Raw genomic sequence first — 72089 nt, forward strand, 5'->3', positions numbered from 1 at the left:
TAGCCCAGCTGTGAACCTGCTAGTGGAGCCACCTCAGATCACAAAGCAAGATTTTATGGTCAGACTCCAGCCCCGTTGCACGGTCCGTAACTCCCTTTCCCTCTTTCTCTCGGGACGTTCCATCTCTCTCTCTCTCTCTCTCTCTCTCTCTCTCTCTCTCACGTTCACTTTCTCTCAGGACCTAGCCAGCCACCGCTTCCGTCATCCCTGGCCTTTTCTCTCGGTGAGCCCTGACTTTATCGCATGGTTTTGTATTTCTCAAGTATTTCATTCGCATTTTCATAAGTATTTCCATTTCTAGTTTTTGGTCCCTACCTAAGATTTGTTTAATAGTATAAATAAACCACTTTTAATACTTTATCGTATAGCATTTGTAAAGCATAGTAAAGAAATTGTTTTAATGTATTTATATTACTACATCTAGTTTATAATTTGATGTTTATCTTGATATTGAGTTTGATTTATTTGGGATGTTTCTTGTGGGTCATGTTTAGCGTGAAATTATAATTTCATATAGATAATATTTAAAGATCTAAAATTTTAGTTATATAGTAATAATTGTTATAACTATTTTCATCAGTAAATAATAAGATTTTATCTTTATTCTAAATGCTTTAAAATCGATTTAAGTATATTTTACTAAATGAGTATTTTATTGTTTATATATATATATATATTTTTTAATTTTAATATTTTATGAATTACTATTGCTTGAGAAGTTTATGATTTCCTACTAGATTATATGTTGGATGTATTAAATTATTGTTTTAATAATAGTTTATAGAGATATGAGTTTAAATATGATTAAGTTAACTTTCGGAAAGAATTTAAGTTGTTTTGCCATATTTAATAAATTATATTACAATAAGTTAAAGATTATTTTTAATGATAATATAGTTATTAGATTTCTAATAACTATGCAGTTATCAAAGCCATTTCCATAGGATGAATTTAAGTAGATGGAGAGTTTTAGCGGTTCTTTTAGAAGTTTAGTAATGTTTAGTATTCCGTATAGGTGACGATCGGTATCCTTGTAACGCCCTGTCCCCGAGGGTCCGAAGAGTTAACTCATATAACCTGATAATCAACTCTAACAAGGCTAGAGTACTTCCAAATTCAAGAATATATATTTTCCAAACCTCAAATCAAACGTAAATACTTCAATTAAAATAAACCATATAAACTCATTTATCCAATATTCAATCCAACAACCCAAATAAAATCAACTCTTCTTCATGTCTCAAATAACAACTAGAAATAATATAACATTAACATAAATCTCCATGAACTGTCTAAATCCATTGAAGCAAACTTAAGAAAAAACATAATTAACCTCCAACACCAACACTAATATCATGAGATACCCAACAACAAAACACTGCTAATCTTCTCCATAGACTCTAATACTGATCATCAGCTGAACCATCGATGTGATCTGAAATATTATGAAGATTAACGGGGTGAGTTATCAATAACTCAGCAAGCAGTGAGCATATACTAGCATGTAAACATGAGCATTTATAACATTTCATAAGCAGAACAAAACATTTAATTTCAGAATGCAGAAACAAAACTTGTACAAAAATATTAGAGCGAAATTTTTAGAAAAATAAACTTATTCCAAAAAGAGAATTCGTTGGCATTTCTAAACTGAAACATTATAATCATAACATCGTTTAATATCACATCGGGACAATACCATGTTTAACCCCCGTGGTAGGGTTATAAACCACCATTATACCCGTGGTTGGGCCATTTTCCATGTTTCACCCCCGTGGTAGGGTTATAAACCACCATTATACCCCGTGGCTGGGTCGTATACCATGTTTCACCCCCGTGGTAGGGTTATAAACCACCATTATACACGTGGCTGGGCCTTAACAGAAACATAACAAATTTCATCAAAAATCCGATTACAATCATATACAGAATCAGAACTTCATGCCAAGGTTCTCAGAGGACACATCATTCCAAAACAAAACACTGAAAAGCTTCAGATCATTTCATATGTTCGAGATAAACATAAACAAAATATTCTCATTTTTTCGAAACAAAACTTCTAAATTTTCATATTCGCTCTTTTACATAGTTCATAAATAAAGTGCACAAAACTAGTTCATGTCTACACCAGTCATGACAGAAAAACACTTTCTCTTATATAGAAATTATGCATATGCAGAATAAACATCTGAGGTTGTTTTCAGATCATGTCTTTCAAAAAGAAAATAAACACATTTATTCTCAAAGTCAACCTCCTTTTATTTATTTTATGCAAAACTAGTATATGAACCCCGCTTACCTGACTTCTTCGTATTATCAACACCTTGAGCCGGAACTCTAATAGTAACACCACCTAAACAAAAAGAACATATATGCAACATTTAATAACCAATCTAGTAGGCTGCTATTTATTGAGTAATAAATCAAAACAGTCCCTTCACAGCTCAATAACTATCCTAACAGTTAAACCCGAAGAACTCTCTCTTCAAACCATTTGCATTTAAAACCCAAAACAGCCGTCACCTTCTATTAACACCATTGGACCCAAACCCACCTCCGATCTGTCGCCGGTGAAGCCCCACCATCAATATTTTCGTTTTGGGTATTTTACCCTTTGACTGCCCTCTACGCCGCCACCCACGGCCAGCCACCACCACCACTAGCTTCACCGACATCCCTAAGCCCTATCTTATCAATCTCGGGTCTTCGTTTACACCCGTTCAAAAGTGGGTTTTTGAGACCCATGGCCACAGTGCATTTGGCACTGTTTTGTTGCGTTGCCGCTTCAAGCACCTCCGTGATATTTCAAAAATTATATTATAGCATTGTAAGTATTTTCCTAAAGAACTTTTGAGATTTAAATGTATTTCTGTGCTAATTCATATTTACTGTGAATTGGTTGGTTGTGATGGACTGAGTTCGACGAGTAAGGAGGTCGGTTGGATTGGATGATGGAGTTGTTTGTGTGAGATTGGTTTATGCTATGAAATTTGTTGGCTGTTTCGGGTTTAAATATTGACGTTTTGAGTTTGACGTTAGTCATGGTGGATATCGGTGATTTTTAGGATGTGATGATATATTTTGGGATTATGAGGGTTTTAAGTTTTGAGATATTAAAATAGGTTATTTTAGAAACTTAGGCTTAAATATCGAAATCCGTGATAGATTGAAAACTTACAGAAATTTATGTGATTATTTTTATAGGTGACGATTTATTTTCGACTCGACATTTTTGAGGAAAATTCTAAAAAGCTAAGTTGTCCAGGTAAGCGGGGTTCCTATGTTAGGTTTTATACAAGTTAATAAGACTGGGGTTGATTTATTGAAAACTTGCATATTTTGTGATATGATGGGAACTTGTGAAAACAAAGATCAACCTCGGTCACTTACCTGCATTATTTATGAAATCTGTGTGAAAAAAGAAAAATATGTTCTGACATGCATTGTGTAGACATGAGCTAAATTCTATCATGTGGTTTCTGAAATCTGAAAAAGGGAGCGATATTGGGAATGTGAAAAATTGTGCATTTATTTAGAATGATGTACTGGCTTTTGTTGACAGTGTGTGTAAAGTGTCTGATTTTGTTTTGATACTATGTATTATTTTGATATAACATCTAAAAACCTTTGGCATGGTGTACTGGTATCTGTATTTGACTCTGTCTCTGCTTTGTTCTACTCTACTCTGTTATGCTCTATTCTGTTTGGGTTGGTACCAACTTCTCTGTCTCTGAGTGCACCCACTTTGGAAACAAAGTGGTTTTATTATGGTCTTTCCTGTGTGCACACTCGGGGCTCCGAGAAGAATAAAGGAAAGATTTCACCTCTGTCTCTGCTTGGTTTGGCCACCGGGGTTAGCACAACCCTACCACGGGGGTGAAACATGGTCTCTGCTCTGTGTGATGCTCTGTTTTGATCTTATGATGATACTCAGTTTATGTTATGCCAAAATATTATGGGTTTTACGTGTCTTAAAACCATCGCTCTGTTACTTTTGAAAATATGTTCTGTTCTTCATGATAACACTAGAAAATATTTTGTTTTGCATGCTATTCTTTGTAAATGCTCATGTTTGCATGCTAGCATACGTCCTCTGCTTACTAAGTTGTTGATAACTCACCCCCTATCTTCATAATATTTTTCAGATGATGTGGAGAGTCCAACTGAGGACCTGGATTAGATTGGTGAGCATGATTAAGCTGTGAGAGGATTTTAGAAGAATGAATTCTGATGTCCTTTAGTTTTAATGTCTTTTAGATTTAATTATACCTTGGGCTTGGGTTTAGTAAGACTTATGAAAGTATTAGTTTGGTTTGTTATGACTACCGGGAGATTCTGGACTTCTTAGTTTATTTTGCTGCAGTAATGACTTTGTAGAGTTTTCATTGTGGTTATTTAGAGTACATGAGGTTGGGTTTTGCTAATAAAGTTTTGGAGTTTTATTTTAGTTGTGTTGGGAAACATGTTCTTAAGTGACAGGTAGTAATTCTCCAGGCCAACCGGGTTTGGGGCGTTACAAGTGAAATCTTTCTCTTATTATTCTCGGAGCCCCGAGTGTGCACACACCAAAGACCACATAAAACCACCTTACTTTCAAAGTGGGTTCACTCAGAGACAGAGGAGTTGGTAACAACCCAAACAGAACAGAGCAAAACAGAGTAGAGCAGAGCAGAGATAGAGACAGATAGAAAATCAGTACACCCTACCAAAAGTTTTTAGATGCCATATCAAAACAAAACTGAGTATCGAAACATATTCAGATCATTCTCACATACTGAAAACAAAAGTCAAATTATCTTTCTATAGGTTAATCAAAATTCATTCGCTCATTTCTACACATTTTAGAGACAACATGATAAAATAAAGTTCATGTCACAATGCATGTCAGAAAAAAAGTTTTCCTCTTTTATATAGATTTCATGAGTAATGCAAATAAATGACTGAGTTGTTTTTCCCAAGTTCTCATTTCATAACAAAACATGCAAAATTTTCAAAAAGTCAATCTCAGTCTAAACAATTCGTGTAAAGCCTAGCATAGGAATCCTACTTATCTGGACTTCTTAACCCTTCTGAATCATTGCACAACCGTACTGAATGAAAATAAATCGTCAACTGTAAAAAAAATTTAAGCACTTCTGTAAATTTTCAATCAACCATGGATTTCAATATTTAAGTCTAAAATACTAAATAACCTATTTTTTCCAAAACTCTAAAATTCTCATAACCCAGTGTTTTAAAACATTACTCTCCAAACTCATGAATGACCACTTAACCTTTTCAAGTAACACATTAAAAAAATCGGTCGTCAAAATTTCATTCAAACGACTTAAACTAAAATTTTAAACAGTTAAAAAAATACAATTAAAACTTCATTTATTCTCTTTAAAAAAAAAAAAAAAAAACTTGTATGCAAAACAAAGTCGAGTTCAAAATATATAGGAAAGAGAGGTCAAGTAAAACCAATGCTATTTTAGAAATTTTGCCAAGGTAGCTTGGGCTCTTTAAAAAGGACTGTAATTTAATCAAAAGGGTTTCTTGAAAGGCCACACAACTTAGAAAGGATTTAAGGGTATTTTAGTAATTAAAGGAAAACTTGCACGCACTTGGGAAGGAGAAAGTATGCTTACGGAAGGCGAAATCCGTGCGACCTACGGGGAACTCCGAAACTCACCAAGCGAGAGGGAGGCGTGCGAAGGAGCCAGGTGCCAGGCAACGGTCGTGGGTGGTCAGGTGGTGTGGAAGGTGAGCAGCTGAGTACTGATGAGAGAGAGAGATGAGAGAGAGTAAACATGGAGAGAGAAACAGAGTAAGCCGTGAGAGGGAGAGAGACCGCACGAGATACTCACCGAGGAGGCAGTAATGCGGCGGTGACAAGGTGGCTCATCCATGTCTCCACGAGACGTTTGGCAATGTGGGAACCTTCCGATGGTGGTGCTACAACAGGGAATTGTAGTGGGCTGAGCAAGAAACTTGCTTTATTTGTGTAGTATTAAAACAGGGAACGGTTTTTGGTTATTCACTTAGGAAATATTGGCTTGGCTAGATAGAGGGTGGCTAAAATAGAGGCTCTCGGTAGTTGGCTTTTGGAGGTGCTAGCAGAGGAGGGAGGTGCATGGAGGGTGGATGGTGACATTGCTCCATTGCCGAGGGGTTAAAGCAAAGGAGTGAGAGGCGTTGGGGTGCATTGGTCATGCGTGATGGTTTGTGGGTTTTTACTGGACGGCACTGGGGCATCGTCTGGGTGGTTCCTTTGGCAACCTCGCTCTCAGCCTTCTCATGGCACTGCTATGCATGGCTCAAGGAGTTTCCATGGAGAAGAAACTGCTAGAAGAACCCACGTCCAGACTAGTTCTCCCCAAATGAGCATTACGGCGTCATTTTCAGGTAAGGCTTTGACCCTTTGTTTTCCTTTCTTTTTTTTTCCTCCTCCGATGGTTTTTTCCCCTCTCGCCCTCTCATTTTTAGTTTTTGCTTGTTCTGAATCTCACTCCCACTTTTCTTCAACTTCTCAATCGCATCTCTTTTTTCTTCACTTTCAGAAATTTCACTCTCATCAGACTCTCTCCTCTCCCTCACATCAATTTCTCACCTTCGCCCCTAAAACCCACGGTCCCAGAACATAAGGCAACGCCACTGCTGCGAACCACCAAGCACTGAAGCCAAGCCTTTTGCCAACCAGCCGCCTCCCAACACCTCACCAGACCACCGCTGGAAGCCACTAGTCGTGCCTAGATGCAGCAAGATGGGACAGCCCCCATGACCCAGCCCCTCCTTTCCTCAAACGAAAACCAACCCACGACATGCTCCTCCACGCCAACAACCCCATTTCCACCAGGTTATACATTGGGCTTGTTTGAAGTGATTACTTTTTCTAAAATATGAATTTTTGAAGTGATTACTAAGTGCAAAATTATATTTTATTTTGAACCCATGCATTATATGAATATTTCCCAAAATACCCCTGGTTATACATTGGGCTTGTTTTTTTTTTATTTACTATGTGAAGGCTTGGTTTTAAGTTTAAAAATTATTACAAAATATAATTAGGGTTTTAAAGTATATTACTTTTATTATATTATATTATATTATCTAGTATTAATTTTTATAGCTTGATTTCACTAGTAAATAAGTTAGAATTTAATATCTTGGTCGAAGATGTTAAGCAGATATTGAGGAATTTGGGAAGTGATAGTATTTTTGGGGTAATGAGAATTTTAGGTCTTGAGGTATTAAAATAGGTATTTCAGGTGTAATTACGAAGTTATTGTTCAAATTAGAGATTTATTCAAATTACATGAATTTTTCTATAGGTGACGATTGATATTTGTTTAGCATTATTGTGAAGATTTTTTGAAAAATTAAAAAGTCCTGGTAAGCGGGGTTCCTATACTACATTTGCATAAAAAGAGATAAATTGAGGTTGGTTTGTAAAAATGTGCATGTTGCTACATTTGCATAAAATCTACGTTGAGAAACCCTCCCCTTTCTCTCTAAAGCTCCCTAACACCAGATTTGTTGAAAGGGGGTGGGAGCTTCGGCTCCTCGCCCCCCTGCCCTCTTCCTTTTCTCTGTCCATTTAATTTATGTGTAGTGTTTTTTATTTTGTTTTGTGTTTTTTTTAGGCTGAATAAGGGAGGATCGCCGTTCGAGTCTTTCCAGCCATCACATCTCTACACGCGCCCCACCAGTATGACGCCCAGCCGCCGATCTTCAAGACCTCCAAATCCGGCATCCATCGGAGTGGCGCGTAGCCCGGATGCCTAGTACGAAGTTCCGGACAGCGTTGGCGCGTGGCCTTCACAGGCCACCGAGGAGCCCTCTCCCGACACCATGCTCGGTTGCTGTGAAACCTCTGACTTCTGGTCTTCCAAGTCTGACCGTCGGCTTTCCTCCTAACGTGAATAGTTTCTACATGAAACAATGCCAACCATTGTGTACTGTTCATCCGTTTTGTATTTTTTGTTCTATTTTTTTGTTTCATTTTCTTTGTTGTCGTCCGTTTCATTGTTTTGTAGTTGTTTTGTTTCTGGTGTTGGTGTTGCTTTTGTTGACCCCGAGTGAGGTTTGGGCCTTTAGATCGGACGTAATCCGGAGCAAGGTTTTCGAGAGTGGTGAGCGATGCTACGGCCGGTGGTTATATGGCCGGGTTGTTGTGGTCCGTATGTACCCTGGGTGCTCGTTCCACCAAGGCTCGAGATGACGATGCTTGCGGTGGGTGTGACGTCTGGGGTCTCACCAGAGCTTGTGGTCTTGTAGTTGTTAATGTGGTTATTTCTAGTTGTTTGTTAGTTTAGTTTTTAATAAAATAGGAATAGGCTATAGAATTTGATGTCCTTAGCAGTGTCTCGTACTCTTCTTCCCTAGGAGGATAGAGAGGGCCATTAAGTTCTGTTTTTACAGAGCGCTTTCTCTGTTACGAGAGAGTTTGATTAGAAGTTAAGACAATGTCCGCCACAAATGTATTTGTGTGTAGGGAAGCGCCAGAGCTGTTGTGTTAGTTGGCTTATAGACTAGATTTCCTATGTATTGGAACTTCTTGTATGGATAAGTCATATTTGTAACTTCGGTTTATTAATGAAATGAGTATGCTTCATTCAAAAAAAAAAAAAAAAAATGTGAAAAACAATCTCAGTATATGTTTTGTATTCACTCCTGAGATATGTATGAAAGAAAAAATAAATGCTTTTGACATGAATAGTATACACATGAACAATATTTGACATGTTTTTGAAATGTGTAAAAGAGCGAATATGATGTTTGTGAATTTTTGTACATGTGATATGAAAATGATTTGGATCTATTTTTGATCAAATGGAAATGATATGAATATGTTCAGCGCATGGTCTAATATGACATGGATATGAGAAACCTTTGGCATACTCATCTGTTTTGATTTTGATTCTGAATATGGTTATGATATGATAATAATGGTTCACGTGATATGGTTGGTACCAACATGATATGATATGATATGATATGATATGATATGATATGAGTGCACCCACTTTGGAAACAAAGTGGTTTTTTATGTGTTCTTTCCTGTGTGCACACTCGGGGCTCAATATTGAAAAAGGGAAAGTTTCACAATATGATACTGCCTAGTTTGGCCAAGGATAGTACAACCTTAAGGGGTTAAACAAGGTATATGATATGATATGATATGATACGATACGATATGATATGATAAGATGAAAATGTTCAGTTATGTTATGTCAAAGCGTTTTTGAATATGAAAAGGGTTTTTGAATATGAAAATGATTTTTGAATATGAAACAGATCTTTGAATATGAACAGTTGTTTCTTTTAGTATGAAAAGATTGAAAAGTCGCTCTGGTTTTCTGATAACACATTTATGACATCTACATATGAAAATGAAATGTTTTGTTTCTACATACCGAACTTTCTGAAAATGTAACACTCGGGTCCAGCACCTAGCCTGTTTTCTAAAATTTTCTTGGGTTTTTTTGTATGAGAAGCCCTTTTGGAATTTCGGATAAAGTTTTAGAATGTACTACGGGCTTCTATATATAAATTTTTTATTTAGGCTGTTTATGTTTTTGAATTTCATTAGGTTTTAGATTACAAGGTTAACAGCCATTTTATGGGTTGGGAAACCTTTCGGACAAGTTGGTTTATTTTTTTAAAAAGTTGACTCAAGGCCCAAACCTCAGTGAAACAACCCACTCGTTATTACTTATACACTACTAGATGTGAGCCTTAATAACTGACAACAAACCCACGAAAACCTCCCCCTCCCCGACACCCACTGGGTAGCAACTCCACAACACGGCCTTGCACCACTGTACTAACACTCAGCCTCTTTGTCCCTTGTTTGAACTCCCCGAAGCAGAGCATCTTTTGTTCCCTATCTCTCAGTTCCGTTAGGTGCCACCAACCACGATGGTGAAGCCTAGCGACGGCAGCAGCCATCCACGTCGCCTCCACTTGCAGAGAAGGTACTACCAACCACCTCCCATCACCCAATTGCTTTCCCTCTAGGTGAGACCACGGCATCTCGTTGTTTTTTCCCCACGGTCTCCTATCGGTTACCTCTTTCTCTTATAACTTTCTCTCTGATCTTAGTGCAATGCCGCTGCATGACCACCTACGACTGCCTCCGATCTCCCAGCTCCACGGCATCTCGTTGTTTTTTCCCCACAGTCTCCTATCTGTTACCTCTTTCTCTCATAACTTTCTCTCTGATCTTAGTGCAATGCCGCTGCATGACCACCTACGACCGCCGCCGATCTCCCTGCTCCACGGCATCTCGTTGTTTTTTCCCCACGGTCTCCTATCTGTTACCTCTTTCTCTCATAACTTTCTCTCTGATCTTAGTGCAGTGCCGCCGCATGACCACCAACGACCGCCGCCAATCTCCCTACTCTTCGCGCCGCACCTCCTCTCTCGGTGAGTATTGGAATCCTCAGTCGCATATTATTTTGGTCTGGAGCATTTCACAACTCAGTTTTCCTTTTGTTTTCATAGTTTTTCCCAATAAGCCCATGCATCTTATCCGTATTTCCCAAAACACCATCCCTTTAGATGGGTTCTAAATTAACCTAAAGTTTGTGTTAATATTGTTTTTTTTAATTATATAGCTTATCTAGAAAATAGATAAAGTTTTGAATTATATTATTAGTAATATTATTTTTCTAAAAGAGCAAGTCCAAACCTATTTGAATTCAAATGACTTTCAAGTGGGCAAGATGTTGGAACAACCTAAGAACTTTCAATGAGTGTAGGATTCTTCAAATAAAGATAATGATGGGGTTTGAGAGTAATTCGGATCAGAGTCCAAAATGCGCTAGCTGATAGCTTGAACATACTTTAGTATTGTAATTATAACTTTCCGCTTCAATATTGGATTGATGCGATTCTTACTGCGTTGGAAAGCTATCTTAAAGGGTTACAAAGTTGTCTCTAATAAGGTTTTTCAAATTCGAACTCCTGAAGCATGTATGTGCCTGCCAAGTTTTTTAGAGGGGTATTTCTTTGGAGTTTTTTTGTTTCAGACACTGCGGCTTGCGAGGGACGACATTGCGGAGTGTAAGGAGCATTTTCAGTGTTCATTTTCTTCTATTCTTCTCTTAGAAAAATTATGGTGAATTTGTTTATGTTGAATTTAATTTTTAGCATGAACTAAATTTTCTTTATTCTAGGAAAATGATGTAATCTAGTTCCGAACTATGCTTGTTTTTCTATGTTAATTTGAAGTAATTCTCTTCTATGTTTGTCTGATTTATTTTGAGCTTATTGCTTCTAATTAACTGGCCATTAATTAGATGATTTTAATCTTTTGATTTGCGATCGAAAGAGGGAATTATAGGATAGATCTTGGATATTTCGGCATAGGTAATTATAGAGATCGAAAGACTTGTATGAACCTATGTAGTATTAAAATCATTGGTCTTATTGCTTTCTTCATTTATTAATTTGCATACTCTTGTGTAAAATGATGAACAAGAATAATTTTCAATTGCCAATCGAAAGAAGCTTTTGGATGTTTGTGAAGATTTGCTAACAAACAGAGAATTAAATTCAATTAGTTAGATGAGTAAAGCATAGTAAGGGATTAGGTGAAATCGATTTCCTAGAAGTTTTCTTTCCCATTGATTTGATCTTCGAACAATATCTTTCTTTTCCTTTGAGTATTCTCTTTGAATTAATTTTATTTGAATTTGTAATTACAAAAATCTTAGTGGCTTTTTTAAATAAAGTCAAGATTGGTATAATTTTTGTATTTGTCAAAAGTATGTTGCCAATCCCTAAGGATGATACTCTTCTTATCACTTTATTATAAAACTACGATATTGTGCACTTGCAGTTTTGCACCGATCAAGTTTTTGGCACCGTTGCCGGGGATTAATTTCTTCTTATTTTTGCCAATATTGATACAAAATTATCTTGGTTTTAATTGAGGATTTTATTTTATTCTATTTTCCATTGGGTGTGTTTTTGACGTTGGATGCGCCGTGCTAGAGCTCGTGACATTACTCCTTTTGATCCAGAGATTGAAAGAACTCTTAAATCACAAAGAAATAAGAAAGTACTAACCATGGCTGACGGACAACATGATGCATAGCCACGCACCTTGAAGGATTATGTACGCCCTGTTGTGAATGACAACTACTTGGGTATACGACGCCAGACCATTAATGCCAACAACTTTGAGCTCAAACCAGCCTTAATTAGAATGGTGCAACAAACCCAATTTAGCGGATCACCACTTGATGATCCCAATATTCATTTGGCGATAGTTTTGATGTAACACTCGGACCAAAAAATTGGTATAGTTGGACTTTAGATTTTTATTTTATTTATTTATTGGAGCTTGATATTTTAAGTTTTTATTTTACGAATTTGAGTAGTGATTTTCTCTTAATTTGGAGATCTTGGCCCTTTTTTTTTTATTTTCCCCGCATGTTTATTTATTTATTTTTGTTTGTTTTCTTCTCATTTCCGTCTATTTTTTTTTCACACGGTTTTTTTTTTTCCATCGCCCACTCCTTGCACACACACGGCACATCCGCGCGCACGTCTCTCTCTTAGCTCTCTAGGGTTTCTTTAATTATTTTGGTCATCCTTTCATATATTTATTTTTCCCATTCTTCATCCTCAATAAAAACCTAGAGTGCCGCTTCTTCTTTTCACGCCTCTGCCTCCTTCACCGTGAGCCCTTCCCCATAGCGCAGCTGTGTAGCACCTGAACCACTGCCCCAAATGAGCCAAGCCGTATCGCAACACGGTTTAACCCATGGCGCCACTGCACAGATCACCACTGCACCGTAGTGCAACGCAAAGGCAACCGCGCTGCATCCCAGCCACTGCCACGACCGAGCCCAGCCTGAAACACTCGAATCACATCCCGCACGATGGAAACCACCATGTTTGACGCTGCTCTGCCCTGAACCTCCGCACCAAGCCACTGATACGTTGGGACGTAAATGACTCTGTTTTTGCACGCCGAAACAGGGGAAGCATCCCCACCGTTAGCCACGTCGTCAGCCCCCTCAACTTCGACGCCATTGCCATCAAAAGACGCCGGAGGTCAAGCCTCCACCTTCGGACACTTTGACGCCCCCAAATTCCGCTTGGGATCGGACAGACATTTGAAGTGTCGAGACATGCAACACAAGGTTACCTGCCCCCGTTCATGACATATAAGATGCAATATTCCTAACATGCATCTAGCATTATGCAATATTCGCAGCGGATAATTTTTTTCTTTAGCAATACTATGCACCAAACTAAAATATCCCAAATACTTAAAACATACTCCATACTTAACGACATACTAAACAACTAAGATCACAATAATAGTCCATAAGGTTGTGATCAAAAGAGTGCTGGAGATTGAACTCCACCAATATAAGTAGTAATCTGAGGTAACTATTGTAATACAATCTACGTCGCACCGTCGCTTAGTCGGCCGTTTCCAATTGGTCGATTCCCGGTTCTCCTTCAGATCCTATAACAAAATCTACCATTCGGGGGGAATGGTAGTTGGGACTACCATAGTGAGATTTGATTACAAATCTCAGCAAGTTAACGGAAAACTTCCACACAGTTAATGATGCATGCATGGCAGTAAAAGCATGAATGCATAATCAAATCATAAGTAATCATAGCATAACTTGACATACAACATAATATAACTGGCATAACTTAAACTGAAACTGAAGCTTAGCATGAACGTGACTTGAAACATAGCATGAACGTGAACTTGAAATATAACATGGAGTTAAAACATAACATGAACGTGAACATGCATAATTTGAACATGAACTTGAGCATGACATAACATAAATGTGAACTTGGAACATAACGTAAATGTGAACATAACATAACATGAACTTGAAACATATTCTTGTCTCATGGGATTACCATGATTGCGTGAACGTAAACTTGAACGTAACATAACGTGAACTTGAAACATGACTTGAACGTGAAATACATGAACTTGAAATCTTATTCAATAGACTTAATCATTAAAGTGACCATATGGGTGCTACACAGGTCCCCTTGAGCCGTGTGTCCCTGCCGATTACCGCATCACATCACAGGTTTCTATACCAGCTGTGAGTGCGTTAATACGTACTCCACAGTTGTTGTGGCCCCACGTATTCTACGTGTCACAATTGCTGTGTCTCACGTAGTGTATGCTCCACAGTTGTTGTGGCCCCATACTTCATGCTCCACAGTTGTTGTGGCCCCATGACTTATTTGTTTGTGCCACACTTGCTGTGGACACACGTAACATAATGTGTGGCACCATCGGCGTTAGTGCCTGGCGCGCTCCGGTGACCAGCTAATTAGGCCCCATTCGCAACCTGTTGACTGTACTTTGTCAACCCAGGAAATTTCACACCTATTTAGACACTCCAGCGTGAACAAAAGAGTTCCACTAGGATATTACCTCATCCTAGCGCTTAGGGTCGTGATTGACATGAATAACTTAACTGGCAGACATGACATTTCGTAACGTGACGTAACATGAACGTGACATAAAAGACAGAAATCATGACGTAGTGTAACGTGAAATGAACGTAAGACGACAAACATGACATACTTTGAAACATAAATGTAACAAACAACATTTCATAACATGGCATACATGTAACAGGCAACATTTCTTAACATAGCATACCATGTAACCGACAACATTTCTTAACATGGCGTAACATGTGACAGTGAATATTACGTGACATGAAATACATGTAACAGATGGCATACTTAACTTAACATGACATACTTGCAATGTACAGCAATACGTGACAGAATATCTTGTGTAACAGATGAATAATTCATGACAGAATAAATTCTGTGTAACAGATAAATATGTAATGACTTGGCATGGCACATATGATAACATGCATATATACAATTTAGTTCCCTTACTTATCACTCATACACATTAAACTGATAGTAAGTTAAAAGCTAACTTACCTCGATCGTCGCGTTCTACTAGAATAAAGCGCGAAACACGAGGAACTGTAAAAGGTTATTCTAAAAGTTAGAAATTAATTACTAACAATTAGAAATGTGAAAAGAGACAACTTAGAGTAAAATTACCATTTTACCCTCTACATGTGGGCAAATGACCATTTTACCCCCTAACTTAAGGATTTGATATCCTAATTCCAAAAAATTACCAAAATTTACATTCCTCATGTAAATTTTGTCCCAAACTCAAATCTCAACTCAGAAAAATTTAAAACCAATCACAACTATGAAAAACTCACTATGGCCGAAACCTACATAGGCCATTTGTCTTATTTTGGTTGCAATTCTTTCAAGTTCCAAAACTCATGAATAAACCAAAATCTTGTAACAAAGATCTTCCTATCCTAAGTTTAAAAACACCCTTAAAACTATCCATTAAGAAAAAGCTAATTATCAATACCAAACATTTTGTAAAAAGACCCAAACTTTTTAACAAAAAGTAAACCTTAAATCACAAGTTTTGACCTTAATAAAAACATCTCCAAGAATTTCAAAAAATCAAATCTTACTTCTAACATATTCATAACATCATCCTAAGATCAAACATGCTTTAAAACATCAAACAAAACTCACCAAAAAACACAAAACAACACTTGGAGTTTTTGGTTTTAAACTTAGTCCAAAACAGAAACTGATTTTCCCAACTAACTATGATCAATCTCTTGATCCATGGCTTAAAGACATGTGATCTTCAAACTAACACATCACATGGTTTAAAAATGTGTCCTAAAGAAGATCCAACCATCAAACTTAAAATCACATGGCTAAAATTTAATAAAACATGGATCTAACTCAAAAACATCAAAGTTTAGGCCTAACCAAAATCCTCTTGCATAGAAAATCATATCTTTAAAAATAATACAAAATATCTTCGAAATAACATCCTAACATGTATATAAGAGGCTTAGGATCATCATATAAAAATATCAAAGCCTTTGGAATAAGATTAAACCACGAATTATTCAAACTTTACCAAACAGAAACTGTTTTTCCACTTCCAGTTTTCAAGTTTCTAACTCTAAGCAAATCTATCATCAAAAGCTTTATTCATGTAACAAAACCTCAATGAACATTCATAAACACATGTTAAAAACACTCCATAAAATTTTCGGACCAAGATAAGTCCATTAGCTTGGTCAAAACTTCCAAAAATATAACATACTCTCCAGTTTCACGCCCAGAATGACCTTTCCATGGTTAAAAATACGTCTGACCGACCAAATAAGAATGGAATGAGACTAATAATATATCCACGGAAACTAAACTCAAAGACGAACAACTTATGTGAAGGAATCATTGTGCGAAAATACTTACAAAGGGTCGTAAATGGCCACGCAAAAAGTCCCAGAAATCTGCCCGAGAGAGCTCTTTTGGGTTTCTCTCTAAGAACGGGAGAAAGAAGTGATAAAATGGAGAGGAGTATGTCTTGCACGACTTTAGACTTCTGGAGGGAGAAGTTATGGGCTTGAATGACCCATGATTGGAGGTGGATATGTGACATAAAGTGGACAATAGAGAGGGGCAGAGACTGCTTGCAGCAGCTGTGAAAGATGGAGGTTGATGGAGTGGATTTCTCCTTCACATCAAGGCACTATTGGGTGCCGCCAATGGCAGTGGATGGTCTGCCATGTGGGGGAGGAAACTTCTCCAAGAAGCTTTGCCAAGGTGGCCAATTTTGTGGGCCTTGGTGGGCCCCACCAAGTGGGCTTCAATTTGGGGTTTAAAGGGGGTTTGGTTAGGGTTTGAGATGCTATTAAGCCCAAAATCAATTTTTCTTGGCCCAATCAAATTCCCAAGGTTTAAAAGGTTGAATAATGATGTCATAACAATGATTTGATTAATTAATAGCATGTGGAAGTGATTTAATCAAGTGATTAAACACAATACTAGAAATCGGATTAAAAAGGGTTTGGAGGCCAACTTTAGGGTTTGGGAAAACTGTAACAGCCCGCTAGAAATTCATTGGCGAAATTTCTATTGACTTTAGGAATCTCGGGAAAATCCCATAAGTTTTTACGAATCGACCTATTGCATAGGTTTTAGTCTGTCAACATAGTCAGTGTTATCACTCACTATGCTGCTAGAAATATGAGTTTTATTTATTTGAGGTGGTTAGAAGTGTCAGAATGCATTATGGTCTACGCCATTACACTCAGTGGATTATTTAGGATTTTATGGCACAATATCCTATTTTCATAATTCCGGACGAAACGTCTGTTGGAAATTGTGAAATTATTTTTAGGGGCACTTCGAGGTTAAATTTCGGTAAAATATTTTCACTATAAGTTAATATGAATATTTGAGAATTTTTAGTACTAAGTTTATGATTCACTTTTTCGAAGTGAATAGTAACCTCGGTAAGCGCACCAATTGCAGTGTTTCGAAATCACAGTGTGGAATGTCCAAATTGGATTAGAGAAGTTTTATTTGGACACTTGGCAAGATCTTAGCCACACTTAGTGAATAATTTTAGACACTTGGCACCATAAGGAACGTTTGTTGGATTTGAAGGAATGAAGGTGTGAGATCATGTCGCTTAAGCAAAACTTTGTTTCATCTGCTCAACCAAATTGTGCCAGATCAAAGAGGTTTTCAATCATAGTGAAATTCTAAATGGTGGGAATCCAATCGAAAGCCCAAAAGCATGGTTGAAATCGAAACCCTAAACGGTTTCCCCAAAACCCTAAAGTTGGCCTCTAAATATTTTCTAATCCGATTTCTAGCATTGTGTTTAATCACTTGATTAAATCACTTCCACATGCTATTAATCCTTCAAATTTGTGTTAGAACATCATTATCCAACCTTGTTAACCTTGAAAAATTGATTGGGCCAAGTGATATTGGATTTGGGCTTGATAGCAACCCAAACCCTCTTTAAACCCCAAATTTTAGGCCCATTCGGTTTAGGCCCATTAAGGCCCACGAATTTGGTCACCATAGGATTGCTTCATGGCTAAGTTTTGTACCCCCACTTGGCTGGCCAGATCTGTACAAGAAGAGCCTAGAAGGTTCTTGAAAGACAAAGCAAAAGGGCCACCTCACTCTTTCACTCTCACACTCCACCTTGAGAAAAGATCTTGGTCTGATTTTTATGAGAAGAAAAGGCCAACACTCAACCATTCCTTCAGTCATATCACTTCCCATAGCTTGTGTAAGAAGCTCTTCAGTCCACTTCCCACGAAAAAGCAACTCTCCTTTACACTTTTCCTTCATAGAACACAAAAGACACTCTCGGACAGTTTTTCGTACCTCTTTTCAATGCCTGTTTCGAAGCTTTTGTAAGTGTTTCCTCGCAACGTTTCCTTCATTAAAGTTGTTTCTTTTGGAGTCTAGTTTACGTGGATATCTTATTTGTTCCATTTGGAGATCATTTGATTGGTAAAAAGTTGTTTAGACCCCAGAAAGGTCATTCTGGGCGATAAACTGGAGAGTGTGTTATATTTTGGAGTTTTTGACCAAGCTAATGAATAGATCTTGGTCCGAAATTTTTATGGAGTACTGTTAACATGTGTATATGATTATTGGTTGAGGATTTGTTGCATGATTAAAAGTTTTGGTGAAATATTTTCTTAGGTCTAGAAACTTAGAAACTGGAAGAGGAAAAACAGTTTCTGTTTTGAGAAAGTTTAAATCTTTTATGGTTTAATCTTATTCCAATGGCTTTGATATTTTTATTGGAAGATCCTAAGCATCTTATATACATGTTAGAATGTTATTTTGAAGATATTTGATGTTAGTTTCGAACATATGAAATTTTATGGAAGGAGATATTCGGTTAGGCCAAAGTGATGATGTTCTTGGCTAAATTTATGTTTTGGTTGATGTTTACCCATGTGATCTTGAGTTTGAAGCTTGGATCTGTTTTAGGACACCTTTTTGAACCATGTGATGTTTTGGTTTGAAGATCACTTCTTTATAAGTCATGGATCAAGAGGTTGATCAAAACAAGTTAGAAACAAAATTCTGTTTTGAACTTAGAAGAGAAACCAAAAAGTTCAAGTATGGTTTTAGTGATTTTGATGACTTTTGTTCATGATTCAAAACATGATTATTCTTAAGAATATGTTATGAGTGTAGTAGAAGAAAAATTTTGGTTTAATCATGAGTTTTGAGATTTGAAAGAATTACAACAAAAAGCAAAGGAAATAGCCTTTGTAAGTTTCGGCCATATAGAGTTTTGATGGTTGTGTTTAGTTTTAAATTTTTATGAATTGATATTTGAATTTAGGACAAAATTTACATAAGGTATGTAAATTTTGGTGATTTTTGAAGTTATGATGCAAAATCCTTAAGTTAGGGGTAAAATGGTCATTTTCTCACATGTAGAGGGTAAAATGGTAATTTTACTCTAAGTTGATATTTTTCCATATTCCTAATTTGTTAGTGATTAAATTCTAATTTTTAGAAATCACTACTTTCAGTTTCTCGTGATCGCACTTGAGCTTTGTCTCGAAACGCGAAGATCGAGGTAAGTTAGCTTTTAACTTACTATCAATTTAATGTGTATGTGTGATAAGTAAGGGAACTAAATTGTATGTATGCATGTTATCATATGTGCCATGCCAAGTCATTACATATTTATCTGTTACACAGAATTTATTCTGTCATGAATTATTCATCTGTTACACAAGATATTCTGTCACGTATTGCTATACATGCTATACATTGCAAGTATGTCATGTTAAGTTAAGTATGCCATCTGTTACATGTATTTCTTGTCATGTAATATTCATTGTCACATGTTACGCCACGTTAAGAAATGTTGTCTGTTATATGGTATGCCATGTTACGAAATGTTGCATGTTACATGTATGACATGTTATGAAATGTTCTCTGTTACATTTATGTCTCGAAGTATGTCATGTCTGTCGTCCTACGTTCATGTCACGTTATGTTACGTCAAGATTTCTGTCTTTTATGTCACGTTCATGTTACGTCACGTTACGAAATGTCATGTCTGCCAGTTAAGTCATTCATGTCAATCACGACCCTAAGCGCTAGGATGGGGTAATATCCTAGTGGAACTCCTTTGTTCACGCTGGAGTGTCTAAATAGGTGTGAAATTCCCTGGGTTGACGAAGTACAGTCAACAGGTTGCGAATGGGGCCTAATTAGCTGGTCACCGGAGCGCGCCAGGCACTAACGCCGATGGTGCCACACATTATGTTATGTGTGTCCACAGCAAGTGTGGCACAAACAGATAAGTCATGGGGCCACAACAACTGTGGAGCATGAAGTATGGGGCCACAACAACTGTGGAGCATACACTACGTGAGACACAGCAATTGTGACACGTAGAATACGTGGGGCCACAACAACTGTGGAGTACGTATTAACGCACTCACAGCTGGTATAGAAACCTGTGATGTGATGCGGTAATCGGCAGGGACACACGGCTCAAGGGGACCTGTGTAGCACCCATATGGTCACGTTAATGATTAAGTTTATTGAATAAGATTCCAAGTTCAAGTCATGTTTCACGTTATGTTACGTTCAAGTTTACGTTCACGCAATCATGGTAATCCCATGAGACAAGAATATGTTTCAAGTTCATGTTATGTTATATTCACGTTCACGTTATGTTCCAAGTTCATGTTATGTTATGTTCACGTTTACGTTATGTTCTAAGTTCACATTTATGTTATGTCATGCTCAAGTTCAAGTTCAAATTATGCATGTTCAAGTTCATGCTATGTTTCAAGTCCATGTTATGTTCCAAGTTCACGTTCATGCTATGTTTCAAGTCCATGTTATGTTTCAAGTCACGTTCATGCTAAGCTTCAGTTTTAGTTTAAATTATGCCAGTTATGTTATGTTGTATGTCAAGTTATGCTATGATTACTTAAGATTTGATTATGCATTCATGCTTTTACTGCCATGCATGCATCATTAACCTGTGTGGAAGTTTCTTGTTAACTTGCTGAGATTTGTAATCAAATCTCACTGTGGTAGTCCCAACTACCATTCCCCCCGAATGGTAGATTTTGTTACAGGATCTGAAGGAGAATCGGGAATCGACCAACTGGAAATGGTCGACTAAGCGACGATGCGATGTAGGTGTTAATACAGTAGTTACCTCAGATTACTACTTGTATTTGTAGAGTTCAATCTCCATCACTCTTTTGATCACAACCATATGGATTAATATTGTGATCTCAGTTGTTTAGTATGTCATTATGTATGAAGTATGTTTTAAGTATTTGGGATATTTCGGTTTGGTGCATAGTATTGCTAAAAAGAAAAATTATCCGCTGCGAATATTGCATAATGCTAGATGCATGTTAGGAATATTGCATCTTATATGTCATGAACGGGGGCAGGTAACCTTGTGTTGCATGTCTCGACGCTTCAAATGTCCGTCCGATCCCAAGCGGAATTTGGGGGCGTCACAGGGTGGTATCAGAGCAATACGTCTCTGGGTTTAAATCCACATGTCCTTAGGAAATGCACCAAATATTAGGCTTGAAATTTTAGTCTTTACTAGGCTTGAATTTCTTGAAGTATAAGAGATAGTATGTGGCTGTAACACGTGTACTCGTGTGATTTAGGAAGTGACATGACTCGAGGTAGGATACCTCAAAACCCTGAGGGAGTTACAAATTAGGATAATCAGAATTCCCCGATGGATGGAGGATTAGCTGAAGCCGTACGTTTGCTGACTGACATGCTTAGACAACAGCAACATCAGCAAGCACATGTACCCAGACTCGAAGTCAGGGATTGTCTGTGTGAGAAGTTCTTGATCCATCGTTATCCAAACTTTTTCTGGTAATGAAGAGCCACTAAAAGCCGAGAAATGGATTATGGATCTCAAAAGGATAGACGAGATCTGTGGATGTACTGAGGACCAAAAGGTTCTATATGTTGTATACCTATTCTAAGGAGAAGCTGGAATATGGTGGGATACACAAAGGCAACTTCTAGTTAGGGAACTAGGAAGTTTGGATGCATTGTCTTGGGAGAGATTTAAGGAAGAGTTAACAACGGATTCTTCCCAGATTCTATCAAACAGCTAAAGGCGTAGGAGTTCGTGACTTTAACTCAAGGTAGTTTGACCGTAGAGCAGTACGCTGCTAAGTTTATGGTGTTAGGAAGGTTTGCACCACACTTGATTTCTACTCAAAGGATGCAGGCACGAAAGTTTCAAGCTGGACTTCAGCCATGGATCCATAGCCAAGTAGCTTGCCTAAGAATAAAGAATTACCAAGAGTTGGTAAATGTGGCCGCGATAGCAGAGGCTGAGCAGAGAGGTCTAGCTATCCAGATCAATACCGAGCAAAAGAGAACTTCATTGTCTGCTACTGAAGAAAATCTAGAAATGAAGAAGATATCTACTGGACCAGACAAGGGAAAAGGCATCGAGACTGGAACCTCAATACTAATCACGTACCCAATATGTGGGATGTCAGGAAAGAACCATGGAGGCAAGTGCAAACTTACCTTTGGACTCTGTTTTAGATGTGGCCAACCTGACCACTTCATCAGAAATTGTCCCAAAAGAGGCCGGAGAAATGGAACTGTTCCCATTGGAGATTCCAAACCAATGCCACGACCTCCAGTACTAGCTTAAGTGTATGCAGGTACTTCTAGAGACGCAGATGCTGACGCCCCAGGAACTAAAGGAGTTGGCGCCGTCACTGGTATTTTTTCTAAGACCTCTATATTGTTAAGCTTATCTAAGGTTGATTAGATTACAATTGATGGTACTAGTGCATTATTGATACTTTGGGTAAATTAAATCATTGAGGTTTATAACTTGTACGCAGTTTGATTCAAGCGAGGCCCTATTTTTAGTGATTGTGGTATTGTACGTTTAGTTCGTACTCTGAATTGTTACCAGGTGGTAAGAGTAACATTTTTCATTAAGAGTATTTCTATTCATACCAGTGTAGATATGGAATACCTTTTAGTAGTACGAGGAAGGATATTCAAGGTTGATGAATTAGTATCCCAAGTATTTGGAGTTTGTTTTGATTCGAAGGTTACAATGAAATTTGTGTTCGGAAGAGTACAGTGTGTGGGAGAAGCTTTGGCCTTAGTAGGATTCACTTATGATAATAGTTTTATCCAATCGCGAATAAATGGTTTCTGGCGAAGCACCGTGTTTGTGGAAACCTAGATTGCCCTTATATTGGAGACTTTTATATGGGGAGTAAAAGCTTGTCTTAAGGATTTACGTGAGCAGTAAGAACAAATTCTTTGGATTAGAGTCAGAATAAGAGGCAACTCATGATGGATAGAAGAGCTATGTTAATCATAAGAGAGAAACTCTTGAGTTGAGGTTAATAGCTGATCGTTTATCAAGGTACCACCTAGGAGGAGGAACGATTCGTGGTGATTATGAAGGAGTAAGCTAGTCCTAGGCAGATATAATTCCTTGAGGAAATAGAGAATGTGAATTCAGTTGTGTATGGATTTTAAATTCTTCCAAATTGAACTGCATGAATACTTGAAGTTTTAGATTTAGAGAGTATGTTTTAAGTATTTGGGATATTTCGGTTTGGTGCATAGTATTTGCTAAAAAGAAAAATTATCCGCTGCGAATATTGCATAATGCTAGATGCATGTTAGGAATATTGCATCTTATATGTCATGAACGGGGGCAGGTAACCTTGTGTTGCATGTCTCGACGCTTCAAATGTCCGTCCGATCCCAAGCGGAATTTGCGGGCGTCACAAAAACCATTTAGGGTTTTGGTTTCAACCAAGCTTTTGGGGTTTCAATTGGATTCCAATCATTTAGGGTTTTGCTAGGGTTGAAACCCTCTTTGGTCTGGCACAATTTGGTTGAACAGATGAAACACAACTTTGCTTAGGTGGCATGATCTCACACCTTGATTCCTTCACAAATCTATCTAATGGTTCTTCTTTGTGTCAAGTGTCTAATACCATTCACTAAGTGTGGCTAAAATCTTGCCAAGTGTCCAAATAAAACTTCTCTAACCTAATTTGGACATTCCACACTGTGATTTTGAAAACACTGCAATGGGTGCGCTTATCGAGGTTACTATTCACTCCAAAAAAATACATAATAAACTTAGTACTAAAAAATTCTAAATATTCATATTAACTTATAGTGAAAATCGTTTAACGAAATTCAACCCCGAAGTGCCCCTAAAAATAATTTCACAATTTTCAACAGACGTTTCGTCCGGAATTATGAAAATAAGTTATTGCGCCATAAAATCCTAAATAATCCTCTGAGTCTAATGGCGTAGACCATAATGCATTCTGACACTTCTAACTACCTCAAATAATTAAACTCATATTACTAGCACCATAGTGAGTGATAACACTGACTGTGTTGACAGACTAAAACCTATGCGATTGGTCGATTCGTGAAAACTTATCGGGTTTTCACGAGATTCCTAAAGTCAATAGAAATTCCACCAATGAATTTCTAGCAGGCTGTTACAGACACTGCCAGGTCGACGCCCAGCCCCTAGACCCGTCACAAGCCTCGCTACCCCACGGTGAGTTTTCGTCCTCTTTCACGCCGAGCTATCTCTCCATCCCTTTCTCTTTCTGCGTGAGGTCTCTTGCTCACCTCTCTCTCTCTCTCTCTCTCAGTGTCTCACCACCATGACCTTCTTCACCCTTGGCGGTGAGTTCCTCCCTTGGCGGTGAGTACCTAGCGCCCCTGTTCTTACGGTTTTTGCACCGAGACTGCGTGATACATTTCCAATCTACATAAACTTTTATTTTGCATAGTATTTGAAAATGAATTACAGTTTTACCCTTAGTTTTAGAATGTGTTCAAGTTGATATATTTTGGTCTGTTTTTACGTGGTTTATACGGGTGGTATAAGAAAAGTTTACATACAATAAATAGGATTTTCAAATTGTACTTTGGTAGCAAATTATTTTAGTAATTGTGAAACTTTATCTTAAACTTTTAAATTACGATTAAAGCTTTTTGTTTATTATTATTTAACAAAATTTTTACTTGTACTTACCTTAAATCGCTTAAGTATTTTAACATGTTATTAAGTAAAGGTTTATTTTAAGAGTAAACAATATTGGTGTAATGTTATTTCTATATTTTAGATATATTTTAGTCTTTTTAATAATAGTTATGGTTTATTTTAAAATATTTTAGGATAATTATATTACTTAGTATTAAGCTTCATAAGTTGTTTTCATTAGTAAATAGATCTGACTTTTAATTGTTTTAGTCATAGTATTAAATTAGCATTGATGATTTTAGAAAGTGATGATTGGTAATTTTAGGTTTTGAGGAATTAAATAGGTTATTTTATAAGCTTAGGATTAAATATCGAAAATACGTGATTAATTTGAAATTTATGACGATTACGTGATTATTTTATAGGTGACGATTAATTATTGTCCGACGTTTTTGAGGAATTTTCGAAAAAGCTAAGAAGTTCAGGTAAACGGGGTTCCTATGCTAAACTTTGCAATAAAATAAAATGTGCCGAGGTTATTTTTTTGAAAAATATACATATTTGATGTTGAAAAGAAATTTGAACTGCCTCAGTTATTTGTTCTGCATTACTCGTGAGATTCTGTTTAAGAAGAAATTATTTTCTATCATGACTGGTGTAGACATGAGCTTATTTTTGACATTCTGTTTCTGAACTTTGAAAAGAGAGCGAATATGAAATTTTGTGCATAAATTATGAGGTGATATGATTTTGTCCTGTTCTGAAGATTTTCTTGCTCTGATATGATCTGATGTGATTTCTGAAAACCTCTGGCATAACATTCTGTTTCTGTTTTTGTTCCGTTCTGACTTTACCACGGGTGTAAAACTGTGGCCTCTGTTCGGGTTGGTACCAACTTTTCTGTTTCTGGTGCACCCACTTTGGAAACAAACTAGTTTTCTGCGTGGTCTTTCCTATGTGCACACTCGGGGCTCCAAGAATGAATAAGGGGAAGATTCACATTCTGTTTCTGCTCGGTTAGCTACTGGGGTTTGCACAACCCTACCACAAGGGTTAAACATGGTATTTGTTCTGATATGATAAGATAAGATGTAATGTTTCAGTTTATGCTATGCCAAAGGGATTTTGATTATGAATATTTTCGAACTTTCTCTCTGATATTTTTGATAATATGTTCTGACGCTGCATTTTGAAAACATTATTCTGATTCTGCATTCTGAACTCTGTAACTGCTCATGTTTACACACTAGTATATGTCCTCTGCTTACTAAGTTGTTGATAACTCACCACTTATCTCCATATATTTTTCAGATATTTTTTATGGTTCAGCTGGAGAACAAGAGTAGAAAGTTTTAGCAGGTGTGATGATCAGAGTGAAATAAGTGCCCGAGGGTACAGGTGCTTATTTGAGAGTCGTAGTTAGTAAACCAAATTTATGTTTCAGATATTTTGATTTGATGAGTTAAGGATAATTTTGAGTTTTAGAGAGTTTTTAATTTATGTTATTGAGATTTTTCTTTATTGTCCCCATGGAGGAACTTAGATATTTGGATTGATTAAATTGATTAATATTTTATTGGATTTTTTGGATTTTATAGTTGTACTATTTAAGTTAATTTGAGGTATTAAGAGTTAACTCTCCAGACCTCCGGGAATGGGGCGATACAGTTTTGGAGATTTGTGACACAGTAAAGATTAATGGTGTTACTGAAGACACCATTAGACTGAGATTATTTCCTTTCTCTTTGAGGGACAAGGCAAGAGGTTGGCTACAATCTCTACAGCTGGGAAGCATCATTAGTTGGCAGGATATGGCTGAAAAGTTTCTTGCTAAATTCTTTCCACCTGTTAAAACAGACCAACTTAGGAGTGAGATTGGTCAATTCAAGCAAAATGATTTCGGGTCACTCTATGAAGCATGGGAAAGGTATAAAGATTTGATTCGACGCTGCCCTCAACATGATTGCCGAATTGGTTGCAAGCTCAGATGTTCTATAATGGGTTAAATGGGCAAACTCGAACCATAGTTGATGCCACTTTTGGTGGAACTTTGATGTCAAAGACAGCTGAAGGTGCTACTTATCTTTTGGAAGAGATGGCCTCAAACAACTATCAATGGCCAACTGAAAGAACTATGACTATGAAAGTTCTTGGGATTCACAAATTGGAGCCGTTAGCAGCCCTTTCAGTTCAAGTTGCTACTCTATCCCATCAGATTTCAGCTTTGACAACCCAAAAGATACCACAAAGTGCAAAATATGTTGCAGCTACAAGTATGATAGTTCCAAGCAATGAAAGGAGTCAAGAACAAGTTCAATACATTACACTATCGGAACTACAATTATTGTGGTAATCTTATGCCAAATTATTACCATCTAGGGCTTCAAAATCATGAGAATTTGTCTTATGGGAATACAAAAAATGTGTTGCAACCTCATCCAGGATTTGATAGTCAACCAAGCAAAAAAATATGTCACTTGAGGATGCCATGGTTTCCTTTGTTGAGGAGACAAATGCAAGGTTTAAAAAGACTGATTCAAGGTTGGACAACATCGAGACTCATTATAGTAACATGGGAGCTGCTATAAAGAATATTGAAGTACAAATTGGGCAACTAGCCACAACTATCAATGCCCAACAAAGAGAAACTTTTCCTAACAACATAGAAGTGAATCCAAGGGAACAATGCAAGGCCATCACACTTAGGAGTGGAAGAGAACTTGAGAGGTCACCATAAAAGGAAACAAATTCCACCCCTATAGCTGCAAACAATGGTCAAAGCAATAATAAAGTAGAAGAAAAGGAGATTGTGGATGATGCACTAAGAGAGACTGACATGCTTCCGGCAATTTCATTTCCTGACAATCCTCCTATTCTCTCTACTCCACTTCCTTATCCTCAACATTTTCAAAAACAAAAGTTAGATAAGCAATTTTCTAAGTTTATGGATATCTTAAAGAAAATTCACATAGATATTCCTTTTGCAGATGCCTGGGAACAAATGCCAAATTATGTCAAATTCTTGAAGGACATCATCTCTAAAAAGAGAAGGTTGGAGAAGTTTGAAACAGTGAAACTTTCTGAATAATGCAGTGCTATTCTTCAAAAGAAATTACCTCAAAAGTTAAAAGATCCAGGGAGTTTCACTTTGCCTTGCACTATTGGAAATTTATTTTTTAATAAAGTTTTATGTGATCTTGGTGCTAGCATTAATCTTATGCCACTTTCTGTTTGCAGAAAATTGGGACTTGGAGAGATAAAACAAACATTCATTTCTTTGCAACTAGCAGATCGATCCATCAAGTATTCACGTGGAGCCATAGAAGACGTATTGGTAAAGGTGGATAAATTTATTTTTATTTTTCCTGCTGATTTTGTGGTGTTGGATATGAAGGAAGATGAAAAAGTCCCACTAATTCTTGGCAACGGAAAGGGCTTTAAATTATGTTCAAAAGGGTGAGTTAACATTGAGAGTGAACAAGGAAGATGTTATGTTCAACATCTACCAAGCCATGAGAATTCTAGAAGAGGCAAGCACTTGTTTTAGGGTAGATGTAATTAAGCAATGTGTAGAAGAAGCCTTTCAAGAAGATGCACCACCTGATCACCTAGAACAAGTCTTGCAGCATGATACATCACTTAGCAATGAAGTGGAGAGGAATTCTGCACTTATTCCTCTTGGAGATCCTGATTGAGGAAGATTGAAAAGTCTGACTATAGACTTTAAAATAAGCGCTTATGGGAGGCAGCCTGTGATACCCCATATGATATGGATAAGGGTAGGTGGTGTATGAGATCCCACATTGCTTGGGAAGGAGAAGTTCTTGCTCTTTATAAGGTTCCAATGGGGCTCCAATTGTATCGTTGACTAGTCCTTTTGGAGTATAGGCCATGTGGTTTGGGACTTCCATTGGGGCGTTACAAATGGTATCAGAGACTATCCCAGCGATAAATGTGGGACTTCAGCTATGCTACCTACAATGGACAGGCCCGACAAGGACGTCGGGAATTTAAGGGGGGTAGATTGTGATACCCCATATGATATGAATAAGGTGGTGTATGGGATCCCACATTGCTTGGGAAAGAGAAGTTCTTGCTCTTTATAATGTTCCAATAGGGCTCCAATTGTATCATTGACTAGTCCTTTTGGAGTATAGGCCATGTGGTTTGGGCCTTCCATTGGGGCGTTACAAATGGTATCAGAGACTATCCCAACCAGAAATGTGGGACTTGAGCCATGCCACCTACAATGGACAGGCCCGACGAGGACGTTGGGAATTTAAGGGGGGTAGATTGTGATACCCCATATGATATGGATAAGGGTAGGTGGTGTATGGGATCCTACATTGCTTGGGAAGGAGAAGTTCTTGCTCTTTATAAGGTTCCAATGGGGCTCCAATTGTATCATTGACTAGTCCTTTTGAAGTATAGGCCATGTGGTTTGGGCCTTCCATTAGGGCGTTACACAGCCCATAGAACATTCTTTTATTTTTTTATTTTTATTTTTTTGAATAATTTGGATTTTGATGCAGGTTTATTTAGTATGAATAAAGAGCTGAAAATTACAAACTACGGCTGATCACCATGAAACTAGGGAAGTTCTTTTCTTTTCTTCAATCTTTCTCATTTTTGCATTACAATGAGGACATTGTTCAGTTTAAGTTTGGGGGTCTAAACTCCTATAGTCATTTGGTCTTCTTGTTTGCTATTTATTTTTTTATGATTTTATAAGTCTTGAGTTGTTGGATTCTCTTTCCAAGCATGTATTTGAGTATGATTGAATTCTCTATGACTCTGAAGTTTGTGATTGAGGATAGGATTGAGAAAAATTTTCAAAAATTTCTTTTATGTCAGGTTGAGTTTTGTGGATACTTTGATTTAAATCTTTGACCTTGAACAAAATTGAGCACATAGTTATTTTTTTCATCATTGCATGATGTATTCCCATAGTCAACCCCTTTGAGCCTTATTTTACATAAGCATTTATTTGTTTTTTTTAACTACATAAACCATTCTCGTTCTAAGCCTGAAAGACCATGAATTTATCTTTATAGTTTGAGATAATACTTTATTGGAAATCTACATTTAAAGAGAAAGTTAGTTCAAAGGAAATTACGCTTTATGTGATCAAAGCATGTGAAAAAAAAAAGGTGAACGAAGAAAGAAGAAGAAAAAAAAGGGTTGAAGTGGTTGAAGATTTGAAAAGGCTACAAGAATTGAAGTGGCTAAACGAAAAATATGGGAGGCTGAAAAAAAAAAAAAGTATTATTGCTGGGTTTGTCTTTTGCTCAAAGGTGATTTATCCATCATGACAGAAAAAATAGAGAAAACTTAAAAAGTGATGTGCAAATCACTTCAGATTTTGTTAATGGTGTACTTGGTATTACTTCATTGATTACAACAACAATATTGTCATTAGTATGAGCATATAGTCGAGAAATAGTTATGGTTTGAATCATGTGGATATCTCTTTTATTGTTCTTTCCACCAAGTCTTTTCCCAGTTTGCATTGATTTTCCATATCTATTTCTTTCCTAGCCCTCACTTTGTGGCTTGTCATTACAACATGATTAAAGACCTTCTGATCTCTGATTTTTGTTTGACTACATTAGTGGAGAGGATTTCTGAAAATTGGACTTATGGGGTTAAGTTTTGAGAGAATTCTTCAGGTTTTAGTTGTTCTACTTTTATCTGAGTTTGCAAGTGTGGTTTGGAGTTGAATTGGGTATATCACACACACACACACACTCAAGGTCTTAGCTTTAGGTTGAAATAAATGCTTAACTCTTGCTTGACAAATTGCTAAATTGTTTATTGATTTTCTTTTTATCTTTGATGTTAAAAGAGCAAGACACTAGAGATTAAATCTAATTCAGATCTTGGCTTGGTGAATGATGAAACTTCTATATGGGGTCAAGTTGATAGTCTATAGTGGTCTTTTATTTTTACTTTTTTTTTCTTTTTTTTATAGGACAAACAAAGTTTTAAGTTTGGGGGTGTTTGATGACTTGCATAATTTCTTATATTTTATCACTTATTAACTTTAAAGTTTAGTCTAAATACCCTATTATTGGACTAAAATGCTAAAATATTAATAGAAATCTTTGGAATTAATGTGTATTCTTGAATTGAGCATCTATTTACTTTGGGATACTCCTGAGTAAATTTTTATGTTTAATTTCGGAGTTTGTAAAAGTGCAAGTTCAAACCCATTCGAATTCAAAGGACTTTCAAGTGGGCAAGACGTTGGAACAACCTAAAAGCTTTCAATGAGCATAGGATTCTTGAAATAAGGATAATGATGGAGTTTGGGAGTAATTCGGATCAGAGTCCAAAATGCGCTACAGATAGCATGGACACACTTTAGTATTTTAATCATAACTTTCTGTTCCAATATTGGATTGATGCGATTCTTGATGATTTGGAAATCTATCTTAAAGGGCTACAAAGTTGTCTCTAATAATATTTTCCAAATACAAAATCCTGAAGCACTTAAGTGGCTGCCAAGTTGAGTCCTACAATTTAGGCAATTTTGTGTGCGGGAATATGAAGACATTAGGGTTTCTTTCCTACCCTATTTAAGCATATCATTAACACGAAATTTGGGGAGTTTTTTAGAGAGGCATTTCTTTGGAGTTTTTCATTTCAGATGCTGCGGCTTGTGAGGGACGAAACTGCGGATTGTGAGAAGTATTTTCAGTGTTCATTTTCTTTGGTTCTTCTCTCAGAAAAATTATGTTGAATTCATTCATGTTGAATTTAATTTTTAACATGAACTAAAATATCTTTATTTTAGAAAAATGATGTAATCTAGTTCCAAACTATGTTTGTTTTTCTGTGTTAAATTGAAATAATTATCTTCTATGTTTGTCTGATTTATTCTGAGCTTTTTGCTTCTAATTAACTGTCTATTAATTAGATGATTTTAATCTTGTGATTTGCTGTCGGAAGAGGGAATTATAGGATAGATCAGAGATATTTTGGCATAGGTAATTATAGAGATCCAAAGACTTGTATGAACCTATGTAGTATTAAAATTATTGATCTTATTGCTTTCTTACTTTATTAATTTTCATACTCTTGTGTAAAATAATGAACAAGAATAATTTCCAATTGCTTATCGAAAGAGATTTTTGGATGTTTGTGGAGATTTGCTAACAAGCAGAGAGAATTAAATTCAATTAGTTAGATGAGTAAAGCATAGTAAGGGATTAGGTGAAATCGATTTCCTAGAATAGAGAAAATTTAGATCATGCTAAAAATAAAATTTAACGTAAACGAATTCACCATAATTTTTCTGAGATAAGAATAGAAGAAAATGAACACTGAAAATGCTCCTTACAGTCTGCAGTGTCATCCCTCGCAAGCCGCAACTTCTGAAATAAAAAACTCCACAGAAATTCCCTTCTGAAAAACTCATCAATTTCGTGCTAATGATATGCTTAAATAGGGTAGGAAAGAAACCCTAATGTTTTCATATTCCCGCACACAAAATCACCTAAATTTTAGGACTCAACTTGGTAGCCATGTACGTGTTTTAGGAGTTCGAATTTGGAAAACCTTATTATAGACAATTTTGTAGCCCTTTAAGATAGTTTTCCAACACATCAGGAATCACATCAATCCCATATTGGAGCGGACTAGTATGATTAAAATACTAAAGTATATCCATGCTGTCTGTTAGCGCGTTTTGGACTCTAATCCGAATTACTCTCAAACCACATCATTATCCTTATTTGAATAATCCTAAACTCATTGAAAGCTCTTAGGTTGTTCCAACGTCTTGCCCACTTGAAAGTGCTTTGAATTTGAATTATATTATTAGTAATATTATTTTTCGAAAATATGAATTTTTGAAGTGATTTGTAAGTGCAAAATTTTATTTTATTTTGAACCCATGCATTATATGAATATTTCCCAAAATACCCATGGTTATACGTTGGGCTTGGTTTTTTTTTAATTTACTATGTGAAGGCTTGGTTTTAAGTATAAATATTGTTATAGAAGATAATTAGGGTTTTAAAGTATATTACTTTTATTATATTATATTATATAGTATTAAATTTTATACTTTGATTTCAATAGTAAATAAGTTAAAATTTAATATCTTAGTCGAAGATATTAAGCGGATATTGAGGAATTTGGGAAGTGATGGTATTTTTGGGGTTATGAGAATTTTCGGTCTTGAGGTATTAAAATAGGTAATTCTAGTGTAATAACATTTTTCAAATAATTTTGTTGGTACACCTGGGGATCAAGACTAGAAATCATGTATAAGGGTATGTGAGCATAGTGGAATAAGTACAAAGAGAATACTTTGGTTATCTAAGCATTTTATTCAATAATTTTGTTTTGCTTTGTCGATTGGGTATTTTTGGAAGGTTGAGGTTTATTTTGAGACTTACTAGTGTTCATAATTAATTATTTTGGGAGTAGGAGTTTGATGGTCATCAAGATAGACCTAGTCTTAAAAATCATTTGCAAGTTCCAAATGGGCTAATTTCAAGGTCAAGAGCTAAGAAGATCAATGAGGCATACAAGGATTGGTGCAATCCACTTGGAACGAGTCTAGCAAGAGCCAAAGATTCAAGATGGGCTTGAAGGAGAAGATCCAGTTTTGATTCATTTGATACAAGCTATGGAAGAGGGCAACAACATGACTTAAACGCTTTGGACACTTGATGTAATACCCGAGTCCTACTACGTAGGTCCTTACGTCATTTTATTAATTCCTTAAGTTAAATATTTTGAGATAAAGATTTTTATTACTTTCAATTATTTTATTTTGAGATGAATATGCTTTATTTTAAAAATATGATTTATTAAAATAAAACAAGGGTATTATTTTTAAGACTTTGAAATATTTTCCCTTAAGCCCTTTAATTTTATTTATTTAGGAAATGGCCCAATTATTCTCTACCATTGGATTGGTAGGTGAAAAGTATCTTTGAGGTGGATAGATCTCTACCAACCACTTGCTTCCTTGTTATGGAAGGAGGAAACACAGACCAAAAAAGTCCTTGTCCCTCCTCAAGCTTACGGTGAAAGCCATACAAAAGGAGAGAAGAAAAAGACAAAACTAATCCTAAAGCATCCTATTCCTACCCGTCGGTCAACACCTAAGAATGGAATAAAATCTCATCTTCCTTTCTAAGATAAGCAACTAAATCCCTTTGACTTTTCTTCTCCTTGAAACCGTAGCTTCCTCAATAAGACAATTAAATTTCTTTTTCTCCCTTATACGCCAGCTTACACGAGAAGGAACAAATCCTTTTCCTCTTGAATCCACCGACGTCTAGAACAAGGAAAGGAAGAAAATTCTTCCAGCCCTCACCGTGTGAGTACAAACCCTTCTCTCCCAATCCATTTCTCTTCCAATCTCAAGCCAAGCTTCCATTTTTCCTCCTTCTCAAGAGGGAAATAGTAAGTTAAGAGCATCCTCAACCCTCTCCCTTGTGTATTTCAAAACTTAGTCATAGTTTAATGAAGTGGGTTTCTCTTGTTAATTATTGATGTTCGGTTTTGGACTTCCAGCTAAGGGTTTCGTGTACCCTCTGTTTCCTAAGCTGAATCTACCTTCCTCTTCACCATTTTCATATTTTGGGAAGGATTTACCCAAAGGTAAAAACCTTAACTTGACCCACTCGGTTTTAGTTGATTTTAGAAACCCATTGAGTTGTTTTAGTGTAATGAACCCAGTTAAAGGAATAATAACATAGACAATAAAAGAGAATCAAAAACAAAGAAGATGATGATAATGGCTACGGCTTTGGGTATTCTAGGTCCCCAATTCCTCCCAAATGAAAATACAAACTGTTTCAAAGATAATTTCCAGCTCCTTCTCGGTTCCATTTCTGGCTTACATATGGAGGTAGCCCATGACTAGCAGAACTATTGAAAATGCAACACGTGGAATGTAAATAGAATGTAAATAACAGATTGCAACTCTTATTATTCTAAACAACAAGATACAGACGACTTGTAGTTTAGCTACCTTTCTTGGCCTTCAAAACAGTGCGGTTGTTCAATTGGGGATCATAACAAATTCCCTCCCTTTAAAGAACCTTGTCCTCAAGGTTGTGATATTGATGCAACTCTCCTGGCAATGTCTGAAAGATAACCCAAATAGTGACTGGAAGCTTATCCCGTTCTTGCTATTGGCTAAAACAACATATATAGCAACATGAGAATTGAAGATAATTGCTGAACCACCCTTTTTGTATCCCTTGGCAGCAACCGTCTTTGCAACACTTGATCCACATCCATTAAATGACCAACCATGGTATGACCACTGCAAGTTGCCACCTTCATCAATCCGTCCTTCTACAAATACCTTGGTCCCAAGTGTCGAGAAAACAAAAGTTAACCTGGCACACAACCTTTCTTCCACATCCTTTCCCTTTCCTCTATCAAATGGCCACAAGATTTGTTTCTTTATGCAATGGTACTTCCAGATTTTTAGCAGATTTATTCCTTCCCACCTCAAAACATCCCTAAGTGTCAATATTGGAAACGATTGAGGTGCACTAATCATTGTTCCAACCACTTGTAACCCAGAGCTTGCTTCAGCTTCAATATCAACACAACTCATCGTGTGAAGATCTTCCCCATCCTGAAGCACACCACTGGTTGAAGAATTAACATCTGGTGTTTGCTGGTTCTCATCATAGAATGAAGACCTCGCAGCGGCTTCTAGCTCAAGAAGGGTCGCTAGTGGAGCACTCCTTGATACATCAATGTCTGAAAATAGTTTCTCCATCCAATCCTTCGAGAAACACATTCTCTCTTCCAACAGAGTTCGGCTTTTTATTTTCAACATCTTCTTTGGAACAGCTGGAGGTAGATATTTTGAAGGAAATGCCTTCTTGACTTCAGAAAAAAACTTTAAAAAATCGTTAAATCTTCTTAATATCCCTCGGATAGTGGTGATCCCTTCTGGCGATTGTATACCAACTTCAATCCTGTAAAACACCACAGGATTTGAACCTCTTGATTCGGAGAGGAAAATCCAAGAAGGAATTGAGATGTAGTAACTCCAACCAGTATGGAAATCAAGTGGCTAGATAGTGACGGCCATCCTGAAGCAATATTCTTGATAGCAGTCTCGGATGAGAGAACATATCCTCTGCTTGCTTTTGAGGCAACATTGTCGCCATTTATATCCAAACGCAATGTCTAAATCCCAGTAGATCTTGGCTCGTGGCATACTCAACAGAAAAATGGTTGAATGTTAAGCCGTTGTTGGTGGCAGTGGGAGGTGGCGCGGCAAGGTCGACGAGGATGGAGTTGTGGTTTAGCCTTTTGGTTGCATTCTCATGACCTTCTAAAGTGGAGACACCATCGTAATCACCGTTAACATTTCTCCAAATGGAAGTGGTGGCATCGAAGCTCGCGGTGGCCAATAGTTTTTCTCTTTTTTCTTTTTCTTCCACAAACTAACTTAAGGTTCTCGTTCTCTTGAAGAGGGTTCGGGCTTCACACCCTTTTCTAAGGTCTTATCTTTGTCTCGGTTGTTACGTCGTTTGAATTCTGCAATAAACTCAAGTATACTAGAGATCTACCGGTCGATGGCCTCAAGTCGCTCCTGGATGGAGGGCTCAAGCCGACTTACAACCATCTTAGGCACAATCCTCTCTGTAGGAGAAGGTGCCATTCTTTTCCTCTTGGTCATAGTCGTTGTTTACTACACCTATGACAACTTCTACCATTCTGGTTAGGGAATGGTAGTGGAAACTATCATAATGAGATTAGAAGAAATCTCAGCAAGTAATCACACAACATACCACATTTAACACAAGCATATAAGAGGTATATCATGAAATGCGTGCATGGACATGTACTTGACTTATGCACTTGTTCAGAACTTGACTTGTAACAAAACTTAACTTTTCAGAAAAAAAAAAAACTTATGAACTTTTCTTAATCACATGATCTTAATCAAAACTTGCCTTAACAGAACATATCACAAGATTTGCATCGAGTGATCCTTATCACATAAGCTCTTATTTTTGTTCAGAGGTTGGACACAACATGGTTTCCCTTAACACCGCGTGTTCTTGCTAGTTACCACACCATCAACGGTCTGTACATCATGATGAATATGTCATAAAATGATATTCATATTAACTCGACCTTACTTCATCGGGTTACATGCCTTATGCACCCACTAGCGTTAGGCGCTTCCTCACTCCGGCATCCTTTGAAAAGAATTCATTCGAGGCTCGTCGACAATACTTTGTTGACCCAGGGGTTACCACTCTATTCTTAAGCACTACAGAGTGGACCGAGAAGTTCCACTAGGACATTCCCCCACCCTAGCACTTAGGGCTGTGATAAAAATTTTAAACCATTTTCTTTGAAAACACTTCATTTGAAAATACTTTTTTTGAAAAAACTTTCTTTGAAAACATTTTCCCCCAAATGCATTTGATATGAGACTTATAACATGCATACTTATACTTGACATATGACATGTAAAATGCTATGCATGAAATAACCAAGCATAACATGTTCATTTCATAGCATGATAACATAAACCACATTAGATATCAAAACACATACATGGAATCATGAGACCTTGCTTAGGCCGAAACATATAGGCACTAAATCATGAAGAATCGTCACTTAAACATCTTCCCAACTTCAAGCATATAATATAGAAATCAAAGCATAGTGACACAAAACATGAAATCATAGGTTTTAACTAAGGTCTAAAACTTCCAAGGCATATTCAAACCGAAATATCATGTTGCATAAACCATCAACCTTAATCAAGTGAAAACCAAAACTCATAGGTGTATTTCATGGCATTTTCATCACAAATATGAAGCATATAATTCCGACCATAGATTAACTCAAGATAATATTAGCATATTCACACAAACAATCAAGAGATGGCAAACAAAGCAAACACAACAATGAAAGGATTTACACAAATATATGAAAGTATTAACCAAGAGTAAGTTGAGTGTATACTTAAAAAATTCTGCGTAAAGAAATACTAGCAAATTGTAAATTTGAACATACTACATTAGAAAGTGTAACTAAAAATCCTATTTCGTATTCTTGAGTGTGTGAGGATTTCTAGGGCATCACTTGATCTTAAACCATTCCGCTTCTAGGGTTTTAGGGTTAAAACCTATTCATTTCACTCATGAAGTAAAACAAAGCCAATGTAAAATAAAAATACATGTGGTGGTCGAAAACATGGAGGATGAACTCCCCCCCATTATTCGGCTTCAAGGGTTTCTTAAAAACCCTAAATCATTTTCCAAGAAATCGGGTAGAAAGTGTGTGTGTTCTGGTTGAGAAAGTGACATGTGTGTGGAAAACTTAGAGAAAACATATCCTTACCTTGTCTATCCTTGATGATGCCGAAATCCTCTCTCTTGAAAGGATCCTCCTTGTTTGGTTGGAAAGAAAATACGGGAAAGTGAGAGAACCTTCAAATGAACATGTGAGAATTGTGTGGAGAGAGTGAGAGTTCATGCAAATTCTGAAAAATGGCGAGGGAAAAACCCATAGGCATGTACCCCTTCCTTTTTATAATAGACTCCTCACTTCCCTTTTTAGTTGCTTCCAAAATCCTTCCATGGATGACAAGTGGCATAGGTTTCTTCTTCCCCTTTCTCTATTGCCGAGAATGACTCTTAGAATTCCCCACTTGGATTGCATTGGGAAGGGACATCTTGGGGGTGGCGTGTCGGGTTTCTCCTTCCTTGGTCGAAATCCCCTTCTTTCCCATTTACGTCTTTCCTTTCCTTAAGCAAGTGAATATCTCTTTAAGGGTATCTCATGCCTCTTCCTTTTCCCAACAAGTAACCTTTGGCATGGATGACAAGTGGGATTGGGCATGTACCATAGCTCTAGCCTTCCCCTCCTTCTTCCTTTTCCCAAGTTGATGCTTCATCTTCCCAGTGCTCCTTCCCTAGGTGACTTTTCATGTGCCATTGGTCTAAAAATAATCTAAGTGACAAGTGACAAGTGAATGGGGTGCTTGGAAGTGTGTTAGCCGAAACCCTAAGTGTATATTTGTCCTTGAAACAAAAGTCACTTCATCTATTCTTCTAGAAGCTTAGTGCATGCTTGACACTTGGCAAGAACTGACCAAATTTGAAATCCTTTGTACCCCCCTTCGGTTTCCCATGTCGATTTTCTAGAAAAGCTCTATTGCTCTTCCCTAGACTTCCCTTCCCAAGAAATCTACCTTGGAACTCGAATTTTGGGAAAGACAAGGGTCTTGGTGCGTGGGAAGATGGGCTAGCCGAAAATCCCTTAGTCTTCCTAGGTTCCTTTTGTCCCTTGATTCATCTAGAAGGTTTCTAGCAAGTTGACAAGTGGCAATGCCTCTAGGGTAGGCGTGCAAGCCTCTTCTTGGTGCTTTCCTACACTTCTCTCTCCCCCTTATCCCACTAACAAGTCTAGATTCCTAGTGTAACACTTACATGACACATGGCACTAGTGACTAAGATTTGGGTAAGGGGCCTAAAGCCATTGGGCCTAGGTTTCTAAATAGAGCCAAAAATTACAAGGTAATCTAAGGTCACTCTCCTCTTGGGCTCAAGTTCTAAATCAAAGACTCTAAGGCCTTTCAAAGTAACTAAGGCTCCTAAAATGCTATGGCAACCTAGAATGAATTTTATGGGCCATGTCTAGACAAACTCGGGTCATCACAGATTTTCCCACCCAAAACCAAAACCGAAGCTCAAATCTACCAAGTGAAAACCACTTGAATTCACCGGTTTGCATGGGTGGTTTGCTTGACTTTTTGTCATCTGAACCATCCCCCACAACCTGGACACCTCTATAGGACCATTCTAGCCATAGTAAGGTGGAAATCATGGTGGTTTTAAGCCACTATTGCCCCAGCACAAGGTGACATAAGCCCATGGAAGCAACCTCGAAAAATTTCAGACTTGTGCACCGTCCACTTCACTCAATCACATTGCACCAAAGCCAACGTCTCCTCCCCTCTTGAAGCCTATAAATACCTTCCTAACTTCTTCATTTCCTCCACACCTCAGCTCCAAGCTTCCTCTTGAGTATTGAGAGTACTTCTCCCCTTTAGAGTGCAATAGAGTGAAACCGAGTGAGTTTTGGTGAGTTCTTGAGTGTTCTTGAGCAAGGTTGTCTTGAGTGCTTAGAAGGCCATGAAATTTGTAAGTCTTCTTGCTCTTGATCTTAGTTTTCATGTCAAACTTTTTTTTCAAGTGTTGGTATGAGTTTTGGTTGAGTTCTGAGAAGATTATCATGCTTAGTTCAAAACCGGGTCATTGAAGGATGGTTTGTATGTTTAAATGATTTTAAGTGAAAATTTAGTTATGACATGTCTCAATTATGATTTGATATGATTTATCATTGTCTTAGAATAATTATGAAAGGTTTAATTCTTGATTAAAAGCATGCCATGATAGGCTTTAAATCTGTATTGTTTTGATCATCAAGCATGTATCGTTTTTGAATAAATTGGAGATTAAGGATTTCTTAGCCATGATTAAGTGTTGGGATGAGCTTGATTATACACGAATTAGCCTTCATAGGGATCAATAGTTGAAGACACACTTAGGCATCAACTAGAGTGCATGCCACGGGTTGGGACTGTTTGAGCAAGTTTCACTTTGTTTTTTATAACTCTAATGGTATATATGGTTTTAGAATGCCAAAAATATGAAGTCCATGAAGTTTCGTTAAATTTGGAGTTCTTTTGCAATTAGTGAAAAATTAGGGCCTTAGCGGCAATTTTTAAAAGACTAGGGGTATTTTTGTAATTACCAATTTTTGAAGCCTTTGTTTATGAACCTCATCCATAGTATTATTAATCCTAACTTAGTACGCACTTGATTTCAGCAACCATGACATTTTCTCAAATTACTCAGGAAGTTTGTAGGTTGGCCTCTAACTTATACCTTGATAGATTATTCATAAATTATTGATAAATATTTCATTCATATTTCAATTATCATTTTTTAGCATAAAAAATCATATTATATGATACATTGAGTGCATATTTACATGACATGTGATATTTTTCAACATTTTTGCATATTGCATCTATAAATGTCAGTTTTGCATGAAAGCTCTACATATGCACATGTCTTGAAAAATATTTTTTAAGCATAGTATGAAAATAACTTTTGTCACGACCCCAAAGGCTAGGATGAGAAATTATCCTAGTGGAACTCCTCTGTCCACTCTAGAGTGTTTAAGAATGGAGTGGTAACTTCTAGGTTGACAAAAAACAGTTAACATGCTTCAAATTGGTTCTTTTTAAAGAACAATGGGTCGAAGTTAATATGTTATGACACCTAATGTCGGTAGGTGTACACGTTATGATGTTATGTTATATTTATCAATGCATTGAGAATGAGTATATAGACAACATAGTCTTAAAATGAGTTGTACTACGGACACTGGCAGACATTCATAGTGCATATGGAGAACTGTGATGTTACCACACGTTATGATGTTATATGAATTTTTAATAATTTTTATGGAAGTAAAAATGTTCATTGAATGAAAACGTGTGTCTCCATTTCTCTGAAAATGTTAAGGAAACTGGATGAGAGACATGATTTTTTTGCATTTCATGTATTGCATATTTATCATTATTCATGCTTAATTTATCTCTATGCACGTTGGTTGTTTAACTTACTGAGATTTTGAGTAAATCTCATCCCTTGTGGGATGAGTAGAATGATAGAAATTGTGTTAGGTCTCAGGGAGGGCGAGGTAGATGGAGCGTTGGATCCGATTGATTGAGGAGATGCCAGACCTTGAGAGGAGATTGGATTTAATCCTGATGTTTATAGCACAAGCCTTTCATGCTTTAGAATGCATAAAGCGGATGATTGGACTTTAACCCTTAGTTGTACTGAGATTATGTTACATTTGGTACTTTGAACTTGATTTATAACTAATGAATTGTGATGTTTTTAGTTATTATGGCATAAGTTATACTTTCACATTTATTTCCGTTGCGATTATTGCATACTTCTAGTTGCATACTCGGATGCATTGCATAATAACTGTCACGTACGAGAGTATGTAATCATGTGTTGTATGTCCCGACGCTCTAAGTCTCCGTTCTATCCCAAGCGGAGGTTGGGGGCATCACAAATTTATTTTAGAAAATTATAGCAAGAAAAGGTAAGATCTACAAAAATAAATTGTGTGATTTTGGGGTTGTTACAAGCTTGATTTCTGGCTAATTCTTTGTCGCTTGATCTTTGGCTTGATGTGTGGTGTCATCTGTTATAGTATGAATGTATTGGATGTTTATATCCAGTTAGAGAAAAGTTGCCGTTATGCATTTGGCAAATTGTAATGAGTTTTTAACCAATCTTTGGAATTGGGACAAGCCATTGACTTCCTCTGATAAAAGTTGTGCTCAAGGGCTGTACTTCATCGTCAGAAAGAATCTTTCCAAATTTACGATTGGAGGCACTTGACCCTGGGCCCGTGCATTGGAAGTGCTTCACCGGTGACAGATCGGAGTTGGGGTTGGATCCAAAGGGTTGCTAGGAGGTCAAGGATGATGTGGTGAGAAGATGGTGGCTGGAGGCGGTGCGATGGCAGCGCAAGGAGTGCCGCGGCTTGGTGTGGTGGGGGCTAACAGCGGCGCGAGGAGGGCTGAAATTACAGGGAGGTGGTCGCCGATCGAAGGTGAGGTGAGAGGGAGGGGCGGTATCGGTCACCGCCGGCTCACGGCGGCGGGCTGGGGAAGAAGAGAGAGGGAGGGGGGGTTGCGGTGCGCGGGAAGCAGGGGTAGAAAAAGAAAAAGAAAGAATGGAAAAGAAGAAAAGAAGAAAAAGAAAAGAGGAAAGAGAAAATGTAGGGAAAGAAATGAGGTCCAATTCCCACATTTTGGGTCACAAAAATGATCCAACGGAAACGATTATAAAACAGCAAGTAAAATAAAATAATTCAGACGTAATGATTAAAATGAAAATAAATAATTAAACCCAAAATTATAAGAAAGCACTTCAGAATAATTTTCACAAAATTAAAATCATAAAAATAAACCCACTAAAAATCCAACCAATTTTAAAATAAGAGAATAAAATTTTAAATTAATAACAAATAATCTTTCAATTAAAAATACACTAAAATACGGGGTGTTACAACGGGAGTATGTAACCTTGTATTGTATGTCCCGACGCTCTAAGTCTCCATTCTATCTCAAGCGGAGGTTGGGGGCGTCACAAAAGTACTCAAATTATAAATGTATGGAATTCTTCATCCCTGGTTCATGAACATGATGTTTTGAGCTTAGTAGTATTTGGTTCTCTAACTTTTCTAACTTAGAGGGACAGGGTGTTACAAAAGCTTATTTGTTTGTTTCTTTTATTTATTTTTATGTTTTGGCTAATTAGTGACTAATACTTTGATAATTGACGGGGTTATAAGTGTTTAGTAGTGCAAACAAAATATATATAACTTTTGGGTTTATTATGGATTTTGAGATATGTAATTTGGTTAGCCATAATATTAGTACATAAATATGTAACACCCAGACCAAATGTTATCACACGACCATAAAGAAGCTCTGACGCTAAGGAAAAACCACTCAACTCTTATTTTAGTTATTTATATTTAATTTATTTATTTGTTATTACTATCATTTTATCTTCTTGGTTCTTTTATTTTTTTTTTTATTTCTTAATTTCTTCTTCCTCTCTTCTCTCTTCTCTCTTCCGCCAATGGTTTCTCCCTCCCAGTTACCCATGTCCTAATCTCTCTCAACTGCTCTCCTTCATCCCATCCTTTTATCTCTCTCCCTCTTGTGTGTAGGCTAGCATAGTTGTCGCTGCCTTCACGCCCTCTCTCTTTATCTATCTAACTTCTCCGCATCACGTCGCAAGGCACCTAGAAACGCCACCATCCAACCACTACGGGACAGCCTCCACGGCCCGGCACCTTCGTGTCCTCATATAGGAACCAATTGCTATGCGCAGTTCAACAGTCGGCAACAAGCAGCAATTTTTGCACCGCTGCCCTTTACGTTCAGGAAGCAATAGACAAGCCACCTCAACGTGCACTCAAGCCTTCATCAGTCCTTTCCGCCGCCTCAACCTTGCATCGAGAACCCCAAGGCAACGAAGCTCCGTCGCGCCCAACCAACCATCACCAACATTCGTGGGAAGCAGAGACAGAAATTGCTCTGGTTTAAGCCCATAAAACATAGCAATGCCACAACCTGGAGTCGTCGTGAGCCACCATCGCAGCACCTTCACCCCTCTCGACTACTCCCTGTCGGCATGGTCTTCATGCTCTCTCCCTCACTCTGAACTCCACCGCTTGCCACGGAGGAGTCTGCCGTGATTGTTTCTCGCCAGCCCAGCCCCTGCACCTTCACGTGTTCCCTGCTCTCCCTCGATGAGTGTTTTTCTTTTCCTGTTATGGCGTGATCTCTCTCTTTCTCTCTCTCTCATGTCTTTCTCTCACACTCTCCCTCTCTTTGTGCCCTGCCGCCACACCCAGTTCCGCCACTGTCAACATCCACCCATTGCCGCTCCAATTCGTTGTCGCGAGTTTTACCTCACGTTGAGCTTGGCTCCATCGCATGGTAGGGTTACGTTTTATTCCCATAAATCTACCCATGCAGTTTATCATGTTTCCTAAAATATCCCTGTTATTTGGCAGGTTCTATTTTGGGGTCATTGTCTATCTATTATACTTTTTTGTGAAGGCTGTGTTTTAGCATAAGATTGTATAAAGCAATTATTTAAATTATATTATGTTAATCCCTTGTCGTATAGCATTTGGAAAGCATGTTGAAGAGATTGTTTTAAGTATAATTATATTACTTTCAATTGTAAATAAAAAGATTTTTTCAATTTTATTAAATGAGTTTCCAACTTGTTTTATTATTTGAATTTGATATAAGTATATTATTAAGTTGTAAATTAGAAGTACTTAATCTGTTTTTTTAAACACTGAGCCAATTATATGATACAAGTCCTTAGGTTTTTAAATTAGATATGATTCATAATATTTTATGAATTTCTAATTCTTAAGAAAGTTATGAATCTCCTACTACATTATATGTTGGCAGTATTAAATTATCGTGTTTATAATAGTTTATAAAGATATGAGTTTTAAATATGATTAAGCTAATTTTTGAAATGAATCTGAGTTGTTTTGCCATATTTGATAAAATTATTTTATAATATTTTAAGACTATTTTTTTTAATGATAATATAATTATTAGATTTCTGATAACTAGATAGTTGTCAAAACTATTTCCGTAGTATGAATTTTAAGTAAACGGAGAGTTTTAGCAAGTCCTTTTAGAAATTTAGTAACGCTTAGTGTTTTGTATAGGTGACGATTGACATTCATTTAGCATGATTGTGGAAAGATTCAGAATAGTACTTAAGAAGTCCAGGTAAGCGGGGTTCATATACTAGATTTTGCATAAAAGAAATGAAAAGAGGTTGACTTTGAAAAATATGCATATTTGTTTCTGAAAATAAATCTGAAAACAACCTCAAATGTTTGTTCTGCATATGCATAAATTCTATATAAGAGAAAGTATTTTCTGTCATGACTGGTGTAGACATGAGCTGATTTTGCGCATTTGTTTCTGAATTATGCAAAAAGAGCGAATATGAAAATCTAAAATTTTTGCTATTGATGTTTTGTTTCTGTTTATTTCGAACATGTGAAATGATCTGAGGCGATTTAGTATTTTGTTTTGATATGATGTGTTATCTGAAAACCTTGGCATGAAGTTCTGATTCTGTATCTGAATGTGATCTGTTTCCGATGATGTTCCGTTCTGTTTCTGTTAAGGGCCAGCCACGGGTATAATGGTGGTTTATAACCCTACCACGGGGGTGAAACATGGAATACGGCCCAGCCACGGGTATAATGGTAGTTTATAACCCTACCATGGAAGTGAAACATGGAATACGGCCCAGCCACGGGTATAATGGTGGTTTACAACCCTACCACGGGGGTGAAACATGGTATACGGCCCAGCCACGGGTATAATGGTGGTTTATAACCCTACCACGGGGGTGAAACATGGAATACGGCCCAGCCACGGGTATAATGGTAGTTTATAACCCTACCATGGAAGTGAAACATGGAATACGGCCCAGCCACGGGTATAATGGTGGTTTACAACCCTACCACGGGGGTGAAACATGGTATACGGCCCAGCCACGGGTATAATGGTGGTTTATAACCCTACCACGGGGGTTAAACATGGTATTTGTCCCGATGTGATGCTATGAGATGACATGAATATAATGTTTCAGTTTGGAAATGCCAAAGAATTTTCTTTTTGAGAATAAGTTTGTTTTTCTGAAAATTTCGCTCTGATGTTTTGTATCAAGTTTTGTTTATGTATTCCGAAAGTAAAAATGTTGTTTATGCATTTTGAAAGAAAATGTTTTGTTCTGCATATCGAACGTTATAACTGCTCATGTTATCATGCTAGTATATGCTCTCTGCTTACTGAGTTGTTGATAACTCATCCCTTATCTCCACAATATTTTTCAGATATTATGATGGTTCAGCTGAGGATCAAGATTATGAGGCATTGGGTGAGATGATTTAAGTGTAGTGGTTCAAGCATAAGAAGTTTTTATGAGTATTGTCGATTTTTATTAAGAAGTTTTATTGTGTTATAATGACTTGGCATTTTGGAAAATTGGTTATATTGAGGAAATTAGATTTAATCAAATTTTCTATATGATATTGAGAATTTGGAGTATTTTTTTTATATTGTTGAAAGATGAGTTTAAGTGTTAGGAGGTAACTCTCCGACCCGTGCGGGACTGGGATTTTACAAAATATATTTATATAATATACTATACATGCATCACATCATAGTAATTATGGAATTTATCTCTTTATACTGATATAAATAATGTAAATATAATGTTAGAAAAAGGAGAAAATTAAATGCAACTGTACATGAATGTATTGGATGTTTATATCCAGTTAGAGAAAAGTTGCCGTTATCCATTTGGCAAATTGTAATGAGTTTTTAACCAATCTTTGGAATTGGGACAAGCCATTGACTTCCTCCGATGAAAGTGGTGCTCAAGAAGGGCTTTACTTGATCGTCAGAAAGAGTCTTTCCAAATTTGCGGTTGGAGGCACTTGACCCTGGGCCCGAGCATTGGTACTCTCCATAAAACACATTCCTACAATGTATCATGCAATCATGTTAATACGCCATACCTTTGTGAATTAATAACACGAAGAAAATGTTGAAGAAAACTGCACTATTGATGGGTAATTGGATGCCTACTTTTGGTGCTGAGACTTCATCCAACCGCCACTATTGATGTTACTGCCCATGTATGTATAGGCAAACACAACCCGAGATGTCTCCTTCCATGCTCGACCAAGGTACATATCGCCAGTCCCCTGTATCTTGCAATGGACGAATACAAACCCGCTGTCCCCTGATTGGCCATTCATATCTTGTGCTGCGATCACACCCAAATTCTCTGCAACCGATTTTATGGTGGTGTCCTGCATATTTATACATTCTTAACTTAATACATACATATATAAGATGAGAAATTATTAGCAGGCTACTCTAGAAATATGGATGGCTTGGTATTTTTTGCAGCTTACCCTATAGAGGGATTTTCCATTTCCAAATATGAAATCAACACTCCCTTCGATGTAGCAGCTCTGAAACAAATGCCTACCCCGGTCATCACACAAGGTGTCTTGGAATCCTATGAACTTGCAACTGTAGAATGCTGCCATGTCCCCTGATATCCTCAATGCCACTGCCTGTCCATCGGATTTTCTGGGATCTGGCTTTGGAGATGAATTCTGTAAACACCATCCACAAAACAGATAGTATTATAAACAAACGTTTTATAATATTTGCTAAGAAAATAAAAGAAAAGAAAAGCAAAAACGCACCACAAAGATAATATTGACTGCCATGAAGTTGTCAGACTCAATGGCCACAGTGGCGCTGTAACACCCGGATCCAATATTGGTATAGTTGGACTTTAGATTTTTACTTATTTATTTATTTTTTTTATAACTTGATTGTTTATTTAAGTTCTTAATTTACAATTTTGAGTAGCGATTTTGTTTTCTTTTAATACACGCACGCTTTCGTTCACGGCATGCTTGCACACACACGTCCCTCATGCACGTCCCGCGTCCGTTTGGATTTCATCTAGGGTTTTCTTTTCATGTTCAATCGTCTATTTTTATTCATACGAAGAAGGCTCGCGCCGCTGCCTTCCCACGCGGAACCATAGCCCAGTTTTTCCTCCTCAGCCTCCATCCCCTCGGTTCCTCGCACCCCGAGTCGTGCAGCACCCCAAAGCTTATCCGCGTACCGCGACGCCGCCCCAGCAACACCGCAGCCTTGCTTACCACCAGGCTATAACCGCTGCCCGAGCCCCACGAGAACTGCAAAACCACCACCGAAGGGTAGTCTCACTGCCAAACTTTTCCACATCACGATCCAGTCGCTGCCGCCAGCGTCTTACCCGTAGCAGCACCCCACGAATCAGCCTCAACGCTGCCGTCGCGTGCCGCCCTAAACCATCGTTCAAGCCATTGAAGGAACCTCTGTTTTTGTCTCCGAAAACAGAGTATCTTTGTTTTTCATTTTCTATTTGTTGCTGTTCGACGCAAACCAACCGAGCGCCGCCGCACAGCGTGTATCGTTGGCCGCTGCATTCCATCCAAGTTCGTCACTCTCCACTCGGTAAGCTGCCCCCCCGAACTCAACTTGCCTCTCCGTCTCTCTCTCGTTTCTCTCTCTCTGTCTCTCTCCCGCTAATCTCTCTTCCTCCCTCTCTCTTTCAGTGCGCTGCCGTCGGGACAGCCTCCGCCCACAACAACTCTGGTCCTCCACGATCTCCTTCCCTCACGGGAGCTCCTGTCGCACGTCGTCCCTCACTCGTGAGTTTCGGTCGGAATTTATGGTTATAAATACTACAGTTACGTAAGTTAGTGGGTAGGGGAAGACTTTTACGAGATTACCATTTTGCCCTTAAGCCAATAGAATTTGAATGTATTTTGTTTCTAAAATGGGTTTTATTTTTCGGCTAGGTTGGGTTGAAATTTACGAAGGGTTTTTGATACAGATAAGTCTTTTATTATGTTAGAAAAAAAAAATGTTTCATAAATGCTTTAAAATTGTTATTTCTTTCAAAGGAATAATTGGAAGTGTTGTATTTGTTACAATGACTTAGTTTATTATATGATCGCTATATAATTTAAAATATTTTGGTATAATTATATTAGCTGATATTAGATTTTATGATTACACGTCAATAGTAAATAAGTTAGACTTTTAGAGATTTTTAGCTGAAGTTATTGAATGGACATTGCCAATTTTAGGAAGGGATGTTATATTTTGGGCTTTTGAGGGTTTTATGGAATTAAATAGGTTATTTTATAAGTTTAGGCTTAAATACCGAAATACGTTATTGATTGAAAATTTATGGGAATTACTTGATTATTTGATAGGTGACGATTGTTAATTATCGACATTTTGAGGAAATTTCTAAAAAGCTAAGAAGTCCAGGTAAGCGGGGTTCCTATGCTAGACTTTGCATTAAATAAAATGAACTGAGGTCCTTTTTGGAAAATGTGCATGTTCTGCTATGAAAAGAAATTTGAAAACAACCTCAGATATTTGTTCTGCATTACTCATGAGATTCTGTTTAAGAATAACGTATTTCCTATCATGACTGGTGTAAACATGAGCTTATTTTTTATATTCTATTTCTGAACTTTGAAAATGAGAGCGAATATGAAATTTGTGCATAAATTATGTGGTGATATGATTTTGTTCTGTTCCGAAAAATTTTGTTCAGTACACTGTTTGGAAAAGACGTGATTTCTGAAAACCTTTGGCATGACTCTCTGATTCTGAATTTGATTCTGTTTCTGTTCTGTTCAGTTACGGCCCTGCCACGGGTGATAATAGTGGCATGGCATACGGCCCAACCACGGGTAATAATAGTGGATACGGCCCAACCACGGGTTATAATAGTGGATACGGCCCAACCACGGGTAATAATAGTGGATACGGCCCTGCCACGAGTTATAGTTGTGGTCTCTGTTTTGAGTGCACACCTTGGTGACAGAGTGTTTTATGTTCTGCTTGGCTATCCGCAGATGCACAACCCTACCACGGGGATTATACATGGCCTCTGTTCTGATATGATGTTCTGATGATGATGATGATCTTTTATGTTATGCCAAAGAATATTTTGAATGAAATTATTTCTAAATCTTCACTCTGATATTTTAATAACATGTTCTGCTTCCGCACTCTGAAAATGAAAATGTTTTGTTCTGCATTCTGATTTCTATAAATGCTCATGTTTATACACTGGTATATGTTCTCTGCTTACTGAGTTGTTGATAACTCACCCCCCTTATCTCCATAATATTTCAGATGACATTGATGGTTCAGCTAAGGATCAATATTAGAGTTTATGGAGAAGATTAACAGTGAATGGTTGTTGGGTATTTCGTGGTATTAATGTTAATGTTGGAAGTTATTTATGTTTCTTAAGTTGCTTCAGTGGATTTAGACGGTTTATGGAGACTTATGTTAATGTTTCATTATTTCTAATTTGTTATTTGAGACATGAAGAAGAGTTGATTTTATTTGAGTTGATGGATTGAAAATTTGATAGATGAGTCTATATGGTTTATTTAATGGAAGTATTTACATTTGATTTGAGGTTTGGGAAAATATATATATCCTTGAGTTTGGAAGTACTCTAGCCTTGTTTGAGTTAATTATCAGGTTATATGAGTTAACTCTCCGGACCCTCGGGGACGGGGCGTTACAGGCGCTTTCCCAGGTTCCGTATTTCTTTGCTGTACCGTCATACGTTATGGTAGGCATATTGCCCGGTTTCCCATAGAACGTCACGAAGGGCTTCGACCTATCGACGACTACCTTTTCTTTGTAATTACCGCCAGCAATATATATAATCACTCGGTCTGTATTTCCTGACGGAATGCTCTCAACGGCGTCGGTCACCGTCTTGAAATCTCCAGCACCATCTTTTCTGACCTTGATGATCTTCATTGGAGCTTTGCTAAGGGATGAGATTAGGGCGTTGTTGAATAGGGTGTGCTTTGAAGCATCCTCGTACTCTTTCATGTTTAGCGCAATCCATGCGTCTAGGTTTGATTCTGGATCCGATGCCACAGTCTGGTTGGCATGGCATAAAGCTGTTGGGACGAGCAATGTGGCTAGAAACAACAGCTGAGTTGCCAAATTTGTTAGTTTCAAAGCCATTTCGAATGATTGACTGAAAATGTAAGTTCACTCGCTGCGTGCTGCATGCATATGCTTGTATTTTATTTATACTAGAAATAAAAGAGCAACGAACGGATCATGCGTATTAGAGTATGTGAAGTTGTACGTGATTTTCGAGGGATTTTAGTTTCTTCTGTTTGTTTGTCATTGAAATGCTCCTACTCGCTCGAGAAACAACCAAAATGCCATTGTGCTTTTAAAGGATAATTTCAATGATTAAAGCTTTATTATCCGAGGTGAGAAAAAACATATGAGGATTAGGGTTGGGGGCATTTTAGGAGTTGAAGAGAGCTTTTCTAGAACCAAAAGACTACAATGTCTGGGTATATGTATTGTATGTCAGTTTAGCGCTGTAGACAAAACAAGATGTTGTTTGGGGGTTAACTGTAACGCCCGGTCCCGGGCTCTAGAGTGTTAGCTCTTATTAGTTAATATCAACTCCAATATCACAACTATAAATAATCCTGAAACTCCATAAAATATTCAACACAAATATCCATATTCCTTCATACGTACACTAAAAAAAATCCTCATTAAAATAAATTAAAAACTCACTAAAGACTCAAAAATATCCATAACTTAACATACCAAAATAACCGAAAACAATAGCTCTATTAAACATGAACCAATAAATACTAGTACCAAAAGACACTTATTCTTCTATGATCATCACACCTTGAAAAAACTTTTTATTCTTGTTCTCCAGCCGAACTATCAAAATTATGTGAAAAATATTGTGGAGATAAGAGGTGAGGTATTAACAACTCAGTAAGCAGAAGACATATACTAGTGAGCAAACATCAGCTGCAATGCCCCGTCCCCGAGGGTCCGGAGAGTTAACTCATATAACCTGATAATCAACTCTAACAAGGCTAGAGTACTTCCAAATTCAAGAATATATTTTCTCAAACCTCAAATTAAACGTAAATACTTCAATTAAATAAACCATATAAACTCATCTATCCAATTTTCAATCCAACAACCCAAAATAAACTCTTCTTCATGTTTCAAATAACAAACTAGAAATAATGAAACATTAACATAAGTCTCCATAAACCGTCTAAATCCATTGAAGCAAACTTAAGAAATATAAATAACTTCCAACATCAACACTAATACCACGAGATACCCAACAACCATTCACTGCTAATCTTCTCCATAAACTCTAATACTGATCCTCAGCTGAACCATCAATGTCATCTGAAATATTATGAAGATTAAGGGGTGAGTTATCAACAACTCAGCAAGCAGAGATCATATACTAGCATGTAAACATGAGCATTTATAACATTTGATAAGCAGAACAAGACATTTACTTTCAGAAGGCAGAAACAAAACTTTGTACAAAAACATTAGAGCGAAATTTCCAGAAAAATAAACTTATTCCAAAAAGAAAATCCGTTGGCATTTCTAAACTGAAACATTATAATCATATCATCGTTTAGTATCACATCATGACAATACCGTGTTTAACCCCTGTGGTAGGGTTATAAACCACCATTATACCCGTGGCTGGGCCATATTCCATGTTTCACTCCAGTGGTAGGTTATAAACCACCATTATACCCGTGGCTAGGCCGTATACCATGTTTCGCCCCCGTGGTAGGGTTATAAACCTCCATTATACCCGTGGCTGAGCCTTAACAGAAACAGAACAGATTTCATCGGAAATCCGATTACAATCATATACAGAATCAAAACATCATGCCAAGGTTTTTAGATGACTCATCATATCAAAACAAAATACTTAATTGCTTTAGATCACTTCACATGTTCGACTAAACAGAATCAAAATATTTTCATTGGCTCATAACAAAACTTTTAGAATTTCTTATTCGCTCTTTTGCATAATTCAAAAATAAAGTGCACAAATCTAGCTCATGTCTACACCAGTCATGACAGAAAAACACTTTCTCTTATATTGAATTTATGCATATGCAGAACAAACATCTGAGGTCGTTTTTAGATTTCTTTTAAAAAATAAACATGAATATTTTCAAAGTCAACCTCATTTCATTTCTTTTATGCAAAACTAGTATATGAACCCTGCTTACCTGGATAACTTAGCTTTCCAGAATTTTCTTCAAAAATGTCGAGTCGACTATAAATCTTCACCTATAAAATAATCACATAATTTCCGTAAGTTTTCAACCAATCACGGATTTCGATATTTAAGCCTAACCTTCTAAAATAACCTATTTTAATCCTTCAATACCTAAAAAAATCCTCATAACCTAAAAATACCATCATTTTCTAAGATCATCAGTATCCACTTACTCAAATTCGCATTGAAGAAGAAAATTTATCTAATAAGTATTATGATAAATATAGAACTCAATAAAAATTAATATTCAAAATATCTAAAATACCAACAATATTTTATAATTAAAAAGAATACATTGGTTACTAAAATTCAATAAAGTAAGTCATGAAAAATTCATCTCTTAAGAAAAATAGGTTTACTTCCTTTAACTAACAATATTATCAAAACACAATATAATATTTATTGAAACTTAAAGCAAAATTCCCATTTAAATAAACCCAAAAAAAAATGAAGACTTCTCACCCGAAGAACATTAGGTTAAAACTGAGAGAACCTTCCATATATATACATACATATATATATATATATTAGATTAAAAAACTAGAAAGTACCCGTTAAAACTTTACATATATATATATATACGTACATATATATATATATATATGTAAATAAAAATACACCTAAAGAAGAAAACCTAGTGATGAACATACACATATGAATAAAAGAAAACAGCGGTGGCAGGGACTCACCGAGAAGGAAGGGAACATGCGACAGCGCTTGGAGTTAGCTGAGGTCGGCGGTGGTGGGTGCGGCGCTTGAGCAGTTGAAAAAAAAATGATAGAGAGGGAGAGAGGGATGAACGAGAGAAACACACTGTGAGAGAGTGAGGGAGAGACGAAGAGAAACCGAGAGAAAACAAAAATAAAAGAAACGGTGTGTGCTTACTGGGGCCCGAGGCGGCTTGCGGCCGACTGGGGTGACGGGAAGTCCTCGTCGGCAGTTTCTGTATACACTTGCCGTGGTTGATGGCAGCGAGAAAGTGCTGGGGATAGCTGCAAGTGTTGGCTCTGTTTCGGGAAGCAAAAACAGAGGTCCTTCGGCTTTGGTAAGGCTGTGCTTCTGTATTGAATGGCTGAGGGATGGGTCAACGGACGGAACTGGCGGCTTGTGGTGGCCTGGCCAAGGAAGGGGCGTGGTAGTGGCTGGTGGTACTGCACGGCTGGGTTGCATCAAACAACGGCAAGCAGAGCAAAACCTGCTCTATTTTCGGGGACTAAAATAAAGGCATCTTCGGTGTTTGTTTGACCGAGGAGGAGACAGGGTGGCTAGGCAGCTTTCACATGGTGGCTAAGGGGGTGTTGCCATGCATGGGTTGAGGCCGTGGGTTGAGGAGTTTACGGTGCTTTTCTGGACGGGAAGGGCTGCGTTACACGGTTTGCATGGGACGAAAAAAATGCTTCTATGTTTCAAGGCAGTGAGGCCAACCGAGAAGGGCTTGAGCAGTGACTAGATCGCGGGGTGGAAAAAACTTACGGAGAAAAAGAGGAGCAAGAGAGAAAGTTTAGAGGATGACTGATCATGTTGAAGTGAATCGAGCGAGTGGCACCGTGGTTGAGTGAGAGTCTGAGTGTGTGATGGAAGAGAAAAGAAAACCGCCGAGACGTGGGGAAAAAAATAATAATAGATTTGAGGTGGAGGGATATTCGGAAGTGAACAAACTGATGGAAAAACAAATAAAATAAAATGGTCTGGCAAGAAAATTGCATTAAGGGAAATACCAAAACGACATCGTCGTGGACTTGGCCTCCCTTCTAGTTTGAGCTACGGCACTGGGTATTACATTCTCCTCCCCTTAAAAAAAATTCCGTCCTCGAAATTTGCTAGTACCACAAGTAAAGCCTAAATATTTATCCACTACAACCATTTCATGCCTTCCTCCATCATCCATCATTTTATCAAACCTAATATTCCAAATTCTAACTCTCCAATATTGTCGATCATATTCTCTCATATTTCTCCTAGCCATACACGTTTGCACACACTGCAATTTCAAGTCTAAAAATATAAATCTCAATAATATAATTAGAGACCATAATAATAATTCCAAACTCTCCACATAATCCATGATTCTCATACAAATAATGAAATAAATTCTCAAACTATAATATCACCAAAACCACGCTTCCGCGATGCACTCTAACAACTTGTAGTCATAAACACATTATAACTCACTCACGTAACTCTAAAATTAGCTAAACCCCACATTTAACTAGTCCATACATTTTTAACTCACCAAGATCAAATTCATAAATTATACCAACATGATTGTAGCCTCTAAAACATCAATTTTACAAGTCTAAGCCTCAAGTTCCTAACCAAAACTCTTTCCAAGAAGTCAACCTGAAGTTTAAACCTTAAATCTTGTGAGAATTATTTTCTATAGTCCACAAAATATGCCTACCAAAATTAAAATATCAAATGTCATAAGAATTGTTTCCTTAAATTATGCAAAAATCTAAAACCTCAGATTTTGTGGAACTCATTCCATAGGTCCACAAGTGCTAAAATTGTAATACCCCATATTTTTTTAGCGTATTTATTTATTTTATGTGGAAGATTTTTTTAAATTAATTTAAATATTATAGACCTTGTTTTAAGAATTTATCGAATTTTTTTTTTCTCGTTGGATTTATTTTATAATTCTTTTAAGTTGTGAAATTTATTTTGATGTGCTTTCTTGATATTAATCAGTGTTTGTATTTAAATTTACTCTTTAATTTTTATTGTTGAACTTTTCTTGTTCGGACTGGGCCTGTTTAAGTGTCTTTTAGTTTCTTTTGGATCCCAAATGTTTTAGCATACCTTACCCGTGGGCCGAAATGCATGAGTCGACCTGTAAGCCCAGCCCGACGCAACCAGGAAGCAGTTTCACTTCCTTACCACATGCACGTACATGATCTTCTAGGGTTTTAATCAACTAAATGCATGTTTTCTCTCTAGAGAAGTGGCCGCAGCAACCCGTGCAGAGCTGCACTCCACCCTGCCGTCAACAACTACACTGACCTTCACCCCGCACCGTGCACTTCTGCAGTGCACCACCCACGGCCAGCTCAGGTCAATCTCAACCACGGGCAACCATTACGCCACGTGAAACGCTGAGCAAGTGGATCACACGGCAAGACTCGCCCGCGCACGGCCAAAAGCCATCCTGCATCCCCAACCGTCTCCTGGAAATCGCAGCCTCCCAAGGAAGTCAAGTCACCGCTTGCTCCTCCACAACGCTGCCTTACGCCGCCACCGTGACCCAGCCGTGAACCCGTAGCCTTGGATAGCCATCCCGCAGCCTCTGTTTTTCACTCCCGAAACAGAGGATGGTTCTCCTCCTACCGTGAGCCATTGCAACCTTTAACCACCGTGAACTCCTTCACGTTGCGACTCCAGAAACCGCCGGCGAAGTTTTTCGTCACCCCTGGTCCGCCTCTTGCCGCCTCGCCGCACAGTATCTCCCTCTCTGTTTTTCTGTCTCTCACGTTCGGTTAATTCTCCCGTAAGCTCTCTCTTACCATGCATCTCTCTCTCTCTCTCTCTCTTTCTCGTCCAGTGCATAGCCACCGAGTGCACCACCTCCCGTCGCAAGCCGCGCCATCGCACTTCACCATCTCGGTGAGTCCCTGCCGCCGCTGCATGTTTTTCATTGTTTTCTGTTGTTTGTTTATCGTCTGTTTTAGGTATAGGGTGCTGATATATATTTATATATATATATATATGTGTGTGTATATTTATAAGTAAAGATTTAACATGGGCACTTACTAGTTTTAACCTATTATATATATGGAAAATTCACGGTTTGAATTTCGGCTGAGAAGAAATTTTTGTGTGTTGAGTTTATATTTAATTAGGATTTTGTTTTAAGTTTTAATAAATATTATATTGTATTTTGATAATATTGTTAGTTAAAGTAAGTAAATCTATTTTTCATAAGAGGTAAGTTTTTCATGAATTATTTTAGGAAAAGTTTAGTAATCAATGTATTCTTTTTATTTATAAAATATTGTTGGTATTTTAGATATTTTGAATATTAATTTTATTGAGTTCTATAATTATCATAATTCTTTTTCGATAAATTTGCTTCTCCAGTACGAATTCGATTAAGTGAATATTTATGGTCTTAGAAAATGTTGGTATTTTAGGTATTATGGGAATTTTAGGTTTTGAGGTTCTTAAAAAAGGTTCTTTTAGCACTTTTAAGTTTTAATATCGAAATATGTGGTTGGTTGGAAATTTATGGAAGTTACGTGATTATTTTATAAGTGACGATTGATATTTGTTCGGCACTTTTGAGGAAATTTTTCAAAAGCTAAGAAATCCAGGTAAGCGGGGTTCCTATGCTAGACTTTACATTAAATAAAATGAACTGAGGTCCTTTTTGAAAAATGTGCATGTTTTGTTATGAAAAGAAATTTGAAAACAACCTCAGATAATTGGTCTGCATTACTCATGAGATTCTGTTTAAGAAGAAAGTATTTTCTGTCATGACTGGGGTAGACATGAGCTTATTTCTAACATTCTGTTTCTTAACTTTGAAAAAAAGAGCGAATATGAAATTTTGTGCATAAAGTATGTTTTGTGATCTGATTCTATTATGTTCTGTACTCTGTTATGATGTGGCATCTGAGAAACCTTTGGCATGACTTTCTGACTCTGATTCTGACTCTGATATGGTGATTTTGATTCTGTTTTGCTCTGATATGTGGCCCTGTCACAGGATATAATAGTGACCTCTGGCCCTGTCACGGGAGATAATAGTGACCTCTGGCCCTATCACGGGAGATAATAGTGACCTCTGGCCCGCCACGGGATATAATAGTGGTTTTCTGTTCTGAGTGCAATCGCTTTGGTAACACGGTGATTTATGTTCTGCTTGGCTTTCCGCAGGATGCACAACCCTACCACGGGGATTAAACATGGTCTCTGTTCTGATATGATATGATAAGACGAAGTTGTTCAGTCATGTTGTGCCAAAGGAGTCTTTGAATATGAAAAGTTGGTTTCTGAATATGAAATATTTGAGAAGTCGCTCTGATTTTCTGATAAAATGTATTTTTTGAGATTTGCATATTGATACTGAAATGTTTTGTTTCTGCATTCCGAACTCTGTGAAAATGCTCATGTTTACACACTAGTATATGTCCTCTGCTTACTGAGTTGTTGATAACTCACCCCTTATCTCCATTTATTTTTCAGATGATTTTTTTAATAGACCAGCTAAGGATCAAGATTATGGAGTATCGGTGAGATGATTATTTAAGCATAGTGGATTACTCATAGAAGATTTCTGAGCAGTGGCGGATTTTATTAAGAGACTTTGTAGTATTCTGATGACGTTATATTTTGGAGTCTATAAATTTATTGATGAATTGTGAGTTTTAAGTTATAGGGAGTAACTCTTCGATCCCTACGGGACCGGGGCGTTTCAAAAACCATACATATCATCAAAATCATATCCTAAAACCCGCAGAATTTTAAGACCTTAAATCTCCTCAAAATCATTTTTAAAGTATGAATCATCTCTAAACCTCAAACCTCCAAATATTCAGTCAATAAAATCTGAAGAATCTCAAATCTCCAAAGTTTCGAACTCGACGACAAGTAGCCATCCTAAGATCTTAAACTCAGTTAAACGTTCTAACATCGCTCTAAACTCTCATACATCTTTAGAATCTAAACCACAAAAATCTAAATCTTGAATTAATCCTATAAAAATTATCTCCAATAGTCCACAAAGTAAGCTTGTCGGATCTAAAAAAAAAATTCCTAAACATCAAAATCTCAAAACTCAATGTCTTACAAAATCTAAAACCTTAAACATCCACATAATCGTCCTTATAGTCCTTAAGTTCCTATACTGAAATTGTTACATCCTATGAACCCACAGAAATCTAAACCTCCAAGGTTTATAATATGCTTAATTCAAACCTGGCTCTGATACCAAACTGTAACGCCCCGTCCTCGAGGGTCCGGAGAGTTAACTCATATAACCTGATAATCAACTCTCACAAGGCTAGAGTACTTCCAAATTCAAGAATATATATTTTCTCTAACCTCAAATCAAACGTAAATACTTCAATTAAATAAACCATATAAACTCATCTATCCAATTTTCAATCCAACAACCCAATTAAAATCAACTCTTCTTCATATCTCAAATAACAAACTAGAAATAATGAAACATTAACATAAGTCTCCATAAACCGTCTAAATCCATTGAAGCAAACTTAAGAAATATAAATAACTTCCAACATCAACACTAATACCACGAGATACCCAACAACCATTCACTACTAATTTTCTCCATAAACTCTAATACTGATCCTCAGCTGAACCATCAATGTCATTTGAAATATTATGAAGATTAAGGGGTGAGTTATCAACAACTCAGCAAGCAGAGAGCATATACTAGCATGTAAACATGAGCATTTATAACATTTGATAAGCAGAACAAAACATTTACTTTCAGAAGGCAGAAACAAAACTTTGTACAAAAATATTAGAGCAAAATTTCTAAAAAAATAAACTTATTCCAAAAAGAAAATCCGTTGGCATTTCTAAACTGAAACATTATAATCATATCATCGTTTAGTATCACATCAGGACAATACCACATTTAACCCCAGTGGTAGGGTTATATACCACCATTATACCTGTGGCTGGGCCATATTCCATGTTTCACCCCCGTGGTAGGGTTATAAACTACCATAATACCCGTGGCTGGGCCATATTCCATGTTTCACCCCCGTGGTAGGGTTATAAACCACCATTACACCCGTGGCTGGGCCATATTCCATGTTTCACCCCCATGGTAGGGTTATAAACCACCATTATACCCGTGGCTGGGCCGTGTACCATGTTTCACCCCCGTGGTAGGGTTATAAACCACCATTATACTCGTGGCTGGGCCTTAACAGAAACAGACAGATTTCAACGGAAATCCGATTACAATCATATACAGAATCAGAACTTCATGCCAAGGTTTTCAGATCAACATTTACAAAGTACAGTATGCAAAACAAAATATTTTCCAGAGTTATCATACATAACTAAACATGTTTTCAAACGTAACAAAGCGATGGTTTTAAGACATAAAAAACCCAGAGTACTTTGGCATGACATAACCTAAACATCATCATCACATCAAAATAGAGCATCTCACAAAGCAAAGACCATGTTTAACCCCCGTGGTAGAGTTGTGCCATCCCCAATGGCCAAAATGGGTAGAGACAGAGGTGAAATATTTCTCTTATTATTGTCGGAGCCCCGAGTGTGCACACACGAAAGACCACATAAAACCACCTTACTTTCAAAGTGGGTGCACTAAGAGACAGACGAGTTGGTATCAACCCAAACAGAATAGAGCAAAACAGAGTAGAGCAGAGCAGAGATAGAGACAGATACAAAATCAGTACACCATGCCAAAAGTTTTTAGATGCCATATCGAAACATATTCAGATCATTCTCACATATTGAAAACAAAAGTCAAAGTATCTTTCTATTGGTTCCTCAAAATTCATTCGCTCATTTTTTCACATTTCAGAGACAACATGATAAAATAAAGTTCATGTCTACCCAATGCATGTCAGAAAAAAGTTTTCCTCTTTTATATAGATTTCATGAGTAATGCAAATAAACGACTGAGTTGTTTTTCCCAAGTTCTCATTTTATAGCAAAACATGCGAAATTTTAAGAAAGTCAACCTTTGTCTAAGCAATTCGTGTAAAACCTAGCATAGGAATCCTACTTATCTAGACTACTTAACCCTTCTGAATCATTGCACAACCGTACTGATGAAAATCAATCGTCAGCTATAAAAACATTTTACGTACTTCTGTAAATTTTCAATCAACCATGGATTTCAATATTTAAGCCTAAAATACTAGATAACCTATTTTTTCTGAAACTCTAAAATTCTCATAACCCAGTGTCTTAAAACATTACTCTCCAAACTCATGAATGGCCACTTAACCTTTTCGAGTAACACATTAAAAAAATCGGTCGTCAAAATTTCATTCAAACGACTTAAACTAAAATTTTAAACAGTTAAAAAAATACAATTAAAACTTCATTTATTTTGTTTAAAAAAAAGGAAAACATAACTTGTATGCAAAAGAAAGTCGAGTTCAAAATATATAGGAAAGAGAGGTCAAGTAAAACCAATGCTATTTTAGAAATTTTGCCAAGGTAGCTTGGGCTCTTTAAAAAGGATTGTAACTTAATCAAAAGGGTTTCTTGAAAGGCCACACAACTTAGAAAGGATTTAAGGGTATTTTAGTAATTAAAGGAAAACTTGCACGCACTTGGGAAGGATTGAAACAGAAACCATAAGAGGAGAAAGTAGGCTTACGGAAGACGAAATCCGTGCGACCTACGGGGAACTCCAAAACTCACCAAGCGAGAGGGAGACGTGCGAAGGAGCCAGGTGCCAGGCTACGGTCGTGGGTGGTCAGGTGATGTGGAAAGTGAGCGGCTGAGTACTGATGGAGAGAGAGAGATGAGAGAGAGTAAACACGGAGAGAGAAAGAGAGTAAGCCATGAGAGGGAGAGAGACCGCACGGGATACTCACCGAGCGGGCTGTAATGTGGCGGCGACAAGGTGGCTCATCCGTGTCTCCACGAGACGTTTGGCAATGTCGGAACCTTCCGATGGTGGTGCTACAACCGTGCTAGCGTTGGGCTTTTGGAGGTGCTAGCGTAGATAAAGGGTGGCTAAAACAGAGGCTCTCGGTAGTTGGCTTTTGGAGGTGCTAGCGGAGGAGGGAGGTGCATGGAGGGTGGACGGTGACATTGCTCCATTGCCGAGGGGTTAAAGCAAAGGAGAGAGAGGCGTTGGGGTGCATTGGTCGTGCGTGATGGTTTGTGGGTTTCTACTGGCAACCTCGCTCTCAGCCTTCTCATGGCACTGCTGTGCATGGCTCAAGGAGTTTGCATGGAGAAGAAACTGCCAGTAGAACCCAAGTCCAGACCAGTTCTCCCCAAATGAGCATTACGACGTCATTTTCAGGTAAGGCTTTGACCCTTTGTTTTCATTTCTTTTTTTTCCCTCCTCCGATGGTTTTTTCCCCTCTCCCTCTCTGATTTTTAGTTTTTGCTTGTTTTGAATCTCCCTCCCACTTTTCTTCAACTTCTCAATCGCATCTCTTTTTTCTTCACTTTCATAAATTTCACTCTCATCAGACTCTCTCCTCTCCCTCACATCAATTTCTCACCCTCGCCCCCAAACCCAACGGTCCCAGACCATAAGGCAACGCCATTGCTGTGAACCACCAAGCACTGAAGCCAAGCCTTTTGCCAACCAGCCGCCTCCCAACACCTCACCAGACCACCGTTGGAAGCCACTAGTCATGCCTAGATGCAGCAAGATTGGACAGCCTACTCGACCCAGCCCCTCCTTTCCTCAAACGAAAACCAACCCACGACATGCTCCTCCATGCCAACAACCCCATTTCCACCAGGGACCACCACAGGAACAACCAAGGGCAAACCCACAAAAACCACCTCCTCCCCGATGCCCACTAGGCAGCAACTCCACAGCACTACCTTCCACCACCGTACCCACACTCAGCCTCGTTGTCCCATGTTTGAACTCCCTGAAGTAGAGCATCTTTTGTTCCCTAGCTCTCGGTTCCGTTAGGTGCCACCAGCCACAACAGTGAAGCCTAGCGACGATGGCAGCCATCCATGTCGCCTCCACTTGTAGAGAATGTACCGCCGACCACCTTCCATCACCTAGTTGCTTTTCCTCTAGGTGAGACCATGACATCTCATTTCTTTTTCCCCACGGTCTCCTCTCCATTAACTCTTTCTCTCATAACTTTCTTTCTGATCTTAGTGCAGTGCCGTCGCGTGAGCACAAACGACTCCGCCCACCTCCCTGCTCATCGTGCCGCGCCTCCTCTCTCCGTGAGTATTGGAATCCTCAGTCGCATATTGTTTTGGTCTGGAGCATTTCACAACTCAGTTTTCCTTTTGTTTTCATGGTTTTTCCCAATAAGCCCATGCATCTTATATGTATTTCCTAAAACACCATCCCTTTAGATGGGTTCAAAATTAACCTAAAGTTTGTGTTAGTATCATTTTTTTTTTAATGATCTAGCTTATAAAGAAAATAGATAAAGTTTTTAATTATATTTTTAGTAATATTATTTTTCTAAAATATGAATTTTTGAAGTGATTAGTAAGTGCAAAATTATATTTTATTTTGAACCCATGCATTATATGAATATTTCCCAAAATACCCCTAGTTATACGTTGGGCTTGTTTTTTTTTTTATTTACTATGTGAAGGCTTGGTTTTAAGTCTAAATATTATTACAGAATATAATTAGGGTTTTAAAGTATATTACTTTTATTATATTATATTATATTATCTAGTATTAAATTTTATAGTTTGATTTCACTAGTAAATAAGTTAGAATTTAATATCTTGGTCGAAGATGTTAAGCAGATATTGAAGAATTTGGGAAGTGATAGTATTTTTGGGGTAATGAGAATTTTAGGTCTTGAGGTATTAAAATAGGTATTTCAGATGTAATTATGAAGTTATTGTTCAAATTAGAGATTTATTCAAGTTACATGAATTTTTCTATAGGTGATGATTGATATTCGTTTAGCACTGTTGTGAAGAATTTTTGAAAAACTAAAAAGTCCAGGTAAGCTGGGATACTATGCTACATTTGCATAAAAAGAAATAAACTGAGATTGGTTTGTAAAAATGTGCATGTTGCTGCATTTGCATAAAATCTGCGTTGAGAAACCCTCCCCTTTCTCTCTAAAGCTCCCTAAACTCTAGATCTGTTGAAAGGGGGTGGGAGCTACGGCTCCTCGCCCCCCCTGCCCTCTTCCTTTTCTCTGTCCATTTAATTTCTGTGTAGTGTTTTTTGTTTTGTTTTGTTTTATTTTTTGGCCGAATAAGGGAGGATTGTCGTTCGAGTCTTTCCAGCCATCACATCTCTACACGCGCCCCACCGGTATGACCCCCAGCTGTCGATCTTCAAGACCTCCAAATTCGACATCCATCGGACTGGCGTGTAGCCTGCACGCGCGGGACGAAGTTTCGGATAGCGTTGGCGCGTGGCCTTCACGCTCCACCGAGGAGCCCTCTTCCAAGTCTGACCGTCGGCTTTCCTCCCAGCGTGAATAGTTTCTGCACGAAACAATGCAGACCATTGTGTACTGTTCATCCGTTTTGTATTTTTTGTTTTGTCTTTTCATTTCGTTTTCTTTGTTGTTGTCCGTTTCAGTGTTTTGTAGTTGTTTTGTTTCTGGTGTTGGTGTTGCTTTTGTTGACCTCGAGTGAGGTTTGGGCCTTTACATTGGACGTAATCCTGGCAAGGCGTTCGAGAGTGGTGGGCGATGCTACGGCTGGTGGTTATGCGGCTGGGTTCTTGTGGTCCGTATGTACCCTGGGTGCTCGTTCCACCAGGGCTCGAGATGACGATGCTGGCAGTGGGCGTGACGTCTGGGGTCTCACCAGAGCTTGTGGTCTTGTAGTTGTTAATATGGTTATTTGTAGTTGTTTGTTAGTTTAGTTTTTAATAAAATAGGAATAGGATTTGATGTCCTTAGCAGTGTCTCGTACACTTCTTCCCTGGGAGGATAGAGAGGGCCATTAAGTTCTATTTTTACAGAGCACTTTCTCTATTACGAGAGAGTTTGATTAGAAGTTAAGACAATGTCTGCCACAAATGTATTTGTGTGTGGGGAAGCCCCAGAGCTGTTGCGTTAGTTGGCTTATAAACTAGATGTCCTATGTATTGGAACTTCTTGTATTGATAAGTCACATTTATAACTTCAGTTTATTAATGAAATGAGTATGTTTCATTCAAAAAAAAAAAAATGTGCAAAACAATCTCAGTATATGTTTTGTATTCACTCATGAGATATGTATGAAAGAGAAAATAAATGCTTTTGACATGAATAGTGTAGCCATGAACAATATTTGACATGTTTGTGAAATGTTCAAAAGAGCGAATATGATGTCTGTGAATTTTTGTACATGTGATATGAAAATGATTTGGATCTATTTTTGATCAAATGGAAATGATATGAATATGTTCAGCGCATGGTCTAATATGACATGGATATGAGAAACCTTTGGCATACTTATCTGTTTTGATTTTGATTCTGAATATGGTTATGATATGATGATAATGGTTCACGTGATATGGTTGGTACCAACATGATATGATATGATATGAGTGCACCTACTTTGGAAACAATGTGGTTTTTTATGTGTTCTTTTTTGTGTGCACACTCGAGGCTCAATATTGAAAAAGGGAAAGTTTCACAATATGATACTGCCTAGTTTGGCCAAGGATAGTACAACCTTACCAAGGGGTTAAACAAGGTATATGATATGATAAGATGAAAATGTTCAGTTATGTAATGTCAAAGCGTTTTTGAACATGAAAATGGTCTTTGAATATGAAAATGGTTTTTGAATATGAAAATGATTTTTTAATATGAAACAGATCTTTGAATATGAACAGTTGTTTCTTTTAGTATGAGAAGATTGAAAAGTCGTTCTGATTTTCTGATAACACGTTTATGACATCTACATATGAAAATGAAATGTTTTGTTTCTACATACCGAACTTTCTGAAAATGAAACACTCGGGTCCAGCAGCCAGCCTGTTTTCTAAAATTTTCTTGGGTTTTTCTGTATGAGAAGCCCTTTTGGAATTTCGGATAAATTTTTAGAATGTACTACGGGCTTATATATATATAGATTTTATTTAGGCCGTTTATGTTTTTGAATTTCATTGGGTTTGATTATGAGGTTAATAACCTTTTTATGGGTTGGGAAACCTTTTGGACAAGTTGGTTTATTTTTTTAAAAAGTTGACTCAAGGCCCAAACCTCAGTGAAACAACCCACTCGTTATTCCTTGTACACTGCTAGATGTGAGCCTTAATAACTGACAGCAAACCCACGAAATCCTCCCCCTCCTCGACACCCACTGGGTAGCAACTCCACAGCACTGCCTTGCACCACTGTTCCCACACTTAGCCTCTTTGTCCCTTGTTTGAACTCCCCGAAGCAGAGCATCTTTTGTTCCCTAGCTCTCAGTTCCGTTAAGTGCCACCAACCATGATGGTGAAGCCTAGCAATGGCAGCAGCCATCCACGTCACCTCCACTTGCAGAGAAGGTACTACCAACCACCTCCCATCACCCAATTGCTTTTCCTCTAGGTGAGACCACGACGTCTCGTTGTTTTTTCCCCACGGTCTCCTATCTGTTACCTCTTTCTCTTATAACTTTCTTTATGATCTTAGTGCAGTGCCGCCGCATGACCACCTACGACCCCCGCCGATCTCCCTGCTCTTCGCACCGCACCTCCTCTCTTGGTGAGTGTTGGAATCCTCAGTCGCATATTATTTTGGTCTGGAGCATTTCACAACTTAGTTTTCCTTTTGTTTTCATAGTTTTTCCCAATAAGCCCATGCATCTTATACGTATTTCCCAAAACGCAATCCCTTTAGATGGGTTCTAAATTAACCTAAAGTTTGTGTTAATATCATTTTTTTTAATTATATAGCTTATCTAGAAAATAGATAAAGTTTTGAATTATATTATTAGTAATATTATTTGTCTAAAAGAGCAAGTCCAAACCTATTCGAATTCAAATAACTTTTAAGTGGGCAAGACGTTGGAACAACCTAAGAACTTTCAATGAGTGTGGGATTCTTCAAATAAGGATAATGATGGAATTTGAGAGTAATTCAGATCAGAGTCCAAAATGCGCTAGCTGATAGCTTGGACATACTTTAGTATTGTAATTATAACTTTCTGCTCCAATATTGGATTGATGTGATTCTTGCTGCGTTGGAAAGCTATCTTAAAGGGTTACAAAGTTGTTTCTACTAAGGTTTTCCAAATTAGAACTCCTGAAGCATGTATGTGCCTGCCTAGTTGAGTCCTAAAATTTAGGTGATTTTGTGTGCGGGACGATAAAGACATTAGGGTTTATTTCCTACTCAATTGAAGCATATCATTAGCACGAAATTAGGAAGTTTTCAGAGGAGTATTTCTTTGGATGTTTGTGAAGATTTGCTAACAAATAGAAAGAATTAAATTCAATTAGTTAGATGAGTAAAGCATAGTAAGGGATTAGGTGAAATCGATTTCCTAAAAGTTTTTTTTCCCATTGATTTGATCTTCGAACAATATCTTTCTTTTCCTTTGAGTATTCTTTTTGAATTAATTTTATTTTAATTTGCAATTACAAAAATCTTAGTGACTTTTCTAAATAAAGTCAAGATTAGTATAATTTCTGTATTTGTCAAAAGTATGTTACCAATCCCTAAGGACGATACTCTTCTTATCACTTTATTATAAAACTACGATATTGTGCACTTACAGTTTTGCACCGATCAAGTTTTTGGCCTCGTTGCCGGGGATTGATTTATTCTTATTTTTGCCAATATTGATACAAAGTTATCTTGGTTTTAATTTAGGATTTTATTTTATTTTATTTTCCTTTGGGTGTGTTTTTTACGTTGGATGCACTGTGCTAGAGCTCATGACATTACTCCTTTTGATCCAGAGATTGAAAGAACTCTTAGATCACAAAGAAATAAGAAAGTACTAGCCATGGCTGACGGACAACATGATGCACAGCCACGCATGAAGGATTATGTACGCCAAGTTGTGAATGACAACTACTCGGGTATAAGACGCCAGACCATTAATGCCAACAACTTTGAGCTCAAACCAGCCTTAATTAGAATGGTGCAACAAACCCAATTTAGCGGATCACCACTTGATGATCCCAATATTCATTTGGCGATAGTTTTGGAGATTTGTGACATAGTAAAGATTAATGGTGTTACTGAAGACACCATTAGACTAAGATTATTTCCTTTCTCTTTGAGGGATAAGGCAAGAGGTTGGCTACAATCTCTACAGTCGGGAAGCATCATTAGTTGGCAGGATATGGCTGAAAAGTCTCTTGCTAAATTATTTCCACCTGTAAAAACAAACCAACTTAGGAGTGAGATTGGTCAATTCAAGCAAAATGATTTCGAGTCACTCTATGAAGCATGGGAAGGTATAAAGATTTGATTCGACGCTGCCCTCCACATAGATTGCTGGATTGGTTGCAAGTTTAGGTGTTCTATAATGGGTTAAATGGGCAAACTCGGACCATAGTTGATACCAGTTTTGGTGGAACTTTGATGTCAAAGACAGCTGAAGGTGCTACTTATCTTTTGGAAGAGATGGCCTCAAACAACTATCAATGGCCAACTGTAAGAACTATGACTATGAAAGTTCTTGGGATTGACAAATTGGAGCTGTTAACAGCCATTTCAGTTCAAGTCGCTACTCTATCCCATCAGATTTCAGCTTTGACAACCCAAAAGATACCACAAAGTGTAAAATATGTTGCAGCTATAAGTATGATAGTTCTAAGCAATGAAAGGAGTCAAGAACAAGTTCAATACATCAACAATCGGAACTACAATTATTGTAGTAATCTTATGTCAAATTATTACCATCTAGGGCTTCGAAATCATGAGAATTTGTCTTTTGGAAATACAAAGAATGTGTTGCAACCTCATCCAGGATTTGATAGTCAACCATGCGAAAATAATATGTAACTTGAGGATGCCATGGTTTCCTTTGTTGAGGAGACAAATGCAAGGTTTAGAAAGACTGATTCAAGGTTGGACAACATTGAGACTCATTGTAGCAACATGGGAGCTGCTGTAAAGAATATTGAAGTGCAAACTGGGCAACTAGCCACAATTATCAATGCCCAACAAAGAGGAACTTTTCCTAATAACACAGAAGTGAATCCAAGGGAACAATGCAAGGCCATCACACTTAGGAGTGGAAGAGAACTTGAGAGGTCACTATAAAAGGAAACGAATTCCACCCCTACAGCTGCAAACAATGGTCAAAGGAAGAATAAAGTAGAAGAAAAGGAGATTGTGGATGATGCACTAAGAGAGACTGACATGCTTCCTGCAATTTCATTTCCTGACAATCCTCCTATTCTCTCTACTCCACTTCCTTATCCTCAACGTTTTCAAAAACAAAAATTAGATAAGCAATTTTCTAAGTTTATGGATATTTTTAAGAAAATTCACATAAATATTCATTTTGCAGATGCCTGGGAACAAATGCCAAATAATGTCAAATTCCTGAAGGACATCATTTCCAAAAAGAGAAGGTTGGAGAAGTTTGAAACAGTGAAACTTTCTTAATAATGCAGTGCTATTCTTCAAAAGAATTTATCTCAAAAGTTAAAAGATCCAGGGAGTTTCACTTTGCCTTGCACTATTGGAAATTTATTTTTTAATAAAGTTTTATGTGATCTTGGTGCTAGCATTAATCTTATGCCACTTTCTGTTTGCAGAAAATTGGAAATTGGAGAGATAAAAAAAACAACCATTTTTTTGCAACTAGCAGATCGATCCATCAAGTATTCATGTGGAGCCATAGAAGACGTATTGGTAAAGGTGGATAAATTTATTTTTATTTTTCCTACTGATTTTGTGGTGTTAGATATGAAGGAAGATGAAAAAGTCCCACTAATTCTTGGCCGACCATTCTTGGCTACGGGAAGGGCTTTAATTGATGTTCAAAAGGTGAGTTAACATTGAGAGTGAACAAGGAATATGTTATGTTCAACATCTACCAAGCCATGAGAATTCCAGAAGAGCCAAGCACTTGTTTTAGGGTAGATGTCATTAAGCAATGTGTAGAAGAAGCCTTTCAAGAAGATGCACCACCCGATCACCTAGAACTAGTCTTGTAGCATGATACATCACTTAGCAATGAAGTGGAGAGGAACTGTGCACTTATTCCTCTTGGAGATCCTGACTGAGGAAGATTGAAAAGTCTGACTGTAGACTTTAAAACAAGCGCTTATGGGAGGCAGCCCATAGAACTTTCTTTTATTCTTTTATTTTTATTTTTTTGAATAATTTGGATTTTGATGCAGGTTTATTTAGCATGAATAAAGAGTTGAAAATTACAAACTACGGCTGATTCACCATGAAACCAGGGAAGTTCTTTTCATTTCTTCAATCTTTCTCATTTTTGCATTTCAATGAGGACATTGTTTAGTTTAAGTTTGGGGGTGTAAACTCCTATAGTCATTTGGTCTTCTTGTTTGCTATTTATTTTTTTATGATTTTATAAGTCTTGAGTTGTTGGATTCTCTTTCCCAGCTGTCCTGATTATCATGCCATCATTGCATGATGTATTCCCATAGTCAACCCCTTTGAGCCTTATTTTACATAAGCCTTTATTTATTTTTTTTAACTACATAAACCATTCCCGTTCTAAGCCTGAAAGACCATGAATTTACCTTTACAGTTTGAGATAATACTTTGTTGGAAATCTACATTTAAAGAGAAAGTTAGTTCAAAGGAAATTATGCTTTATTTGATCAAAGCATGTGAAAAAAAAAGGTGAACGAAGAAAGAAGAAAAAAAAAGAGGGTTGAAGTTGTTGAAGATTTGAAAAGACTACAAGAATTGAGGTGGCTAAACGAAAAAGATGGGAGGCTGAAAAAAAAAAGAAGGAAAAAAGTATTATTGCTGGGTTTGTCTTTTGCTCAGAGGTGATTTATCCATCATGGCAGAAAAAATAGAGAAAACTTAAAAAGTGATGCGCAAATCACTTCAGATTTTGTTAAAGGTGTACTTGGTTTTACTTCATTAATTACAACAACAATATTGTCATTAGTATGAGCATATAATCGAGAAATAGTTATAGTTTGAATCATGTGGATATCTCTTTTATTGTTCTTTCCACCAAGTCTTTTCCCAGTTTGCATTGATTTTCCATATCCATTTCTTTCTTAGCCCTCACCTTGTGGCCTGTCAATACAACATGATTAAAGACCTTTTTATCTCTGATTTTTGTTTGACTACATTAGTGGAGAGGATTTCTGAAAATTGGACCTATGGGTTTAAGTTTTGAGAGAATTCTTCAAGTTTTAGTTGTTCTACTTTTATCTGAGTTTGCAAGTGTGGTTTGGAGTTGAGTTGGCTATATCACACACACACACACACTCAAGGTCTTAGCTTTAGGTTGAAATAAATGCTTAACTCTTGCTTGAAAAATTGCTAAATTTTATTAATTTTTTAGTGATTAAATCTAATTCAGATCATGGCTTGGTGAGTGATGAAACTTCTATATGGGGTTAAGTTGATAGTCTATAATGGTCTTTTATTTTTTTTATTTTAATTTTTTTGTTAGAGGACAAACAAAGTTGTAAGTTTGGGCTTGCATAATTTCTTATATTTTATCACTTATTAACTTTAAAGTTTAGTCTAAATACCCTATTATTGGACTAAAATGCTAAAATATTAATAGAAATCTTTGGAATTAATGTGTATTCTTGAATTGAGCATCTATTTACTTTGGGATACTCCTGAGTAAATTTTTATGTTTAATTTCAGAGTTTGTAAAAGGGCAAGTCCAAACCCATTCGAATTAAAAGGACTTTCAAGTGGGCTAGACGTTGGAATAACCTAAAAACATAGGATTCTTCAAATAAGGATAATGATGGGGTTTGAGAGTAATTTAGATCAGAGTCCAAAATGCGCTAGCAAACAGCATGGACACACTTTAGTATTTTAATCATAACTTTCCGTTCCAATATCGGATTGATGCGATTGTTGATGATTTGGAAATCTATCTTAAAGGGCTACAATGTTGTCTCTAATAAGATTTTCCAAATTCGAAATCCTAAAGCACTTAAGTGGCTGCCAAGTTGAGTCCTAAAATTTAGGCAATTTTGTGTGCGGGAATATGAAGACATTAGGGTTTCTTTCCTACCCTAT

At 37.3% G+C, this 72089-nt stretch overlaps 1 protein-coding gene and 2 non-coding genes across 3 annotated transcripts; all 3 read right to left on the reverse strand.

The window, feature by feature from the left end:
• Positions 1-26766: 26766 nt before the first annotated feature.
• On the reverse strand, positions 26767-26873 carry LOC118349785. The gene has a single exon (XR_004802700.1). It is a non-coding gene; the product is annotated as a small nucleolar RNA R71 (small nucleolar RNA).
• A 20031-nt stretch (positions 26874-46904) lies between these two features.
• On the reverse strand, positions 46905-51170 carry LOC108999064 (putative pectinesterase 63). Its single transcript, XM_035695195.1, has 5 exons — positions 50704-51170; positions 47804-47858; positions 47504-47710; positions 47172-47398; positions 46905-47064 (listed from the first exon to the last, which is right to left on the reverse strand). Exons 1-5 carry the CDS (start codon positions 51168-51170, stop codon positions 46905-46907), a joined length of 1116 nt encoding a protein of 371 aa, XP_035551088.1.
• Positions 51171-68271: 17101 nt separating this feature from the next.
• On the reverse strand, positions 68272-68377 carry LOC118349799. Its single transcript, XR_004802713.1, has one exon. It is a non-coding gene; the product is annotated as a small nucleolar RNA R71 (small nucleolar RNA).
• Between the last annotated feature and the right edge of the window lie 3712 nt (positions 68378-72089).

This window comes from Juglans regia, chromosome 10 (assembly GCF_001411555.2).
Source record: "Juglans regia cultivar Chandler chromosome 10, Walnut 2.0, whole genome shotgun sequence".
In the NCBI taxonomy this organism is placed as follows: Eukaryota; Viridiplantae; Streptophyta; class Magnoliopsida; order Fagales; family Juglandaceae; genus Juglans; species Juglans regia.

What these genes read in the sequence shown, in the direction of transcription:
- LOC108999064 (XM_035695195.1), bottom strand. Translation starts at nt 51,170, where the DNA reads ATGGCTTTGAAACTAACAAATTTGGCAACTCAGCTGTTGTTTCTAGCC. An exon ending in GAAAGCGCCTGTAACGCCCC is followed by an intron (nt 47,859 to 50,703) that starts GTCCCCGAGGGT and finishes CGGGTGTTACAG; the next exon opens with CGCCACTGTGGCCATTGAGT. An exon ending in ATGGAAAATCCCTCTATAGG is followed by an intron (nt 47,399 to 47,503) that starts GTAAGCTGCAAA and finishes ATAAATATGCAG; the next exon opens with GACACCACCATAAAATCGGT.